General features: G+C 43.2%; 1 protein-coding gene across 2 annotated transcripts; it reads right to left on the bottom strand.

Annotated features, from left to right (window-relative positions):
• Nucleotides 1–32,189: 32,189 nt before the first annotated feature.
• Otx2 (orthodenticle homeobox 2) lies at nt 32,190–41,172 on the bottom strand. 2 transcript variants are annotated; one of them, XM_069994387.1, is made up of 5 exons: nt 41,095–41,172; nt 40,856–40,931; nt 36,128–36,348; nt 35,237–35,412; nt 32,190–33,340 (listed from the first exon to the last, which is right to left on the bottom strand). In XM_069994387.1, the coding sequence occupies exons 3-5, from the start codon at nt 36,222–36,224 to the stop codon at nt 32,720–32,722; spliced, it is 894 nt and encodes a 297-aa protein (XP_069850488.1). In that variant the 5' UTR covers nt 36,225–36,348; nt 40,856–40,931; nt 41,095–41,172; the 3' UTR covers nt 32,190–32,719. The 2 variants fall into 2 exon arrangements, with proteins under 2 accessions (XP_069850488.1, XP_069850580.1); XM_069994479.1 differs by lacking the exons at nt 40,856–40,931; nt 41,095–41,172 and having other exon boundaries at nt 35,237–35,388; nt 36,128–36,564.
• Nucleotides 41,173–71,859: the final 30,687 nt, after the last annotated feature.

The raw sequence follows: 71,859 nt of genomic DNA, 5'->3' as shown, positions 1-71,859 counted from the left end.
CACTAGTGGCTCACACCTGTAATCCTAGCCACTCAGGAGGCCGAGATCTGAGCATCAAAGGCCAGCACTGGCTGAAAGGCTGTGAGATTCTTCAATTAACTACCTAAAAACTGGAAATGGTGCTGTAGCTCAAAGTGGCAGAGTAAAATAGCTCAGGGACGGTGCTCAGGCCTTGAGTTCAGCCCCACAACCAACCAAAAAATCAATTAAAATAATTAAATAAAAAACATGAAACTCCATCTTTTTATTCACTTTGTTCCTAATGTTATTAGCATAATACTTAAAGTATCATTTGAAAAGTGCCTTTTATTTTAGTGACTTGCAGCTGGGATATAAATAGTAATGCTCTAACTTCATTTCCAATGGAATTTTGTACTATGGGCATGTGGCCCCTGTATTCAAGAAGGGACTGGAAATGTGAGTTCTGCCCTTTTAATTCTGAAGTCATTTGCATGGTGTTGGGTGGTGTGGGTCCCTGCACAGCCTGGACAGCTCCTCTCTTTCTAACCCTGCATGGACTGTCACTAGTGCATTACTAATTGAACATGATGGGCACTAGGTTGATTAAAGAGAAAATTGCATCCTACTTATCAAATGCTGATTAGCATAAGTAGCACATGTGCTTGCTTTCTCTTGCCCTATTCAATAAACATTTCATTAGAAAATGAATTGTCACTTGGGACATGGGGCTCTAACTATAAACTTCTTATTATCAATATTCGGAGGAACTAGATAGTCCAGTTTGTATGTTGCAGTATTTATTTGAAAAAGTCGCCAAGCAAATCTTATTCAACATTCCCCTTTTAAAACAGGAGAAGTTAATGGAGCTGTGGCTCATGTGCTATCATTGAGCAAAAAAGCTAAGGGACATTTCCCAGGCCGTGAGTTCAAGTCCCTATACTGGCAAAAATAAATAATACAGGAGAAGTGAAAATATGTGAGGGCGCACCCAGCCCCAGACTGTGGAGAACAGCTGAGCCAGGCCTACTGAACAAAAGACCAGAGACTTTCTAGGCAGAGACCTAGAAGCCAAGGGGAACTCTCAGAAGACTTTGGAACGGGCTGACAGTGGTGGGTGTGTCCTACAGGAACTCAGTCTCCATTGTGGCTGCTAGAGTTCCAGACGTTTCCTTTGAAGCTTCAGCTACTTTCCTAAGCAACTCTGAAAACTGCCACACTTGCTTCCCATTCCTCCCAGCACACCTGGAGGAAAGGGCAGATACCAAGCACCAGTGTGCTCAATACCCACCCTTGTGTTTGCCTAGCTTGCCATGGTACCCTCTGCTCTGAAAGCGGTTCTCCTACACAGCCTATTTCCCCCAGGATCTGCCTTCAATGGATTTTAGAGGAAGGGAGCACTTGGAGCCAGATATGGTCCCAGCGATTTGTCAGGCAGAAATAGGAGAATCAAAGTCCAAGTTCAGCTTGGGAGAAAATAAAATGTATATGTGTGTGTGTATATATATATACATATATATATATATATGTATATATATATATATGTATGTATATATATATATATATACACACACACACACATATTTATGTATGTATGTATATACGTATATCAGATCCTATCTAAAAAAAATAAAGCAAAACGTGCTGGATGGTGTGGCTCAAGTGGTAGCGCACCAGCCTAGTAAGTACTAGGCCCTGATCTCAATCCTCAATACTAAAAGGAAAAAAAAAAATTTAAGGGGGGTGGGGTGGGAAAGAGGGGTAAGGCACCATCTGACTCAAGGTGAGCCTGCTTAATTACTTCCTCAGACTTTGGAACTGTGTCATAAATTGCAAAGCCCTGAGGCTTTCTACTCCAGCTTCTCAGAGTCTTCTATATCCCTGTACCTGAGTTTGAAAGAAATCTCCTGGTCCCTGAAGTGGTCTTCCCTCGTTGGCTTAACCTAGTTTTCCATGTCACCAATGAGACTCCACTAATTAATACATTTTCCTTCCCAGAGGCTCAAAGTGACTGAAAAAGAGCCCCAGAAATCATCACTATCGTGAGAAGCCAAGGCCAAGATGGCTACCACACTTTGGAAGCTGGAAAGCAGACTGCCAGGCAGGAACCATCCCCGGAAAACAAAGTAAAACGTTAGTACTTGTAAAGGAAAAAGAGCAAACATAAAATCAGACAAAAACAGAAGCAAATGGATGTGTTCACAGAACCAAAGAAGGGGTCAGAACTGAGAGGCACTGATGTTTCTGGAAAGAATGAACCTGGGTGTGGCTTATACACGGAAGAATACAACCCTAGGGGAGAGGGGGTGGCCCTCCATGCAGGAAGGCCACTCTAAAGAAATCAACCCCCAGGGGTCTAGCCTAGGCCACTAGGCAAGGAGAAGAGCGGAGTGCATTGAAGGCCAAGGGATGACTGCTTTTTGCAGCAGGTCCACCCAGCCCCCATTTCCTACCTGTCAGAGGGATTTCACTATGTTAAATACAGCCAGTGAGAGAGGATGGGCACCAACCAACTGGAGGGACACTGGACTTAGCACTGAGGCAGGTCTTTTTACAGGCTTTAGCTTCCTTTATTCTGAGATTGTGAGAAATGGAAGTTCAGAAGGGCCGGGGTGGCTGGAGTGAGAGGTAGTTTGGGAGCTCAGAGCAGTGTTATGCCAGTAATAATGATTTCTATATTTTAACGTGCAGCCCTTCCTTGTGTGTTCCACTTGAATATCATCCCTGATCACACTCCACAGGTAGGAAATTGGGAAATTCACTAGAGAAATTGAACAGTCCCAGAATACTGAAAATGGAAGGTTCCCCAAGATAAAGACCAGGCCATACCCAACCACCCTCCAATGAAGCCCAGCAATCAGAAAACTCTCTCCAGGCACAGAGAGACTTCAGTCCATTATTTAGTACATCAAGCCAGTGATAAATAGACACACAAGGATCAGTCTGCTTTTGAAAAAGGCTTCTGCCATTAAACACGGAGACCAAAAAGAAAAGTAACAGAAGTCAGGTAAGAAACAAACATAAGGCAGATACTGAGCGGGGAGGGGAAACTCCCCTCAACACCTAATATCTTCAGAAAGCTAAGAAAAGCAACTGCAACCCCAGAACGAAGACAAGTAAAGAAAAAAACCCACTCATCCATTGTTTTCCAGTTAGCCACACATTAGGCTTAGAGCAGCCCTCGTGGCCTGTCAGCTGACCACTAATGCACCATCCTGCCCCTGGCTGTGCTGTCCTGCAAACCTCCATTTGCACTTAGGAAGGAATTCCTATTTTCTCTGTCTGGAGAAAAGAGCTCAGGAGCCTTACCTTTAAATATATGAATATATGGCTCTTAGCTCATAATGCACAGCTTTTGTGTATCTGATGAAAGAGCTCCAGCCTCAATTCTGCAAAGCCAAAGCACTCGACATTCTCTTAACTCTATGCCTTTAAGGGAATCATTCCTAACCTCATTCATTCTTCAGGAGGTGTCTTTGAGAGACACCTCCCCTCATCTTACCCCAACACTAGGTACCAGAGCCACTCCCAACATAGAGGGACCTCTCTAGCACACCATTGTACCACTGACCTTGTGCTCTTCAGTCATTTGGTACTTGTTTAGATGTCTCTGGCCCTTTCTTGTTCTTGTTCTTTACTTTCTTCTTTCTTTTTTTGTGAAACTGGGCCTTGAATTCAGGACCTCAAGCTTGTGAGGTAAGTCCTCTACCTCTTGAGCTATGTCTCTAATCCTTTACCTTTTATTTATTTATTTTTTGTTTTTGTTTTTTGTTAGTCACAGGGCTTGATCTCTGGGTCTGGGTGCTGTCTCTGAGCTTTTCAGGTCAAGCAAGTGCTCTACCACTTGAGCCACAGTACCACCTCCAGTTTTCTGGTGGTTAATTGGCGATAAGAGTCTCACAGACTTTCCTGCCTGGGCTGGCTTTGAACCATGATCCTCAGATCTCAGCCTCCTGAGTAGCTAGCATTACAGGCATGAGCCACAGGTACTAGGCTATGCTTCATTTTTTCAGGTAGAATCTCACACTGTGGCCTGGCTCTGGCCTAAAATCTCAATACTCCTACCTATGCCTCAAGAGTAGGTCAGAGCCAGGCACCAGTAGCTCACACCTATAATCCTACGTACTCAGGAGGCTGAGATCTGAGGATCACAGTTCAAAGCCAGCCAGTGCAGTAAAGTTCCTGAGACTCTTATCGCCAATAAACTACACAGAAAAAGCCAGAAGTAATACTGTGGTTCAAAGTGTTAGAGCACTAGCCTTGAGTACAGAGAGGCTCAGGGACAGTGACTAGGCCCAGGACGGGGGTGGCAGGGGTGGGGAGCCATAGTTATTAGGTTCTAACAAATAAGTTAGAATATTTATACTACAAAGTTAGTACTTGATATGTGTATATATATAATATATATATATATATATCAATACTTAACCTACATTAGATAGTGTTGTATTAAACTGACAATAGCACTTATGTAATAGTTCTAAGCAACCTTTTTTTTTTTTTTCTAAGCAACCATTTAAAATGGTTCTTTTCTGGACACCAAATTCTTTCAACACTTGTGTTAAATACAAGAATCCTATTGTAATTTAACATTTTAAGATAAGTTAGAGGCAATATACAACATGATCTTCTTTTATTTATTTATTTTATTTTATTTTTTGCCAGTCCTGGGGCTTGAACTCAGGGCCTGAGCACTGTCCCCGAGCTTCTTTTGCTCAAGGCTAGCGCTATACTACTTAAGCCACAACAGCACTTCCAGCTTTTTCTGTTTGTGTGGTACTGAGGAATCGAACCCAGAGCTTCATGTATGCTGAGCAAGCACTTTTCCACTAGGCCACCGTCAAAGATATTCCAATGATTCACTAGAAATTGGAGAGTGATGTTTCTAAGCTATCATATGAAGTAGAAAAGCACATACATTATGCCGCGCTGCTCTTGAATTTGTTACAAACCCAAAAGGTACCCCCACATGTTTTCTTGACAGCTCAGCCATTAATTTCCGCAAGACGAAGATGAATAACCATCCAGGTTAGGAGTTGGAGCTGCCTTGCAGGAATCCCTCTGCTATAATCTCATAGTTTTTTCACCTAATTAATTTCCCCTTTCCTTGTACCAGAGTTTCATGAGTGTATCTTGTTTGGAGGAGATTAAGAGTCACACGCTTCATTAGCAAGGTGTAAATTATCAGCGAGGCCTCTCCATCCACCTGCTTAATCGGGTTAATGCAGCACCTCTGCGGGCCTTCCTTGGGCTACCCTCTCCCAGCTCTCTGCAGGTTTTTACCTCCCCAGACTGCTTGAAAAAACAGGGAAGTGTTTAAAGGTGCTATTGGCCTGCTCTGTTTCCAACAAGGGAATCTTTGTCTCTCTATCTACAGTTCAGCCTAGCACTGGTCTTTTGAAAGACAAAAATGTTGCTTGGGATAAACTTACCAACAGACTTCTTTTTTTTTTTCCTTTTCTTCTCTGTCCTCTGTTCTTTTGGAGAATTTGTTACAAGTGGGGCTGGAGTTTAATTCTTGAGACCAGTGCTATGAGCTTTTAGTGTAGGCCTAACATCCTCTTGGACCTTTGCAAATCAGTACAAATGTCAGATACGTAGTTTTCATTGTTTCTCCTGGTCCCCTGGCTAGCTTTTCTTTTTCATTACTTTTAAGGTGTTTTTTTTTTTTTTTTGTCTTGTTTTATTTTGTTTTTTGTTTTTTGTTTTTTTTTGTCGTGGGGCTTGAACTCTGGGCTTGGGCACTATCCCTGAGCTCTTCAGCTCAAGGCGAGCACTCTACCACTTGAGACACAGTGCCACTTCTGATTTTCTGGTAGTTAATTGGACATAAGAGTCTCACAGACTTTTCTGCCTGAGCTAGCTTTGAACCACAATCCTCAGATTTCAGTCCTCTGAAATCCTCCTGAGTAGCTAGGATTACAGGTGTGAGACACCAGCACCCAGCTACTTTTCAGTTCTTGGAGGTTGACATCAAACCTCTCCCAGCTAGTGTTTTAGTTATCATACTTCATAGTAAACTATGATTGAACTGGTCATTTCTACAATACCCTTTCTTGTGACTTAGTCTGTTTTCTGCTACTAAACCAGAAACCTGAGTCCATAGTCTAGACTGGCCTGGAACTCACTGTGTAGTCCTGCCTTGGCATCCTGAGTGGTAGGCTTATAGGTGTATGCCACCATGCCTGGTTCACCAAGATTTTCTATTTTGTCAAATTGATGGTAGAATGCAGAAAGGAAAACAATACGATCAACATTAGCCTATTGATGAGAGTGGAGTCCTCATGACCCCAGTACTTCTCCCTAGGCCCCACCTCCCAACATGGTTGCACTAGGGATTTTCTCTCAAAGCATGCTTTTTGAGAGATACATTTATTTATTTATTTATTTATAAATTTAATTTAATTTTATTGTGAACATACTGTACAGAGGAGTTACAATTACATGGGCAGGATAATGCGTACATTTCTTACCAAGCATTGCAGCCTCCTCCTTTGTTTACCCTTCACATCCCTTCCCAGCCTCCCCCCTCCCCCCCATCCCAATCCTATTCCTCTATTCCTACCCCACCCCCCCACACCGACGTTGTAAAGCTCTTTGGACATGACAGCTTGTACTTCTCATTGTTGCAACAGGTCCACCTGTATCCTTAAACAACTGGTTTTTCCCCATCTCCTCCACAAGTTATACTGACATCAAATATAGTGAAAGCAGGGGTTATACTGTGGGGGAGGGACATACAAAGCAACAAAGAGATAATCTTATAAATGCATTAGAAACACATGCATGAAAGAAATAAACATTAAAATACACATCTAAGGGTTCATTTTCCTGACATCACATTATCTGACCTTTTCCGCTTGACTCATACATATACTAGATATTACAAATAAGGGAAACCATGGGACCTATGTTTCTTTGGGCCTGGCTTACTTCACTTAATATAATTTTTTCCAAGTTTTTCCATTTCCTAACAAATGGGGCAATGTCATTCTTTCTGATGGAGGCATAGAATTCCATTGTGTATATATACCACATTTTCTTGATCCATTCATCTACTGAGGGGCATCTGGGTTGGTTCCATATCTTAGCTATGGTAAATAATGCTGCAATAAACATAGTTGTGCTGGTAGCTTTAGTGTGGTCTTGTTTGTAAACATTTGGGTAAATGCCCAAAAGTGGGATTGCTGGGTCATAGGGGAGTTCTATGTGAAGTCTTTTGGGGAACCTCCATACTGCTTTCCAAAGTGGTTGAACAAGTTTACATTCCCACCAACAATGAAGTAAAGTTCCTTTCTGTCCACATCCCCTCCAGCATCTGTTGTTGTTAGAGTTCTTGATTTTTGCCGTTCTATCTGGAGTGAGGTGATATCTCAATGTTGTTTTGATTTGCATTTCTTTTATGGCTAGGGATGTTGAACATTTCTTCATGTGTCTATTGGCCATCCTTCTTTCTTCTTCAGAGAAGTTTCTCTTTAAGTCTTTCGCCCACTTATTTATTGGGCAGTTGTTTCTTTAAGGATTTGTTGTTGGGGGGTTTAATTTTTTGAGTTCCAAGTATATTTTAGATATGAGACCCTTGTCCGTTGTATGGCTACTAAAGATCTTCTCCCAATCCGTGGGTTTTCTATTGATCTTGCTAGCTATGTCATTTGCCCTGCAGAAGCTCTGCAACTTTATGCAATCCCATTTGTCCAACCTTTCTTTGATTTGTTGTGTTTCCGGGTCTCTATTCAGAAAATTTCGGCCTGAGCCAAGGAGACCTAGGGTTTCTCCTATTCCATCCTGTAATGTTTTCAGAGTGTCTGCTTTGAGTTCAAGGTCTTTGATCCATTTGGAGTTGATTCTGGTGCAGGGTGATATATAAGGATCTAGCTTAAGTTTTGTACATGTAGTTAACCAATTTTGCCAGCACCATTTACTGAAGAGGTTGTCTTTCTTCCATTCTATTGTTTTAGTTCCCTTATCAAAGATTAGATGGCTATAGGTCTGTAGGTTCATTTCTGGGTTTTCAATTCTATTCCATTGGTCCTGAGGTCTGTTCTTACGCCAATACCAAGCTGTTTTGATTACTATGGCTTTATAGTAGAGTTTGGAGTTTGGTATTGATATTCCTCCAGCAGTGTTCTTTCCGTTGAGGAGCGTTTTTGCTATTCGGGGTCTTTTATTTTTCCATATGAATTTTTGGATTGCGAGAGATATATTTAAACTACAGAAAGTGTATGAAAACCTGGAAGTTCTTCCAGAAACTCTTCAGACTCACTTGAGTTGGACTTGTACCAGACCTATAAAGAGAACACAAGAAAACTACACAACATACTGTAAACATTTACGAAAAAACATTTTTAAAAAAGTATTAGTAAGCCGGGCGCTGGTGGCTCACGCCTGTAATCCTAGCTACTCAGGAGGCTGAGATCTGAGGATCGCGGTTCAAAGCCAGCCCGGGCAGGAGAGACCGTGAGACTCCTATCTCCAATAAACCACCAGAAAACCGGAAGTGGCGCTGTAGCTCAAGTGGTAGAGCGCTCGCCTTGAGCTGAAGAGCTGAGGGACAGCGCTCAGGCCCAGAGTTCAAGCCCCACGACCGACAAAAAAAAAAAAAAAAAAAAAAAAAAAAAAAGTATTAGTAAATATTTGTGGCATAAGGGGATTTCATGATGACATTTCCAAACATACATAAAATATACCTTGGTCACACTCACCTCCTCTATCACTCTCCTTCATCTCCCCTCCTCTCAAAACGATTTCAACAGGTTCATCATTCTATTTTCCTACATGTATATAATGTTTTCAACCCTATTCACCCTTTTTTTTCAGCTTATTAGTCCTCCCTCTCCTGCTGGTACCTGCCCCCAACTCCAAGAGAGTCTGTTCTGCTTCCAAGACCAAAAGTTATTGAGGCTTCATCTCAACCAATAAGCCAGTAGTGATGGTATGAAACTGTGATCCAAGCTACTTGGAAGGTCATAGATAGGAGGATGGCAGTCAGAGACCAGCATCTAGGCAAAAACCTGAGACCTAACTGAAGCAAAAAGAAGAGGAAGAAGGAGGAGGAGGAAGAGGAGGAGGAGGAGGAGGAAGAGGAGGAGGAGGAAGAGGAGGAGGAGGAGGAGGAAGAGGAGGAGGAGGAGGAGGAGGAGGAGGAGGAGGAGGAGGAGGAGGAGGAGGAGGAGGAAGAAAAAGGTGCTCAAGGCTGGGTACAAGTGGTAGAACACCTACTTAATAAACTTCAGGCCTAGCCCGGCACCAGTGGTTCACGCCTGTAATCCTAGCTACTCAAGAGGCTGAGATCTGAGGATCACAGTTCAAATCTAGCCCAGGCAGAAAAGTCCATGAGACTCTTATCTCCAATTAACCACCAGACAACCAAAAGTGGCACTGTGGCTCAAGTGGTAGAACACTCACTTTGAGCTGAAGAGCTCAGAGACAGTGCCCAGGCCCAGAGTTGAAGCCCCACGACCAACAAAAATAAAATGAATAAATAAATAAACCTTAGGCCCTGAGTTCAAAACCCAATACTGCCAAAAATTATGTAGAAGTCAATTTTGGATATTAATGCCTACTTTGAGATGTTTAACAGAGCAAGAAGCTTTATATGCTTGGCCCTGGGCCTTCTGATTTAAATCTGTTCACAAAATTTACTATTACTACTTTGTTGAATTATCCATTCCTGGTGACCAATAAGAAATGTTCCCAGGACTGGGAATGTGGCTTAGTGGTAAAGCGCTTGCCTGGCATGCATGAAACACTGGGTTCGATTTCTTAGTACCATATAAACAGAAAAGGCCAGAAGTAGCACTGTGGCTTAAGTGGTAGAGTAGGCTTGAGCAAAAGAAGCTCAGAGACAATGCCCAGGCCTTCAAGACCCAGGATTGGCACACACACACACACAAAGAAAGTAATGATCCTACTTTTTAAAACTCCTTACAAGAAACCAAGTGTGCAGAAAAAAAAAAATCCTTTACTAGAGTAAGTATGCTCTTTTACTATCCGTATATATTTCTATTCAAAGTAAATCAAGCAGAGAGTGGGATATAAACAAAAAGACACCAGCAAAACAAAATCCAAAAACTACATTCACCAGGCAATGCTTGTTCTGGCTGAAACCACAAAGTATAAGTGTGCAAAGAACTTTATTTCCTGCTCTTCCATTGGTCAAACCTGAAATGTGACTTTTATAATCCTATTCCATTTGATTTCATTGGGTTTGCTGCATCCTTCAAACAAAACCTATACAGACCTACACATGCACACAAATACATATGCCTGCCAGGCACCAGTGGCTCACACCTGTAATCCTAGCTACTCAGGAAGCTGAGATCTGAGGATCACGGTTCAAAGCCAGCCCAGGCAGGAAAGCCCATGAAACTCCTCTCTTCAGTTAATCATCAGACAAGTAGAAGTGATACTGTGGCTCAAGTGGTAGAGCACTCATGTTGAACTGAAGAGCTCAGGGACAGCACCCAGGCCCTGAGTACAAGCCCCACAAAAAAAAAAAAAAAGTACAACAACAACAACAAAAAATGTACACTCACCTATACACACACACACACACACACACACACACACACACACACACACACACGTGTGTGTTCCTGTGCTTCACAAAAATTTTCCCTTCAGCCTTCTATGGTAGGACAATTTAAGGTGAATTATATGAATGAGTAGAATAGATTGATCAGTCTGTAATGTCAACAATGTCAACAATGAGGGGCTGGAAAGGTGGCTCAGTGGTAGAGCGCTTGCCTTGCATGCATGCATGAGGCTCTGGGTTCAATTCCTCAGCACCACATAAGCAAAAAGTGGCACTGTGGCTCAAGTGGTAAAGCACTAGCCTTGAGCTGAAGAGCTGAGGGACAGCGCCCAGGCCCAGAGTTCAGACCCCACGACCGGACCCCCCCCCCAAAAAAAGTCAACAATGATACTGTAAATACTGTAGAGGATTCTAGATATGTAACATCTTTTTAAAAAAAATCTTTATTGTTATTATTATGTACAGAGGGTTTGCAGTTACGTAAGTCAGGTAATGAGTACATTTCTTTTTGGATAATATCACCTTTCTCTCCTATTCTCCCAGTTTCTCCCTTCCATCCTCACCCACAAGTTGCATAGATCATTTTCAACACAGTGTCTAATGAGTACTATTGCTGCATTTTACCCTTTGTCCCCATTCCTGTGACTTCCCTTATACTCCCAAAGACAGATAAATGAGCAAACAGAACAAAAAGGAAAGAAAACAAAAACAGCAAAAAAGGTTTAAAAAAAAACCCTCTTGTTTCCATTTCCTGCAGTTCATTTCAATAAATATTATTCTATATGGTCAGAAGCACACAGGCTTTGTGTCTTTGTGTTCCTCCCCTAAGTGCATCCTTCTTTGGGCTCACTATGTGTGAATGCCCCGTGTCCTATAATGTCCCCGTGTATTTTAGCTTCCAAAATGAGAGAAAACATGCACCGTAACATCTTTCTTTTATTACTAATGGGAAGCTAGCCATGTGTCAGGTGAATCTGTCACTATTTGGTCCTGTAACACAGTGTTACTATTATTTTAATTATTATTATAATGATTTTAATTATTATTAATGCTGGGAACTGTTCATCTTCACTCTCAGTCATAGTTACAATATGTTGTTAGGATAAGAAATCACTTGCTGGGACTGGAAAGGTGGCTCAGTGGTAGAGCGCTTGCCTTGCATGCCTGAGGCCCTGGGTTCCATTCCTCAGCACCACATAAGCAAAAAGAAAAAAGCTGGAAGTGGCGCTGTGGCTCAAGTGGTAGAGCGCTAGCCTTGAGCTGAAGAGCTGAGGGACAGCGCCCAGGCCCAGAGTTCAGGCCCCATGACTGGACCCAAAAAAAAGAAAAAAGAAAAGAAATCACTTGTGCCAGGCTCCGGTGCTCATGCCTGTAATCCTAGTTACTCAGGAGGCTGAGATCTGAGGATGGAGGTTCAAAGCCAGCCTGGGCAGGAATGTCTGTGAGACTCTTATCTTCAATAAACCACTCAGAAAACCAGAAGTAGTGCTGTGGCTCAAGTGGTAGAGTGCTAGCCTTGAGCTGAAGAGCTTAGGGACAGTGCCCAGGCCCAGAGTTCAAGCCCCATGACCAACAACAACAACAAAAAAATCACTTGCCAGGAACTGATGTCTCACGCCTGTAATCCTAGCTACTCAGAAGGCTGAGATCTGAAGATGGAGGCTCAAAGTCAGTCTGGGCAGGAAAGTCTGAGAGACTCTTACCTCCAATTAACCACCAGAAAACTGGAAGTGGTGCTGTGGCTCAAAGTGGTAGAACACTGGCCTTAAAGAAACAAGCTAAACAAAAAAGCTCAGGGACAGCACCCAGGACCTAAGTTAACACCCTACAACTGACCATCTTCCCCCAACCCCCCACCCCACCTCAGAAAGAAAAAAAGACAGAAAGAAAGAAAGAAAGACAGAAAGAAAGAAAGAAAGAAAGAAAGAAAGAAAGAAAGAAAGAAAGAAAGAAAGAAAGAAAGAAAGAAAGAAAGAAAGAAAGAAAGAAAAAGAAAGAAAGAAAGAAAGAAATCTCTGCCTTTGCAGTACATATCTCATTCATCCTCGGTGGTCCTTTCTACTACAGTCATGACTATCCACTTCTGATGTGGTCATTCTGTTCTTAGAGGTGTGATCTCGAGCACAAGATCCATTAATATACATTCCACTGACCTGAGTGTGTAAGAGGTGGCAAGGAATTTAGGACTGCTCAGAGGTTGGTACAGCAGATAGCTCTGCCATCCAGAATGGAAGCAGTGCATCATTGCTCTTTCCGTAAAGACTTAGGCCTTTCCAATGTGAACAAATGCAATTTCCTATAGGCTATGGCATAAATCTCAGGAAAGAATGTAGTCCTCAATCCTACACGTCGACAATTGTCACGTATTAGGTACATTCTCATGATTTGCAGCTGTTTTCAACAGGTGTGTATGTGTGTGCACGCGCATGCACGTGGGTGCTGGTCCTGGGGCTTGAACTCAGAGCCTATACACTGTCTGTGAGCTATTTTACTCAAGGCTAGTGCTCTACCATTCTACTTCCAGGTTTATTTTGTTTTGTTAGTGGCTAATTGGTGATTAGAGTCTCACAGACTTTCCTGCCTGGGCTGACTTCGAATCAGGGATCCTCAGATCTCAGCATCCTGAGTAGCTAGGATTACACACATAAGCCCCTTGCCCAGCTTTCATACTTGAAAGCCAACTAGCACCTTAATTCAAGCTAAGTGTCCTGAACCTAGAAACATTCGACATATACAAACCATTCCTCTCCCAGGGAACCATACATATCACAACCTTGGCAACTTCAGCATGTCTCTGTTAACGTAGACTGACACCTACGGACATTAGAATCAGTGTGCAAATAGTATCAAAGAATAGGTGAGAAACCAGATCTTTTGGGAGAACCACCTGCAATGTTAGATGATTCCCAAGAATGCAGTGTGATCACATGATTTTCAACCTGCTCAGAAGCTATGTAAGGTGATTCCATACTATTCTTTTCCATATATACTTTTTATGTTTCTAGATATTGAAATTCTAACAGTCCCTGGTATTTTGATACACTTAAATTTTCACTAATAAAAGAAAAAGCAAGTAAGACTTTTAAGTGTCTTGATTATCTGCTACTCTGAAAGCACTTTCTGACTTTTGAGCTAATATGATTTCATTCAATCATGATGAAACACCCTCATATTGTTGATAAGGGCATCTACACTAGAGAAGAAGAGGTGAAGTAGCATGATTCATAAGACTGAGATGTTCCCACTGTGGACAAATTTTGCAGAATGAACTTTCCCAATTTACCTTGCTTAACAAATCTTTGTAATAATTGAGGCCAAATTGTCTCCATTCATTGCACTGATTCAACATTCAAAAACACATACTGAATGCTAATATTCCGTACTGGACATACTACATCAGATAACAAATCTACATAGATAAAAGGCAGCTCCTACCCTCCAAGAGAGGCAGTCTAATAATATTTTTTTTAATAATAGAGAATTTTTTTACTACTACGTGTGGTACCAGTAAAGCAAGGGCCGCTGTGGATATGCATGAGACAGAGAAGGACTCCCTCCAACCAAGGAAGGAAGTTGAAAGAAAGGTCTCCCTGAAGAACAGAAGGTAAGGATTTTAGAGTAAGAAGATACGTTGTTGTTTTTGTGTGAGCTTGAACTCATGGCCTGGACACTGTCCCTGAGCTTTATTGCTCAAGGTCAGTACTCTATCACTTTCAGCCACAGCTCTATTTCTGGCTTTTTATGGTTAAATGGAGCTAAATATCTCATGGCCTTTCCGGCCCAGGCTGGCTTTGAACCATGATCCTCAGATGTCAGCCTTCTGAGTAGCTAAGATGATACGTGAGCCACCAGTGCTTGGCTATTTTTATTATTTTGACAATACATTTCAAAACAATTGGTTGGGGCTGGGAAGGTGGGTCAGTGGTAGTGTGCTTGCCTTGCACGCATGAGGCCCTGGGTTCGATCCCTCAGTACCATATAATTAGAAAACCCCAGAAGTGGTGCTGTGGCTCAAGTGGTAGAGTGCTAGCCTTGAGCTGAAGAGCTGAGGGACAGCGCCCAGGCCCAGAGTTCAGGCCCCACAACTGACCATAAAAAACAAACAAACAAACAAACAAAAAACAATTGGTTATCTGACAATACATTTCAAAACAGTTTATTTTTATTTTTATTTTCTAATTGTTATTATAAAGGTGATATATAGTTATAGTTACATAACTCAGGTAATGAGTACATTTCTTTTTGAACAATATCTCCATTTCTCTCACACTCTTCCAGTTTTCCCTCCTGTCCTCACCTAGAAGTTGTATTCATTTTCAACATAGTATATAGTGTATACTACTGCTGCATTTGTTCACCTTCCACCCCTCCATTTCAGTGTCCCTCCTTACCCTCCCAAAGACAAATGAACAAACAAGACAAGACAAAAACAATAACAAAGAAACAAAAACCACTTTTTTCCATTTCCTGGTGTTCATTTCAAGAAATATTATTTTATATGATCAGAAGCACATAAGCACTATGCCTTTATGTTTACAATTTTACTAATTGGACAGAATAATGAGTCACTATCTTCTGCAAGAACTGAGTGTAGCTCAGTGACAGAGCACTTGCTGAACATGGATGAGGTCCTGGGTTGCATCCTAACACACCACACATACACACACACACACATCTTATGCAAAAAAAAAAAAAAAAAGTGATGCTGAGAAATTCAGTTCAATTTGATTCAGGACCAATTGTGTGCTGGGTGCTCAAATTATATGATGGATGAGGCCTGGCCCCCTGCCCTGTGGGGCTCATGGTCTAGCTGGAAAGACAATCATGTAAACAAACAATTATGATAGCATGTAATAAGTGCTAAGCATCAGCATTTGCAAAGTGCTGAGAGGACTTGGTAGACAGAAGGATTAGTTGACCAAGGAGGGAAGTAGGCTGGGCTGGAAAGTCTCCCATGGATGGTGACATCGGAGATGTCTGGCTAGGTGAGTATAACATGAATCAACGCACACAGCAGACAGCTGCCAGAGAATGCCAAGAACAACAGTTTTGCGAGGCTAGGGTACAGGGTGTGGGAGTAAATAGAGATGAAGCTAAAAGTGCATTTAATGTCTAGGCCACGCCAAGAGTGGAAGAAAAGTGCTAACTCCAAGTGTGGTCCAGGAGCAAGAGCATATACATCACCTGGATAGTGGTAAAACTGCAAAATCTTGGCTCTATCCCCAAACCTACCAGTTCTGAATCTGTATTTCTGAAGTTCCCAGACAATTTGTATATACACTGAAGTTTGAAAAACATTGCTATAAATCCTTAAATGCTACACTATAATGTTGAGGCTTTATTTTGTGGCCCTTCCATATTTTGGAGAGTACAAAACTGGAAGTCTACATAAGAGACTACTTTCTCCTACATAAGATCTGTGTGTGTGTGTGTGTGTGTGTGTGTGTGTGTGTGTGTGTGTGTGTGTGTGTGTGTGTGTGTGTGTGTGTGTGTGTGTGATTGGACTGGGGCTCAAATTCAGGACCTCATGCTCTAGCTTGACTCCTCTCAAGACTGATACTCAACCATTTGAGCCATACCTCCACTTGTGGCATTTTTGCTGGTTAATTGGAGATAAGAGTCTCACAGACATTTTGTTTTTCTTTTTCTTGGTTGTGGGGTTTAACTTGGGGCCTGGGCACTCTCCCTGAGCTCTTGTGCTCAAGGCTAGTGCTCTACCACTTTGAGCTACAGCTCTACTTCTGATTTTCTAGTGGTAATTGGAGCTAAGAGTCTCACAGGCTTTCCTGACTGGGCTGGCTTTGAACCATGACGTTCAGATCTCAGCCTCCTAAGTAACTAGGATCACAGGTGTGAGCCACCAGTGCCCAGATATCAATTCGTTTTCAAGTGTAACTATTAAGCCAATAAGAACTTTGCCATCTAGATATCTGGCCTAAAACCCACTATTTATACCCCAATGTTTTCTTTTTTTCTGTCTCTCTCACACACCCACACCAACACCCACATTACCCCCCCCACACACACACACCACCACCACCACTACCACCACACATTAAACATTTTTAAGCAGTTCACTTCCAATAAATCAGTCTCCTCACAATGACAACTGAAGTTTAAATTCAGATCTCACAACAGTACTTTTGTTCCCCAGTTAGCTTCTCCTTTTTCAGTCATGAAGCTTGAACTCAGGGTTTGGGCACTGTCACTGAGCTCTTTTGCTCAAGGCTAGCACTCTACCACTTTGAGCCACTGTTCCACTTCTGGTTTTCTGGTGGTTAGTTGGGGCAGGGGAGGAGGGTATGAGTCTCAGCCTTTCCTGCCTGGGTTGGCTTTGAACAGCAATCTTCAGACCTCAGCCTCCTGAATAGGTAGGAGTATAGGTGTGAGCCACCAGCACCCAGCTCCAGTTAACTTTTTCTACATAGAATAAAGCTGTTCACTTTGTTCCTGCCACTGTAATATCGTCTTCCTTGGTGGTAAGGGAGGGAAATGCTGGCCATCTTCTGGTCCTAACAAAGAAAGGTGGTAAGGTGGTAAGCTCTGGATGGACTGCCAAGTTCATGCCAGCTGTAAAAAAGGGAAATATTAAAGCCACAACAGCCTTTTTGAGAACCCATTGATGCCAGGCGCCACAAGAAGGAAATCTGCATTGGCAGGTTTTGTTATTTTTTTAACTTGACCCTGACAATACCTGCTGGGCTACCTGTGCTTTCTGCCAAAGAAGTGTCAGGTGGGGGAGGAAGTTTGCACACCTGGTGAATTCAACCTCACAATACCATTTGGAGGCAGGAGAGAGAGAAAGAGAGAGAAAGGCAACCAGAGAAAAGAACAGAGCCAAGAAATTGAAACTAGGAGGAGGGGAGAGAGTAAAGAAACAAACACTTTGGAGGAATTCTTTCATGACATTTTTCAGGATCACATTACACCACAGGGACAGTAATAATTAAGTATTATAGTAGCTTAGGAGTGTGAGAATACCTCAATCTGGGGTTGAGCTTTTGTACCTGGAGCTCAAAAGGAAAGTACATCAGCCACTGTGCCTGTCTTAGGGTTGTTTTTGGTTTTGTGCTAAAATAAGGACTTGAACTTAAAGGCTTCACAGTCTTGCTTGGCTTTTTCACTCAGTGCTGGCCCTCTACAATCTCTGATATTTTACTGGTTGATTGGAAATAAGATTTGTTTCCTACTCTGGCTGGCTTTTAACTGCAGTCCTCGGATCTCAGCCTCATGAGTGGGTGGAATTACAGGTGTGCGCCCCAGCACTCAGGCATATTAGGGTTTTTTTGTTTTCTTTTGTTGTGCAGATCTTAGGACTTGAACTCCAGACCTGGCACTGTCTCTGAGCTTTATAGCTCAAGGCTAGTGTTCTACCACTTGAGCCAAAGCTCCACTTCTGGCTTTCTGGTGATTATTTGGAGATAAGACTCTCATGGACTTTCCTGCCCAGGCTAGCTTGGAACTGTCATCTCAGCTTCTTAAGTAGCTAAGATTACATGTGTGAGCCATGGGTGCCCAGCCACACTAGGTTTTGATGGCTTATTTGGCTGAGCTTGCTCTTCTCCAGTTTCTGAACTATCTTTCCCAAAAAGGCTCTCTCTTAGATTTGCAATCTGTGTGTGTGTGTGTGTGTGTTCATATGTGTTTATGTGTGTGAAACCTCTAAGTAATTGCTTTTGCCCATTCCAGTGACACTTTATCCATTTCTGTAACAGTCTTGGTTTGTGTTATTATTTATTTATTTTCTAGAGATATTTGATTGAGGCCATTAGATAAAGGACAGGGAACTTTCAATGACATTGAAGCCAAAGCCAAGCTTGTCACACAACAGAGCTATGACACTGCAGCAGCCACTGCCCCCAGGATCCATGTATGTTCCCAGCACTGTACACTGAGAACCAGTGTTCCCACTTCCTCCACACTCAGGTAGGAACTGGAGCCTTGGGTAAAGAATATCCTAAAATGTGCTTCTAGCCTTCAGCATACCAAGTTCTGTCCACGTGTATCTTGGGGCTGGAGGAAGAGGGCTTTCCTTTATTAGAGGACTGACCTTCAACCTCTGAAGTCATCCCCATTTCTATACCTCCTTTGGACTCTCCTGTAATCACCATTTATCATCAACATGCTCCTTGAAACAGCAAATGTGAGCAACATGGAAGCTGAAATCTGTGTCTCACATCCAAAATGATACCTAGTACAGAAAAGCCTATCCAACGTTTGCTGAATAAACAGAGCATTATGATTACCCTGTCGCTATAGTAAATCCAAAAGAAAGTATAAGGGAAACTTGGTTTTTAGTAATTCTGAACCTTGAGAATCCTTTTCTGTAACTGTTTCCAGCATACATGTTGATATCCTGAGAGCCAGGGAAACATTGTGATTGTATTATGCACTGACTGTCCGCAATGCATTAGTGTCCGCTGTTTAGAGAAATATCTAGTAGATGTAGAGAGCTGGGAATGTGCCTAGCTGTGTTTTCAATCTCCTGAGGAGGTCAAAGCCAAAGTATCTTCAAGACAAATGCTGACTCTTATTAAGTAGCTACATTTCCTTGTAAATCTATAGAAATCCCTGGGGCAACACCATTAGTGACATAAATGTCCAGAAAACTGAAAAAAAAAATATCTGGCTCAAGTGGTAGAGCACTGGCCTAGCATGAGGAAGCCTTTAGTTCAAACTCCAGCAATAAAGAGAAAGAGAGACAGAGACAGAGACAGAGAGATAGAGACAGAGGCAGAGGCAGAGACAGAAACACAGAGAAAAAGGCAGAATAGGAGCGGAGTTTAGTAAGTACCCAGATAAACCATAGAAACTCACACCAAACAAGCCATTAAATAGCAAATTCCTCCTCTCCTCCCCTCTCCTGCTAAAGATAGGCATTCTCCCCAGGGAGTCATTGAGTGTTGTACCTTTCTGCCTTCACATGTCCTCATATAAAGTTACTTCCATTTCACTATAGCTTGTGATCAGCTATCACTGAGAGATTTCTCACTTTCATGTCTTTACTATAAATTATTCCCTTGGACAATCTGACTGATGACAATTCGGTCTGCCCAGTGGTTGGTGTCCATTCTGACACTTCCAGGCTGTCAGGTCCTTGCTCCATGGCAAACCCCACAGAGGATAACTTGCATCCCTGCCTGTGTCCCCAGACATGTTTTGATTTTGCAACCCAATAAATTCTTCCTGTGCACTGACCTGCCAAAGCTGATGAGAGGAAGTTTTGCTCCTTCCGTCCATTTTGCCTATTCAGGCTTTCTTAGAACAAGCCCTTCTAGCCACTTACTCATTTTTCCCCCTTGAAATTCCTTAGAGAGCTGAATTGCCATCTTTAGTAGATGCATTTACACAAATTCATTACTTTGTTCTTTCTTCTCAAATCATCATCCTTATCCATTGATTTGCATAAGGTCTGTGTTATTCCCAATTATTTTCTCACTTCTTTACAACCAAGAGCCCAATTTACAAGGTCTTCATTACTTTATTACTACACTGCTTTGACTCATTTTTCTTATTAAATGCCAGTGTTTATGGGGAGTGAAGGAGTGAAATGTGTTGGCAACTCTGTTGGTGCCAGTTACCAGGAAATTAAGACCATGTTTTTAGAGATAAATTAACCTACATTATATGGCAAGGACCACATAATATCATTTTCAATGACACAGAAGGCAGGTTGGCATTCAAAATTCTTGGCACTGGAGAACTACTTATCATGATGGAGAAATATTTAAATAGAGAGAACGAAAAATATAATTTAGAGGCAGTTGGGGGGGCTGGGTGTGGTAACTCTACCTGCAATCTCAGCCATTTGGGAGGTAGAGCATAGGAGGATCAAAGTTGGAGGACAGCCTGGACAATTGTTAGGAACATCCTATCATAATCATTAAGATGTATATAGTGGTGTGTACCTGTCATCTTAGAATGCTGACCATAGGAAGATCACAGTCCTAGGCTGGTCTCAACTGAGACCTTCTGAAAATTAACTTAAGAGCAAGCAGGGTTAAAATGTGGCTCAAGTGGTACAACACCTGCCTCGCAAGCTGTCTGCCTTGGCTCTTACTTGCTTCTTTATGAACAGATTTGTAAAACAAGGGTGTGATTTCTTAAATAAGGAAAATATATATTGATTTATATTTTCTAACATACAAAAAAGCTATATCTCCTAATGAGAGCTTCTGCAATGTTGGGAGCACTAGAGACATAGGCAAAAAATTAAAAAATCCAATTTGTATATAAGGTTGGATAAAATTAACCAAAGATCAGGAGAAAACAGAATCTTCAGTAAGGATAAGCAAGATGAGCATAGATTACATTTCTACAAAAGTAAGTATAGAATTCTCTTGGCATCAAACTTATTCAAATTACCAATGAAACACACAAATATAAAAGAAATCTGAGGAAGTGATGCTGTAGCTCAAGCAGTAGAGCGCTAGCCTTGAGCTGAAGAGCACAGGGACAGCGCCCAGGCCCAGAGTTCAAGCCCCACGACTGACCACAAAAAACAAGAAAGAAAGAAAGAAAGAAAGAAAGAAAGAAAGAAAGAAAGAAAGAAAGAAAGAAAGAAAGAAAGAAAGAAAGAAAGAAAGAAAGAAAGAAAGAAAGAAAGAGAAAGAAAGAAAGAAAGAAAGAGAGAGAGAAAGAAAGAAAGAGAAAGAAAGAAAGAAAGAAAGAAAGAAAGAAAGAAAGAAAGAAAGAAACAGAGAAAGAAAAGAAAGAAAGAAAGAAAGAAAGAAAGAAACAGAGAAAGAAAGAAAGAAAGAAAAAAATCTGAAATGAAAACTAATCTCTGAAAGTGGTAAATTTGCCAGTTTGGATAAGATTCTTGAAAGATTGAGTAATTACCTAGTCTAATACTCCTCCTCTCATTAGTTTAAGATATATGCAAATAAATCAAGTGCTGGTGGCTCATGCCTGTAATCCTAACTACTCAGGAGTCTGAGAATTGAGGATCATGGTTCAAAGCCAGCCTGGGCAGGAAGACTGAGAGTCTTATCTCCAATTAGCCACATCCCCCCAAAAAAATAGAAAGAAAGAAAAAAAAACAAAGAAAGAAAGGAAAGAAAGGAAAGAAAGGAAAGGAGAGCAGAGGAGAGGAGAGGAGAGGACAGGACAGGGAAGGGAAGGGAAGGGAAGGGAAGGGAAGGGAAGGGAAGGGAAGGGAAGGGAAGGGAAGGGAAGGGAAAGGAAAGGAAAGGAAAGGAAAGGAAAGGAAAGGAAAGGAAAGGAAAGGAAAGGAAAGGAAAACTTCAAAAGTGGAGCTATGGTTCAAGTGATAGTTAGCCTTGAGCAAAACCTCAGGGACAGTGCCCAGGTCCTGACTTCAAGCCCCATGACAGGCACACACACACACACACACACACACACACACACACACAAGATACATGGGAATCATTTCAATATGTCTTTCAATGCTATTATTTCATCACCATTATAATCACCAATATTATGAAGGTGATTATAATGTTAACTGGGCCAGGAGAACAGAAGCTTGGTCTCCTCTTCTAGGCTTTGGGCTCTTTTCAGAACCCCTTCTCATGAAGCCAACAATTATAGGAGAGATAGTCATGGAATCCTAATCCCTTCCAAATACTGTATGATAATGTTACCTCTTATCTGTCCAGACAAATGAGGTAACTCCCTTTATACTGTCTGAAATTTTTATTAGGAATACATGGGATCCAAGGCCAACCTTTACAATGACAACACTTCAGTGTTTCAAGACCCATATGCCAACAATACTATCACACAATGTTACAAAGTGTACCATTTTATCAATAAGTGACTTTTTATTGTAAGATGTCCACCTGCCAATTTTATACCATGTGCCCATCCTGTGCTTACTCCTTCTCCATTGGTAATTATAGCTTGTATTTAATTAGTGTATCAATTTGGGAGAAGATACCAAACAAAAGATGAGGGCTTACAAATACCAGTTAATTTTAAAAAGTAGAGCAGAAGTCAGGTACCAGTGGCTTACCCCTGTAATCCTATCTACTCAGGAAGCTGAGATTTGAGGATCAAAGTTCAAAGCCAGCCAGGGCAGGAAAGTCCATGAGATTCTTATCTCCAATTAGCCAGCAAAAAACCAGGAGTGGAACTGTAGCTCAAGTGCCGTGAGAGAAAAAGCTAAGGACAGGCCTGAGTTTAAGCCCCAGTACCAACACACACACACACACACACACACACACACAAAGTAGGGATGCCAAATGCAGGATTATGGAACAAAGTTATGGAACAACTTAGTGGGTTGTCTCAGACATTGTTTGCTGAGGACTGAAATTCTTATGCCATGTTGATTTCTGGTCCTGTCAAAAGAGCTTATTACAAAATAGAAAATAATTCGGTTTTACATTTACTACTTGGATCACATGAATGTTAAAAAAAACAAAACAAAACATGTTACTAAAATATCTATGATATTCTGAAACCTCCCCAATTATTTTGTTTGTCAATCCACTCTACAGCAATCTAGCAAACTCAAACAGAACCATTTAACTAGGATTTTGAAGAGCAGAGGCAGAATCATTTCACCAAACAGTAAAAGCTATTTCTAGGGCTTCAGGCTATAGATGAACACCCTGGGAGATGAGGCAAAACTGTCCTTTACACATATGAAAAGTACAAATCATATGGGTTCTCCTAGAGGCCACTGAGACTAGTTTCCCTCGGGGTACCAAGACACAAAAGCTTCTGTTTACAAGGACACACCTTTTTTATCCTTTAATGTTTCCCCCCCTCTTTCCCCTGTCCTTTTGGCCCCAAATCATGCCAAATTAGGATCTGGTAATCCATACTAACAGACTGCAAATATAAGACATTTTCAAAATAGTAAAAAAGCAAACAAACAATTTTAAGACTTCACTGTTTATTTTTTAAGGTGTATTTTCCCCATACTGTTTGGTCACACACACACACACACACACACACACACACACACACACACACACACACACACACACACACAAAACATCTATTTCCAGAGGCATTTTCTAGTCAGCCACAGTGATGTTGTTCAAAGTTTATTGGGCAGGGAACAGAGTTACCTTCCCAACCTTTCTAATTTGTATTGGATTCTAAGCTCCCACATCTTAGTCCTCAGGCATCTCCCTTGATAAAGCCCTCCTACCTTACAGTCCAACAAAGTCCAAAGACTTTGGATATGAAATTTTTAAAGTAACCACTAGAAAAGAGGCTTCAATAGTACTGGCCCAACTGGCAAAGCTGTAGAAGGCCACGTGAATTGCTCAGAGATAACACCCTTGTGTCTTTCACCTTGGGGTCACCAGTCTGAATCAAACAGAGATTAACAGTGTCCAGGGTTGTTATCGTCTGGTGATGGCTTGGGAGCTGATATGAAATAAATTGCTAGTATCTTGTGGCTCCTTGCCTGAGGTCTCCTGGTTTAGACTATTTTAGGACCAGATCCAAATCTTGACAGCAATGGTTCCTCTAAATGGAAGCCTCTGCCCAAGGATCAAATGCTAAATAAGCCCAGAGATTATACTTCCTCTAGCGCTAATGGAAGATATCCCCTCAGACAAGACTGAAAATAAGCCAGGGAATTGTGGGTAAGGGAAATAGAAAAGTTCTGTATATATGAACAAGAAGCTGTGAGTATCTAATTCTAAGCTGGGTTCCTTACAGTGGATTATACCATGTGATCTTGAGTCCCTCACTGGTATGGCACAGCCCTGCCCTCCTTCTGACTTAGTCAGATCTCACCCTCTTTAACTATGGCGTCATCCATCTTCTACAGTCATCAAGCTTCAAGGGAAATAAACTTTACAACAGGAAAGTAAAGGGGGGGGGGGATTGAGGTATGGCTGATCATTTAAAGGGTGAAAGGAGAGAGTCAGAGAGGGAAGGAGAGAACAAGGGAGGAGACAGAGGTTAGGGAAAAGGGAAAGGAGGAGAAAAAGAAGGAGTGGGGGAGGAGAGAGAAGCTTTTGAATTTTAATGAGCCAACTAATCACTTTGTGTTGTTACCATTTTATTTAAAGAGGCTTTTGGTCTGACTCTTAAACTATTTGTGGAAATTCTTTTTTTGTCAGTTGTGGGGTTTGAACTCAGGGCCTAGGTGCTTTCTCTAAGCTCTTTCACTTAAGGCTAGCACTCTACCACTTTTGAGCCACAGCTCCACTTCCAGTGCCATCTCATCTAGTCGTTACTGGGAACAACAAAAGTCTATCTCCAAGTTCATCCTTAGCCAGTAACATACATACAAGATTCTATGTGGCTACAGACCCTTGGAAATTTCATGAACACAGTGGATCGTATGTCCAGGAAAGCTACAACTGCATTCACAAAAACAAATTTACCTTAGGGTATAGTAGCTCAAGCCTGTAATCCTAGCTACTCCATAGGCCAAGATCTGTGAAACCCAGTTTAAGTCCAGTTTAGGCATAACATTTCAAGAGACTCCATCTCAACCACTGGCCGACACAGTGGGGTAGACCTGTTACCTCAGTTATGGGGAAAATATAATGGCTGGGCCAGGTGGCAAGGCCTATCTTCTCCAGCAAAACCAGAGAGCACATGCAGGAGGATTTTAGCCCAGGCTGGAGGGCATATAGCAAGATCCTACCTGGAACCAACCCAGTCAGGCACTCCTGGTTGAGGCCTGCAATCCTTACTACTCAAGAGGCTGCAATCTGAAAATCATGGCTCAAAGCCAGCCAGGGCAAGAATGTCCTTGAGACTCTTACCTCAATGAACTAATACAGCTGGATGTGAAGCTGTGGTTCAAGTGGTAGAACACTAGTCTTGAGCATAACAACTCAGGGACAGTATCCAGGCCTTGAGTTTGAGCCCAGCATACACACACACACACACACACACACACACACACACACACACATACACACACAGATTCCTCTTTTGAAAATTACCTAATTTCATTTCTCTCTCTCTCTCTCTCTCTCTCTCTCTCTCTCTCTCTCTCTCTCTCTCTCTCTCACACACACACACACACACACACACACACACACACATACACATATCACATCACATTTCTGACCCAACATCTGCCCCCCATATAAACCTCGCACTACACCATGAACTCTGGTTGAAAACCTCAAAGCACACATAGCTCAATTGTCCTTGGATTGGTAGCCAAAAAGGACTGGGTAGGCCAAGCCCATGGGTGCACTCGCTGGTGTTGAAAAGCTCTGACTCTAAATTCGTTTTAGGCTAAGTCGTTAAACCAGCCGTCTAAATGGGCCTGGCACAAGGTCCCAGCCAGCCCTGCACCAGCTGGTGAGGCCTTGAGTTGGAACCGGAAGCAGGGGACAGCTGCCTCCAGGCTCTGTGTCTCCGGGTGGGCACACTTCCGCTTGCCATAGGGAAAGCGCTGTCCACACCTCCCCAACCCTGACACCTTCAGTTCCGGGGTGCAGGCCCAGAGCCGGCTTTTAGGAGAAATGGGTCTTTGCCCTGCATCCTTTCACACTGGAGGGAAGAAGCTGGCTCGGCTGGGGGCGGAGGGGTGTGGAGCCCCAGCCCCGGGGTGTGGTTACCTCCCCTAACCACGTGGTTACCCAGTAGGCCGCCGCCCAAGGGCGCAGAAGTTCAGGCCTGTGCTCGGCCAGGGACCTGAAGACTCGGCCAAGTGCGGCCGCCCGCGGGGCCGGGGGCCGCGCAGTAGCGTCGGTGCGAGTCCGAGGCGCTGGGATGGGTCGTGATCTCGGATGTCCCTTGCAGCCAGCTCGTTTCCCCTCTGCCAGCCACTGTGGGTCACTCCTTGGCTCCCCGAGCGCTGTCCGGAGCGGTGGCCCCCTGCTCAGGGCGCGATGCCCAGGACACTTTGTTGGCAGAGAAGACCCGGCTGTCTGGAAGTTAAGGCTTCACTAGTTTGCTGCGTGAAAAGTACGAGTGGAGAATGGGAGCCCGCCTTTGCTATGCATGCCAGGGAGCGCCCCCAAACTCATGCTCTCCCCGGAGCTGGAGCGCAAAGCAGCCCAAGGCGTCCCCGCCTGTGACTATTCCCAGGCGTGGTGGTCCCTGAAGGGGTGAGCAGCTCCGTCACGACCCGAGTCTGACAGGTGCAGAAGTCCAGCGGGAGCATTGCCCTAGAGGGCCTGGATCTGCCCGAGTGACATCTCGGAAAAGGCCTAGGAAAGGAAAGACAGTGGCTGGCACCCTGCCCCACCCCCCATATCTGAAGGTGACCTTTATGCCTACAGGCAGGTTTTCCACTCCCCTTTCCAGAATACTGTGTGGTAACGTCAGTTAAAAGAATACAGACGATTCAGGCTTTGCTGGGCAGAACGCCTCCTCTTAAAGAGTATTGAAGCTAAAACATGGCTTGGCTGCAAAGGTGATAATCTGTTAGCTGTGGTCATTCCAGATCCTTGCTCCTCAAGAGACCATGTTATCACATAACGTCCATTAGGCCCCAGTAATCCGCTGTCAACGTATTTTAGAGCCATTTGAATGTTAAGGAGATTTTTATTAATGGCCCATGATCCTAAAATGTGACTATTGGTTCTACCGGCAGGTTTTTAACAACTCAAGGCTGCGCGAGTGGTTTTCTGGTTTAAACATAGCCTAAGGCCTCTTGGAGATTCAGGTTGGAAGATTGGGGACAGGGGCTAAGGGAGAAAATTCCCCCCACCCTCCACCCCTCTCCCGGTGAGGCTTTCCAGTCTGTACCTAAGGCTGTGGAAAGTAAGGAAGGGCTGGCCTGTTAGGGCACAGTAGCTCCTGCTCTAGTAGCTAGTTCCTTCATGAGCATTTCAAGGAGAACAAAAAAGCAATCTGTAAGGTCCTTACACAATCAGTAATGCTTTGGCTGCTAGAAACTGTCATCTTATTTTTAAAGAAGGCCTGAACTAGAAATGCTCCTTAGTGATGTCAAGTAGACCAAGAAATCTTTAATAGAAAGGCACCTTTCCCCACCCTGCAGTAGGCAAATTAGGGCTGGAGCAGAGAATTCCATCTTATTCATAAACACCCTTTTTTTTGCCTTGTGGTGCTGAAACACCAATTTACCATTATAGTTGCTGCAGGATTCTTTCTTATTTTTCTTGTTTGTCCTTTTTCTGCAAAATACCATCTTTCTACTAAGAATTGATGGTAAAGGGAGATGGTGGAGTAAAAGTGAGTCATAGTCAGCTGGTTGACTTTCCCTCTAGGAGGAAAATAAAATTTGACACCACCTTCATCTGGTGATTATGCTACCAGCCCTGGCTGCAAACCTACTGTTAGTTACCTTTGACCAAATAGGCTGGACTTGGAAATTTACTTATTGTTTGTTTACAGTCAATAGCAGGGTAGTTTTTAAATAAAAAACACACTGCTTGCAGGAGAGGAGAGCTGCCTGATTGTCTTTAGTGTTGGTGGCCTCCTTGGGTTGTAAGGACTGTGGCACCGTGGAGAGCCTTTCTTTCAAATGCATACCTGTTTCCTCCTCCTTTCAGTCATTTTTGCATGCAGGAGCTTCCGCGGGTTCCTTCCTGACAGTTCTATTTCCTTCAAACTGCTCCTGTTGGGGGTAGGGGGTGGGGAAAACACTACCTTTTCCAAATAGCACCTAGATTTCCTTTCATTCAAGTGAAAAATAATAATTTTAAAGAATATTAGTCCGAGTAGCATGTTATTAACAGGCAGTTTGTAAGAGATGCTCCAAGCGATCCCAAACAATGTGTCTTAGTACACTAGTACACTACAGTTTCACGTGTAATGTTAATTCTGTCCGCGACAAATCCTATAATCTGTGCAGTTGCAAAGCTGAACACAGAAAAACATCGGGATGGGTTTGTGGGGGGTTTTGTCCTCCCCAGTCCAGAAGTCCCAGAGGCTTAGATCTTTTGTATCCCACTAACCTAAGGGCAGGAATGGGGCATCTGGGAGAATCAGGCTTTCCAGAGCAACCTGAGCTTCAACCTACGCTGAGAAGGATCAGGAGAGAAAAACAAGAGGTGCTTAGACCACCAGTAGCCCAACAGAACATACAGATGCATGATGGGAACTTGAGCCCTTTAATGACCCCAGAGGGTCAGAGAGATAGCTGTCCTTGCTAAAGGTTTCCAAGGCCGACAAAAATCTAGGTGGAGGTTCTGGCTGAATCCAACACTACAAATCTTCCCATTCTGATTGTTTTCTACGACGACACGGGCTTCGCGGCTCTCCTGCTCGACTTCTTTGCATTTCTCTTTTGCGTGCTTTAAAGCGCCTCGTCGTAGGCAATCAACCATCACTGAACGCTGGTTCGCCAGGTTCTGGGTACAGCTTTGTCGGGGTCCCCAGCAGCGAGGTCCTCACGGGGCGTGAGGCGCAGGCTGGAACACGTGGAGTGCGCGCGCGCGCCCGGGCTGGCGGCTGCGCCCGGGCTGGCGGCTGCTGGTTCAGTGGAGGCAGACACTTGCACCCAGCCTCTCACTGCAGGTAGCTGGAATGGACTACCTAGAAACTCGATGCTGCCCGGGACAAGGGGATCATTTCTCTCTTCCAGAATCTTCTGTGGGTCATGGTCAATCAAAGAAAACCAGAGACCCCTCCCTCCCCGCCCCCCCGCCCCAGGAGTGAGACCAACAAGGAGAAGGGTAACCATTTCCCAAGGTTTCCAGCTCGGTAGCTCCCAGCACAGGTCCAACCCTCCCCTCTACCCCCTCCCCCGCCCCCATTCTCTAGCCTGAGCACCTGGCTTTCCTGCGAGGGTCCCCGGGGACAGGCCCAAGTGGGCCTCAGCTGCGCTGGACGCGGGAGGCCGGGAGGCCCCGCAGTGGGGGTGGCCCGGAAAGCTCTGGACCGCGGGCCCTGACAGGCTCGCGGAGGCCGCCCTGGCCGGGTGGTCTCAACGTGCCAACCTGTCCTTGGGTGATCCCCCACCCCCACCCCCGCCTGGACCCCGCCACAGGGCGCTGCCCGGAGGCTCGACCCCCTGATCCGCGCCAGATCGAGGGGCTACCTACGGTGGGTGGCCTGAGCCCCGCCCCCCCACGCCCCAGCCAGCGCGGCCTCGGGCCTTCAGCGCCCAGGGCGTCTGTGTTGGTGGCTGCAGGTTCGTCTCCAAGACCTGGAGGTCAGAGCCGAAGGGGCGGGCGAGGATCTAGGGGCCAGATCCGAAAGAAAGAGGGCAAGCAGGCAAGGCAAGGCCGGCCCGTGGCCCTGCCAGGCCCCCGTGGGGACTGAGAGAGGAACCCAGATTGCAGCCTCCACCCCCCCCCTTCCCGGCCCGGCCCGCAGAGGAGACTGGAGCCCCGGGACCCCCGCGGCAGAGGCAGCCCCGGCTCTGCCCAGGGAGCTCCAGGTGACCATCTAAGGTTCGGAGGGAACCCCGTGGGCCGGGCCGCCCTCCGTGGGGCCGCTCCCACCCATCGCGCGCCCCGGGCTGGCTCCAAGCCCCGCCCCGACCCCCTGGGGCCTGGCGAGGGGGTGCGGGGCTGGGGTGGGGACACCCACAGCCAAGGTGGGGCGGTGAGGAAACTGACCATTATCTAAAACCCGGAGGTTTCCGCAGCTGAAAGCCGGAATGTAATGGCTTGATTGAATTTCGCCTTATCTAGGAGAGGAAGAAAACACTCCCAAGGTGCAATCCGGAGGGCCTGGAATCTCGGTGGGAAAAGCAAAGATTCGGGGCCACAGATCTCTCTTTAAAGCCCACGGCCCCCACCCTCTCGGCCCGACCCTCCCGACCCCTTTAAAGGACGGCGCGGTTTGGGGACCACGCAGCTCCGGGGCTGGCCTTATTAACTTCATAAAATCCGGTCTTGGTTTGCAGCGATCCCAACTCTGGTCTGTAAGCCGGGGATGGCTCCCCGCCTCCTTCCCCTCCCTCCGAGGCCTTTGGTTAGGGGGAAATTCGCGACTACTTTCGCAGTCCCTTCAAAGGGATTTCACCTCGCGGTCTCAGTGGAGCGAAGTTGGGTATAGCAGTGATGGAGAAAAGGAAGCTCTAGGGCCTCCTCTGCTTGAAGTTTCAGGAGAAAACGCACTGCATGGCGTTATTTGCCTGGTAGTCCCATGTGGATCAATTTTTTTTTTTAATGGGTTCTCTTTCCCCCACCCTTTGTAAAAACTGAAAGCCCGGGAGAAATTGGTTATTTTAGACCAGCTTTTCTACTATAAGAAAGAAAGAAAGAAAAAAAAAAAAACTCGGAGATTAAGATTAAATCTGGGGAAACCTAGACTTTCCAGCACCAATCTCACTCCAGTTAAATTACAACGGGATGAATATTACCAGGGGGTTGGAAAATCTTGCCAGCATTTTTTTTTAAAATCTTGGTTGTAAGCTTTGGCATTTCCTTTAGCAATAAGAGTTCACTTATGAGGCAAGATTAGTTGGAGTTTGAGAAGAGTATACACAGTCAGGGATGGAAAATAAAATAGCCAGAAAACAAAATCGTTGCAACTGCTAACCTTCATTTAAAAAGTTACAATCAAGAGTCACTTAATTTTGGTCAAATTTAAGAACACAACAAGTTTAAAATGAAATTAAATACTGCTTTTACCTGAGGAGCACTGATCATCTGCCCATTTATCTTTCAGGTGACTAGTTCAGAAAATGCAAGGAAAAGTGAAAAGGGTCATGTCACCTCCCCCCTCCTGTTTTCTCCCCTCAGCACTTTCAAAAACAACCAAAAAAAAAAAAAAAAAAAACCTGACCAGGTTGCCTTATGTTCAACTACTAAAATGATAGGTTTTAAAAGTTTTCTGAAACTCTTTTGTTCAGAAATCATTTCTGCCTGAATTGCTTTCTGATTCTGATTACAACCCCCACTCTACATTTATCTCCGATGTTTTTGGAAGTTAAAAATCTTAGTCAAATTAGAACCCAAACCAAAATTTTATGCCATTCTGAAAGATGCACCAGTTCTTTTCTTCCCTCTTAAAAAGAGTGAATCTATTTAAAAGCCTACTAATAAAGTGCCTAAGAAATAATTCAGGTTTGCAGCAGGAAAGGAAAAGCCAAGGAGAGTTAAGACTCTTAATGATTGAAGGTTGGCATGCTAAATTCAGTTTCAGACCTGTCCTGATAGAACTTATAAAAAGTTTACAAACCACTGTCACTCATTCCAGGCTATCCATAGATTAGCCAAAAAAAGAAAAAAATAGAAAAGAAAAAGAAAACTGAAAAAAAACTGCTCTATAAACATTTTGTGGATGTAAGGCTGAAGAGGCTTTTCATTCATAAATTATGGTGTAAAATTAAACTAGACCCAATCTTGTGCTAGAACCATTTTAATATAATTATACATATCTGCCAAATCCAAGGAAAAAAAAGGTTTATGCATATATCTTTTCCAGTTAACATCTGCAAACATAAACGACAATGATCTCAGTTTAAAAATTCATCAGGGTCAGAGCAATTGACCAATGTCTCTTTACTGCTAGGCTTACCAACAGTAAATTACAGATGAATTAGTGTCCTTCTGTTGCTCTTCTCTCTCTTTCTCTCTCTCTGTCTCTCTCTCTCTCTCCTTGTCCAGAGACATTTTGTCGTAAAGTTTCAGTGTAGCTCACCTCCAGCCAAAGGTAATCTTTTTAAATCGGTATTCAGTTGCTCTGAATTTTGCTTATAATTATAACCTATTTAATCACAGAAGAACTCCTGCAGAGGTGGAGTTCAAGGTTGCATACAATAACAGGAGATCACAGTTTTGAAGTCTAGCACAGATTAAAAACCACAGATGTACCATTTATATAAGACACACACTGATTGTCTCTTAAACTACATATTGACTCCTTATGAACATTATTTTTTTTAAATAAAGTAGTGCATCTAGGACAATCAGTCGCACAATTCACACAGCCCTGAAAAGTTTTTCAGTGCCAACTACCAGTTGGTCATGAAACGTGAATGAGCTTGAGACGCTGTTCATTCCTAAGAATCAACCAAGGATTGGCTAAAACATTAGATCACCTCTGCTTCTGAAGGCTCTGGCCTTCCCGCCCTTCCCTCACAACTTAGTTTTGTTTGATTTTTTTTTTTTTAATGTAGTGTTGGGTTGCACATGGCTAGAATGTTTGATTGATCACTTTGGAAATCAGGAAAACCAATGATCTAAAACTATGACAGGATCTTAAGTAGATTGGTTTGTCCATTTCAGTTGCTGGTTGGTAAGCCCCTCTAAGGCCCTTCAATTTTCCTTCTATGCCTCTTGGAACTTTGATCAGGATTCTGAGCATCATCCCATCTAATTCTTTTAACCAATGCCTGGCTAAAACTGGAAATGTCCAGCCCAGCATATTTAAAAATCACCCACAAAAAAGAGGTTCTACAGGTCTTCACAAAACCTGGAATTTCCACGAGGATGTCTGATCTTTATAATCCAAGCAGTCAGCATTGAAGTTAAGCTTCCAGGAGGCAGTTTGGTCTTTATAATCCAAGCAATCAGTGGTGGAGTTAAAACCCAAGCTTGAAGCTCCATATCCCTGGGTGGGAAGAGAAGCTGGGGACTGATTGAGATGGCTGGTAACTGCATTGGTACCCATAGGACTGAGTGTGGCCCCTGGTCCAGGAAGCTGGTGATGCATAGGGGTCAAATAAGATCCACAGTCCATGCCCCCAAAGTAGGAAGTTGAGCCAGCATATCCTTGACTATAACCTGAAGCCTGAGTATAGGTCATGGGATAGGACCTCTGCATGCAGGAAGAGGAGGTGGATAAGGGGTCTGACAGTGGGGAGATGGAAGCTGGGCTCCAGATAGACACAGGAGCACTGCTGCTGGCAATGGTGGGGACTGAGGTGCTAGAGGGGGGAGTGAACTGGCCACTTGTTCCACTCTCTGAACTCACTTCCCGAGCTGGAGATGTCTTCTTTTTGGCAGGCCTCACTTTATTTTGACCTCCATTCTGTTGTTGCTGCTGTTGTTGACGACACTTAGCTCTTCGATTCTTAAACCATACCTTGAAAGGGAAAAGTATTTATTTTTTAACATGGACAGATGAGCTAAACAACCTCTCCTCCTCCTGGAGATCTGCTTTGAGACACCCTCACATATACTTCTGGAGTTGTGAAAATTGGGAGGTTCTGTCTATAAGCCTTTCATCATACCTTTCATCTAGCCCAGAACAGTAACATTTAAGATAATCCCTCAAATCATATGGATAAAAATTCATTTCACTGTCCTGTCTTGGTCTATTACACACAGGTACGTAGAGAGGGCTGTATTTTGGGATGCTCTCAGATTGAAACAGAACATAGATTTTTTTTTTTTTGAGAAGGAAACACAAGAGAAGAAAGGAAAACGATTCTGTTCTTGTGTTCTTGCAAGTCAACAAGACAACCTAAAATCCAACAGTTCTTATCCATCTTCCAAGGAATAACTAACTGCTAATATGGAGATTGGCTCCATCACCTTACATTTTGTCTCACATACAAAGACTCACAAGAGAGCCCTAAGGGGAAGACATGACATCTCAAAGCTACTGTTGATGGAAAGCTTCTTCCTGTAGAATGGATTGACTTCTGTGGTCTGTTTTAAGGCCAAGACAGACCTCTCTATCAGTCTTCAATAGCTTCCGTCTGTATCTGAAGAGTGGTGCAACTCAGCCCACAGATCCTGTCTCCTGCATCATGCTCACTGATTTGTCCATTTCAACCTCTGCTACAACTTGGAAATTTCTTTCCACTAGCCCTTTTCATGTTCTGCCATGAAGAAGCTGTGTTTGCCATATTCTGGGGATTATCAGAGAAACTTACTAGTACTTTTCTGGGCTTCAAGTCCTTAATTGTGCTCTTGAATGAGCTCTCCATATGGTTGTGGAAACTGGCAAAAGTCGTGTCCCCCAGGCCAACAAACTCAATGCTACCAATCATTCAGTCACTTGATGTCTTCCAATGAAGACTTTGATTCAAGCCTCAGAAAATGCTAGAACTTCTCCCAAATCCACTTCAACCAACAAACTTGTTCTCTGCTTTGCAGTTCACACTGTTTCAAAACATGTCCTACCTAAAGGATAGTTTAGATGCTAAACATTTTTTCCAGAACTCTCTCCCTCTCTGTCCACACACACACACACACACACACACACACACACACACCATGCATGCACAGATGCACATGTATCCATACATACACACACACACACACACGTCTTGCCCTCTAGGATCACTGACTTACTGTGCTTTAGGGTCAAGTTTAGGATTTAACTAAAGTAAGGGAAGATATTTAATCTATCAAATAAATAGTGCTGAGCTAGAAATTTCTACCCAATCCATAAGACGTCTAAGAAACACATTCTCATTACGTTTTACTCACTTGGGAACAGCACCAGTTGTTTCTACAGCTTGGTTCTGCCACCCCATCAGGCATGACCTTCAGCAAGCATTTGTTCTATTTATTTATCTTATATTAAAAACAAAAACAAAAAACAAAAAGAAAACCTTTGGGCTGTCCAGAAAGCTAAGCTTATTTCACCTCTGAAAGTCCAGGAGAAAAGAGGGGAATCTCCACATAGAAGGGAGGAGTTAAACTACCCTGTTGTTACTCGGGGAATCTGCCCAGGGCAGTGTCTCTGCACGCCATTGACCCAAGAGTTCAGGCGCTCTAACACTGCAGCTACATTGCCACTCTCCCTTACCTGGCAGCCTGGGCGGGAAGAACCACTTGCCCTAAGAGGATAAGGTGGCAAAGGAGAATCGCTACTGGTACTGGTACTGCTACTGCTCCCCGGGATGTTTATAGAGTTTCGAGCTGGGGGGGAGGGAGGGGGTGCAGAGGGGGAAGGATGTTCCTCCAGAGTTCTAGTTAGCATCCTGGTTGAGGGGAAGAGTCAAGGAGGGCTGTAAGTCTGTCCTACCTGCACTCTGGATTCGGGCAAGTTGATTTTCAGAGCCACTTCCTCCCGCATGAAGATGTCTGGGTACCGGGTCTTGGCAAACAGCGCTTCCAGCACATCGAGCTGTGCGCGGGTGAACGTGGTCCTCTCCCGCCGCTGTTTCCGGGGTGTGGCTGCGGGACAAGAAGCCCAGGGCCCTTTAAGGTGGGGGAGCAGTTTCTCAGTCACAGGGCTTTCCGTGTGGGGTCCTCGACTTCCCGCCTTCCAACCCACCCCAACACTTAACAGGGTGACAACTCCCTCCCAGTCTTCGCAAAACCATCCCCAACCTACAACCCAAACAAAAAAAGCCCCAGGACGGCCTCCTGGGAAGGGCAGCTCAGTTGGACCCAGGAGGGCAAGGGGACCCTGATGTCACACTGTGTGCCACTCCAAGGGCCTTTGTCCCTTCATCTTTAAAACGGGGGGGGGGGACGATAGTTGGTACTTGGAGGAGGGGTAAAATGCGCAAAGATACGACCCGATCGAAAAGAAAAAGGGCCTGAGGGTTCAGGGAAGCCCGGGGCGAGGCGTGAAGAGCTGCAGAGAACTTGTGAGAGAACCGTGGCTTCCCTAAAAACTTTGGATAAGCCGGGCGTGGAGGCACGAGCCAGGGTCCCCCCACACCCGAGCGACAAGGACAATGACCCTCCTTACGACCCCCGTGCGCGCGCGCCCCTCTCCACCCCGGACACTAAGGAAGAGACCGAGCGATGTGATTTTCTACCAGAGTTGCAGACCGGATCGATTCACATCCCGGCAGCCCCTGGTCCTCCCCGACCGGTGAAAGCCGACGGTGGGGACCTCCTTTGGAGCTGGGGTGAGGAACGGCGCGGGAAAGGGCCTGGTAAGAGTGCCGCAGGACTCACTTACCGGGGTACCCCACGGAGGGGTGCAGCAAGTCCATACCCGAAGTGGTCAGACTCAGCCCATTGACTGCGTAAGGCGGTTGCTTAAGATAAGACATCATGCTAAGGTTGTTTGGAGGCGCAAAGTCGGCCCAAATGGGGGGAACCCAGCCGGAAGGTCTCGATTCGCCTGTGATGGACAGGTTCAGGGTTCCTTGGTGGGTGGGTGGGTTTGGCGTGGAGGAACTAAAAGCAAAGCAAGCAAACAAACAAGAGGTGCTAGTTCACTGTGTCGGAGGTCGCAGCTTCTCCTACGTTCCACCACTAACTGCAAAGAGCTGAGGCCGGGCGAGGCACACAGGCTTTTAAAGGACTTGCAGATTCCCTCTCCCCCCCCCCACCTCCCACCCCCCCCAGCTGCTCTGGAACTAGAGGAGGACGGAGTGAGACCTGATAAACCTGTCTTTCCCCACCCCCACCCTAAACTTAAAAAAAAAAATAGAGGACCCGAAGAAAGCAATTACAATCTGCCTTCCCCCAAGAACAAAACCCCACGCCTTCAAACGCACACAGCGCATTCCTATCCCAACATTTGCATAGGACTCGTTGGCTGGCACTAGCTAATTGTCTCAAACAAAACTTGATTGGGGCCATTTGCAGAGACAAAGAACTCTTTTGGCTAAATAAATAATGCTGATAACAAAGCCCCTCGGTGAGAAACAAAGAAACAATTCAAGAAATCTACCTCAGCCCAGACTGTTGCCTTTCCCTGGTAGAGATTTTAATTATCTTAGCTTTTTAATCACTTTCAACTACCGAGTCTAAAATGTCAGTGCATTTAGCATTTAAAATATCAACTTGCCAAACAACAAACTTGTGAAAAACTACCCCAACCACTATTATGCCACATTTGAAGTCATTTCCAGTAATCATTTTCACCTAATTAGTAACCTGGATAATTAGATTTCGAGGTAAGCAACAGATTTATTAGTTTTGCAGAACCTGCATTATATGTCTCTAAATAAGTTGAGCTAAACAGACAAATATTTAACTTTTTAAAGAAACACCTAGCAAGTACTTAAATATACAGTTAAAAAAAAAGTTGCCATGGTTGGTACTGGGCATGCCAGAAATTTTGAAGTAAAGTTAGACTCCCACCAGATGGATAATGACAGGCTCCCACATTTGCAAGTAGAAAGGGTGCTCATTTGTAGTGTGAGTTGCTTCCATGTTGATTGTGATGTGGGGGGGGGGGGGGGCAGTAGGTCCTGCAGGAGGCAAACTTTTCGGACATTTGTGTCTCTGCAGCTGCAATTTCCTGTTAACTGCAACTGCCTTACTGAAGAAAGTAGATAAACACCCAAAGTTGTGAAACTAATAGAATCTCTCCCCACCTTTAGCGTTCCTACAGTTGTCTAAGGAAAAGCTCTTAGGAGTGGAAAAAGAAAAAGAAACTTATTTACTTTCTTTTGTAGAGTCCTCCCTCCTCCCCGAGGACAGGGACTCAAAAGTAGATGTTAATATAGGCTGGCAGTTTCCAAATCTGCCTTTTATTAAAAAAAAAAAAAAAAAGTGGTAGGTACCTTGCAAAGCTCTCTACTTTGAAACTTTCACACCATGGAAGATTGCCTCAAAATGGCGGATTCCATATTGGGGGATCCCTGTTACTTTTTACAGGGTCTTCATGAGTTTTAAGAGCTCTGTGCTCATGTTTACATTGTGTAAGATATCAAGGCACCACACCATGAAAGTTGGTAGCTGCGACTTCCTGATTTAAATTCAGACAACAGTCCTACTCCCCCCACCCCCAAATATACATATATATGCATATGTATTTTTTAAAGAAATCTTCTTCTGGGAGGAGTTTGTCTTCTTCACCAGTAAAACAAATTTAGCCAGTCCTACAACAAAGACTTCACATTTTGTAATCTCTTTTCTTCTCAACCTGCAGTGACTTGGAGGCTGTGAAAATCATAATTACTTTAAAATAGTCATTGGTTTGTTAAAATAGCCTCTAAACAGAAAAGTTCTGTTCAACACAAGTCTTACTACCTTGTAAAGTTCTAAGCTCCTTAGAGAGGAACCTAAAATGGTATCATCAGATGTTGAGAAAAATGGAAATGGTCTTCCATGCCCCAATTAGAAAAGCCTGACATCACACAATAAAGTAACACATTCCAACTAAAAAGCAGTGACAAAAAGCACCGGTCCCGATACCCTCTTTGGGGGTAAAATGGCCTTTTCCTCCGGCATACATCTTTAAAAGAAATAAAAGAATAAGGGGGAGGGGGAGCTAGGGAATACTTTGAACAGCTAGCCTAGGTATATGCACTACCCAAAGAAGAGGCCTTGGGCCCTGCCGTCTAACTTTCAAAGCCCTGGAAGTCCACTTCTCTTCCTTCCACTCCAAGCACAGTCCAGAGGTTGGGGAGGGGGGAAAAAGAAATCATCTTTTTAATACATAAGGCTCAACCTGACCTCTCACGAGGCAAAGAGGACAATCCATACCTAGAGGCAAACGGTGCTGGCCCGGCGAGTCCCCGCAGCCAGTTGCGGGTGCAAGTGGCTCTTTCTTGTGTCCCGGCCCCGCAGTCCGGGTGGTCAGGTCCCTCTCCAGTGCCCGCGTCGGCCTGCGCAGCCTTATATCTAACGGTCTATTCGTGCAATCTGTCGCTTCCCCCTCTCCCCCTCCCCCCGTTTTTTTTTCTTCCAAGAAGCCCATCTACCAGTTGCTGTGTCCTCGCTCAATCATAATTACCTCGTCCGAGAATTAATTATAATAAATGTTTTCTTGATAAACTAACGAGATAATCCGAGGGGCACACGTCCCTTAATTACAGGCCGCCGCGCTCTGCTCTGCTTCTCGTCCTAGCTGATTAATTTTCTGCATGATGGAAAGGAAACAAAACTACACGGACTGGCGATTGGCCTGCGGCTGAGAAGATGACGAAGAGGAGGACGAAGGGGGGGGGGGGAAGAGGAGAGAGAGAGAGAGAGAGAGAGAGACAGAGACAGAGACAGAGAGACAGAAAGAGAAAGAAAGATCTGTGGGCATCGTGGAAAACAGCCGGCGCCGGCCTGGCCCCGGCGAACTCGAGTGAAAGTTTCTGGCCTCAGGGAATCGACAACTCTGCCACCCGCGAGGGAGGGAGGCAGGAAGAAACGTGCCAAAAGGGTTGGCCTTGGCTATTAATTACCGCCAGAGAAAGCCGGGTGGGTGCTACTAGCTCTGGAAGGAGAGGCCTCGGGTACAACCTTACTTGGGGGAGGGGAGTTTCCACTAGTGCTTATAACTTTCTTTGATCAGAAAAAGTCCATAGATAAGCGAGGGAAATCCGGAACTCCCTAAAAGCTCTACGATGGGGGGGAGGGAGGGGACGGAATTTCCAGGAGAGCCTCCTCTCCGGTCCCCTGCCTAAATTCATCCGCAAAGCGCGCACACAGCACCTCTGGGCCTCTTCCCTCCCGATCAAGGAAGGATTTTTGAGAAGGACTTGGATTTCAAAAGAAAAAAATAATAAAATCTGTCCTGAAGTCGGACGCATCGACACGAAGACTTCTTCAGAGTTGGCAACACGACCCTTCGCTCAGGGCCGGGGCTGGCGGGAGATCTTCGGATGGTTCTCACTGGGCAGTGGGAGAGCAAAATCTACGTCCCTGCGAGCCCCTCGATCCCAGCAGGATCCTGACCCGGGACACCTCCCGGTCCCCGAGCCTGGGAAGGGAAGGCCGGAGAGAGCGCGGCAGGCTCCCAGCTGCTCAAGTCCCCAGCGCAGGGAATTCGGTCCCCAGCCTCGCCTGGCTTCCAGCTGGGCGCGGGGCGACTCGCGGCCACCTTGGAGCGCCCCAGGTGCGCGCACGGAGCGCTTGGCGGGGCGCGTCCCGCGCCATCCCTGCAAAGTCAGGCTGCAAAAAAACAATACCCATCCTCGTTCCCTTTGCCCGGGCCTGGCGACCTGGGGCTCCAATCACCACAGCCTTAAGTGGGTGGAGGGGAGGGAGTTGCACCCTCAGGGATGGGAGGATATTGTAATGCATTCGATCTGAGATCTGAGCTGCTCTTCACTGGGCGACGCGGGACGGCCTGGGGCGAGCGCCGAGCGCGGGGGTGGACCGTCTCCTCGGTTATCCGCCCAGGGTTCGGCTCATGTTCCTTTAGGGGGACTCAAGCGGCGGCGGGCGGCCGCCGCCGCCCAGCAAACTAACCAGGCTTCCAGCGCAGCGGCCCCAAGAAGCTCCTACCTTGTTATTCTCTCCCCCCTCCTTCCCCATGCATCATCCATCCATCCATCTAGCTACATTGGCACCTCTAGATCTCAAACTCTAAATACCTCCTTGGGAGCAATCCAAAGGACCCTACCCAAACCTGGGGGCCCAAATGAAAACATCCAAGAGACAAGCCCCGAATGGCCTGGACATTAAAAACAAAAGCACAAACAAACCCCCCTCCTCAACACCCCAGATGAGACTGGCGACGGCGATTTGCGGTGGCGGCGACCGACCCCCTTGGAGCACGCGCCCTCCCTTCCTCCCGCTCCCGCCCTCTTCCCATCGCCAATTCCACCCCACAATGGTCGTTATTACAAGTCAAAATTTGAAAGAGAGAGGAAAAACCATCAACCTTTGGAAGAATTTCACGTTTGCAGAAGTGCATGGATAGATCTATTGGAAGTGCTGGGGGTGGAGGTAATGATGGACAGAAGGACACACAGCTATAACTATAGACAACCAAGACAGACGGACTCTTTCTTACCTTATGGCCGCATTGGAGGTTAGAAGAGGCGGGGAAACCCAAATTATCCTTCAAAATTCCAAATAGCCAGCTTATCCTAAAAGAAACCAAGAGCATTGAGTTAGAAACCTTGAAGTCTTCACCCTTCGGGGAAAAAAAAGTAAAACACAACCCGAATTGTTGTTGTTGTTGTTTTTAAGGCAACAGAAAATGAAGTGGGCTGAGTTGGAAAGCCGCGTGTGCTCTTCTAGGATACATACAAAGTAGACGTGGAGAGTGAGGGCTGCGCTAGCGATTTTTATTTTTCGTAACAGTGGAAGGCTGAGTTGGAGCTGAGGTCGCTTCCGCTCTCGGGGAGATTTGCTGAGAAAGCGCCTCTCTGGCAACTTTTTGACGCAAACTCTCCAACCAATGGCAGGGAGAGAATGATTGACACATCTAAGCCAGAGGGAAAATAATAAAAACACACAACAGGGGGAGGAAAACAGGCCTCTGCTGCACGGGGGGACGAGCAGGCAACAAATCCAGGCCTCCGACATTACCAGAATGTTCTTGAAAAACACTGGGCTCCCTCCGCTTAAAATATACATTCTGGGCCAGAGCATGTGAACTAATTGTATAATTAAAATGATGGACAGGGAGGCCTCCCCTTACCTTCTTTGCCTTTTCTTCCTTTCCAGTACCCCTTTCCTTTATTTTGTTTTGTTTTTATTTTTGTGGAAGGAAGGGAGTGAGAGGACACCCCCGAACCATGTAAAATGGGCAAATAAAAATATTGAAGTCAAAGCTAGGGAAGGGTGGAGGTGGGGATAAAGGGCTTCTCCAATCCAAGGCCAGCAGTCTGTGTGGATCCCAGGCAGAAAACCAGCTGGGTGAAACTTAAAAAACAAACCGGGGCAGACAGCACCCAGGCCCCAAAAGAGTGAAGGAAAGAGGTTTGGGGCTGAGGTTGTGGGCCTGGAAGAGAAGGGAGAGACAAAATACACACAACCCAAGAACAAACCACGGTTAAAAATACAGCGACCCCCTACACACATCCCCAGGTCCCAGAGCCAGAGACCCGGGCTCTGGCCCACTAGGCTGGCTAGATGAAGTCGAGAAGCCTAGGGCAGGCTGCAAACAACACAAAATCCCCAAATCGACCCCTAGAGCTGGTTGGGGGCGCTGGGGGAAGGGCGGGTAGGGGTGAGAAGCAGGAGGGCTCAGGTCAGGCCTCGCTCGTGTAAAGTGGGCAACAGCCTAAATTGGAGACCGTTTCCACGTGAGAACCAACCCTTCCAACTCCCTCCCGGGCAGGGCCGGAGAGCTAACCCGGAGGGAGGCGCCTGTGCTTGGGGCCGAGAGCCTGGAGGCTGGGAGGTACCCGGACCTCGGCAGCTAAACTCCGGAGAGCGAACTTCAGACAACTTTTCCGTTCGGCCCAGAGACTGGGGAGCCGACTGCTTTCAAATGGATCCGAGTTCCCTAAAGGAAAAAAAAAAAAAAAAGGCAGAAACAGATTGGGCGGAGTATTGGGCGAAGGGGGGGGGGGACGAAGGGACTCCTGTAACTGCTGATTTTGAATGGGGGGGGGCGGAGTTGGGGTGGCGCGAGCAGAAGACCCATCTTTCCCAAGTCCCAGTACAGAAAAAGAAAAATAAAATCTCTTTCTAAACACCGTTTCCCCCCCTCACTCTCCTCCTCCTCCCCCCCCCAGACACCACCAACACGGCAAAGTGGGCCCCAAGAAACGGCTCGCTGCCTTTAATTTGGGGACCTATGTTAATGAAGTTGGTAATTAATTCGCCGCTTTGTTGTCGGTTCTTATACTGTATGTGTAATCAAATGTGGCTGTCCTTGGGATTTACAGCAATTAACGAATTACGGGAGTGCACACGAGGCAAGCCAGCTCTCAGCAGCCGGGCTGGGCTCCGGCTCCGACAGGGCCCGGGGCTGGGCGCACGACCGCGCGCCGCACCCCGAGGCGCAGGTGTCTCTAGAGCTTTGGGCCCCGGGTGGCCCCGCGAACCCCCCGAGCGGTCTCGGGCCCGCCCATCTCCTCGCGGGGCCTCCGCAGCAGCTCCAGTCCGAAGAAACCCGCTGGCTGTCTGGTTCCCAGGAGTCACGACTTTCTGGGGGCCTGGGCGGTGGGGGGGGAGGGTGAGTATGGATTTTTTTTTAATCACCCCGCCCTCACGGTGCTGAAACACCTGGCCACTGCCCCCAAGGCCTTTAATTTGGGAAATGGGAGGAGGAGGGTGCCAATGCCCCAGGCGGTCAGTCCAGCGTGGAGCTGGCTTGTTGAAGCGCTGGTCTGGGGCGCTGGATCACGCACCACGCTGGTCATGCGGGAAGGACAAACACACTCGGATCACCTTTGAAGCACCGTCTTCTTTCTATCCTAGATGTGATCATTACGATGTAGAGAAGCATCAAAAGGCGGGGGGAATATTGTGGATCTGGAGACTTGAGACCCTAGGGGCAGTAGGGGTGGGGTGAAGAGCTCTGTGTAGTGAGTGTGTTGGGGGGGGGTGTGGAAATTGGGTTGGAAGATTCATCTGTAACAGGGTTCAGAGTCGTGGGTGGGGTAACCCTCAAGTCCGAAATGTGAGCTGTCCTCTCAGATGACCCGGGGCAGCCAAACCTCGCCGGAAAAAAAAAAATCCCCGTGTGTTCTTGGACAGGGGCGTATTTTTGCGCGATGGGGCGTGGGGGGTCTGTCTGCTCCCCTCGCCGGGGCCGGCAGCTCACAACCCTCGCTTCTCCTTTGCCCTCTAGTCTAATAACTTCGCAGAAATACGGGACCAATAAACCACGAGCTGGAAACGGACAGTGTTAAATAAACAAGGGTCTCTTTAAAATTCTCATCCACTTCAGATGTCTAAAGTAAGATTGTGATGATTTTGTCACGGTTTGGTAAATTTACCCCTTTAAGAGGCTTTCATAAATCCCAGAACACACCTTCAGCCAGATTTGAATATAGATTTAGGTTTTAAAACCCAGAAGCTGGAAACACCGCTTTATCAAAGAGAATTTCCCTTTAGCTTAGCAATGTGCTGCAGCTCTTAAAAGATTGGATCTGAAAGAGAGAGAGAGAGACTGAGAAAGAGAACTAGAGACAGACAGAGAGATGCAGTCAGGGGAGGGAGAGGAGGAAAAAAAACCCAACACTTTCTTTTTCTTTCTAGAGGAATTCTGACCAGACTCTGCAGCAGTTTGGTGGCAGGCAAGCTTTCTCCTGGGTGCCGCCTGGAAAAGTTGCAAAATTGCTCTTCACCTGTAAGAACATGCTCTTTTATCTTCCAGTCTCTTCTTGTCAATTTGGAAATTGCAGACAGCCGGGCTCAGGTACAGTTTCCACAAACCCTACCCTAGGTCAGGACAAAAGCCACTGGCTGGGGGGGGGGGGGGGGGGGGGCAGGGCTGCTTTACTGAGATTTGTAAGGCTTGATGGGAGAAAAAAATTCCTCGATGAAAACTTCTAACTCTCGATTTTTCAGTAAGTTTTTGAACTTCTAATATAGTTACTATCTATTGATTGTATTTCCTTTATCTGTGTTTAACATCCCCCCCCTCCCCGTGTCTTTCATCTTTTTTTCCCTTATGTATTCAATTTTATGGTAGCATGTTTTGTGTTTTTAAATACTTCTCATTAGTAAGGGGATGGGTTTTAATTGTCATGTGTACAATTACCTTGCTATGCATATGAGATGTAAGTATCCAGGAGCTAAATTAAGAAACAATACAGAGAAAAATCTTTATTTATTTTTGTCAACGCTTGAATGTAGTTTCCATAATATGGCTGGTATTCGTATTTTGGAATCTAGATTTGTGTTTAAAGCTAACTGGACTTACTTTCTCCATCCCACATGCCAGGCCAGTTTAAAATATTCCAAACTTTCCTTCAAGTTTATTAACTGGGGGGGGGGGAGGGAGGGAGTAAAGTGGGAAGGGAGAGGGAAGTGAGCTTGAGATTCATCTAGGCTAATTAAAAAAGAAGAACAAAACCCATATTCCATGAGAACACAGCCTCTCAGGGGAAAGGGGCCAGTTAGATTCTCCGAACACTCACTTTGGAAATATGAAGATTAATTTCTAGTCTTTTCAGCAATTCAGTGGACAGCAGGGGATCACACTTTGCCTTAGAACCACCATGATATTTTAAAAGAAGTCATTCTTCATTAGGGTTATGGGTATGACTTTATTAAAAAAAAAAACTTTGTCAAGATTTTTTTATTAATTTTAACCGGATTTAGGATTAGCAATACAGGCAGAATTTGGGAGTAAAATATAAGGCAACAAACAGATCACTTAAGAATTAAGCTTTGCTCGCTCATTCCCTGCTTTGTGGTTGCCTTAGAAAAGAGGGTAAAGGAGAAAGAAACAACTTCAAAGATAGGATTGTGCAGTCTTGATAAAAGAGTAGGAGGCAAACTCTAACTGGAAAAAAAAAAAAAGAGAAAAAGAGGAGCATGTTGTTCCGGAATGAAACGGATTAAGATTGTGTGACAAGTGCGAGATGTGGGTTGTGAGACATTTATGAGCTGAGTGTGAGCTTGGAGCTATGCATTTGTCCCTGAGAGTTGGGGGCCAAGGGTGTGTGTTGAGCAGGGTCAGAGTGGATGTTAGAAGAAGTTGGTGTAAGTGTGAGATCCAGAGGTGTGTGTGTGTGTGTGTGTGTGTGTGTGTGTGTGTGTGTGAGAGAGAGAGAGAGAGAGAGAGAGAGAGAGAGAGAGAGAGAGAGAGAGAGAGAGAGAGAGAGAGAGAGAGAGACACTCTGTGAGTGTGTGTGTGTGTGTGTGTGTGTGCTCTTGTGTATTGATAGGGTATGGATGGGAATATGGATGGATTGATGAAGGGTGGTAGCTGTCAGTTTATATAATTTTCATCTTCTGGTCCTGAAGTTTCCTTGAAATCAATTCTACTGCAGGCAGCAGTCTTGAGCTTACAGAGCTGATATAAAACAACCATTACAGTCCAATATCTTGCCTGTTTGCAAACTTCATTTAGAACTGGAAGAAAAAGGACCCAGGAATGGTTTTGTAAGACAGGAAAAAAAAGAAGAAGAAGAAAAGAAAACCACAGTAAAGCTTTAAACTAGTTTGGAGAAATCTCTAATCTTTTATTTGTAACCTTTTACAAGCTTTATTTCCCATATATGAAAAGCTTCTTTTATATGGGCATGACAGAGTTTTTTCTTTGGATTTTTAATTAGAGCCCATCAATTGTAGCCATATTTAAGAATCAATATAAAGTAATCCTTCGAGACGGGATAAGGTTTTAATCGAAAATCTAATTTCCCACTCTTTGCAGATCATTTTAAAGGGCTGGTTGACTTTAAAAAAAAAAAAAGAGTTCAATATTTAAAAGACATAACACCTAAAGCCTGGAAAAGATCACGTCTGTAAGAACTAACTGGTGCTGCCTTACAAAGAAAAAGTCTGGCTGTTGTTGGGGACTTCTTTCTTTTACTTAGAAGAATTTGACATTATCCCTCCCCCCAACACTGTTCTTTAATGCGATTCCTATCAGACTATTCACACTGAATGAAGAGAGAAAAGGAAATTGAAACTATTTCATATGCGAAATATAGTTAACTAATTTTTTTAAACAACAAAGAAAATGTGGATCTTGACAGATCCATTTCCTACATGCTTCCCAATTCCTAAGACTGGAGAATAAATAGCACACACTTTTCATTTTTTTCTTCAGAGGAATCCAAACTTGCATATCCAAGTATGTCTATTTCTGGTTCATTTAAAAGCTTAAATTTTAGGATTTTGCATTAAACATTTTCTACAACAATGAAATCATTGTATGAAGTCTACGAAGACATAGACTTTTAAACAGTTCTACCAGAGTTACTAGCTTTCAAACTTGTCTTAAAAGAGAAAAAGGGAAAAGAAAAAGACAAAAAATGAAAACAAGAAGACACCAAAAAACTAATTGTAGGTGCACAATCTGGCTACTTTTTTCCTCCTGAACAATGAAGTCAAGGTTTTGTTGAGAGGCTGCACATTATCTGAATGTGCCTAGTACATTTTCAACATTCACCACTTTCTAGTTTGAGACCTACAATTCATCTGTAGATTAGAAAGGGAACCTATACCCTTAAAAAAAGAGAGAGAGAGAGACAAAGTTTTTGGAAGTACGGTCAGTCACTGTACTTGTTTTAATTGCTGTGTGTGTTAAGTGTGTTTGAAGAAATGAACTCATCACATTTGCTTTTCAAAACCCATACGTAGTGAGTTTGAACATGTTTGCTAGCTGTGATTTTTCTTTTATCTGCGGAAATTTCAATTTATTTAAAAGCCTGACGTTTGATGCACTACATGAGCGCATGAATTTTAGAGAAAGCCTCTTGTATTTCTCCGTAATCGCGTCTAATGAAAACCTGAGGTTTTCCTCTTTTTTTTTTTTTTAAGTGAAAATAGAATGCATCTTCATTAGGAAAAATTGACTGGTGTGTTCACGACAGTTCGTAATTGAAAAGGCAACCTATTTTAATGGTGTGGTTGAGAAGAAGATTACATACTTTATCCAAACACAAAGACAATTAATAATGAGAAGAGGGCTGCTGCCACGAACTCTCTCTAGTGCAGTAGCCCCAAAGTCAGGCACAACGTGTTCATACCTGAGATACACCATGCAAACTCACCGGCTCCCTCCTTTCCCAAGTCACCCTGGCCTGATTCAGGGTATCTTAAGGTGTTAGGCGCCGGGATCGAGGGCGATCCAACGGGCTATTTTCGGACAACATTGCGGTGTGGAGCCCGACACTCCAGCCGACACTCGGGGTCACTGAGTCTGGAGACGCCCAGGTTGCCCGGCTTTGGCGCAGACCGTGCGCCCTCGGGGGTGGGTGTGGGGGAGTGGCGCGCGCCAAGCCTGGCGTGGATGGGCGCTCGCAGCCCCTGCGCGCTGGTGGATTTGGAGGTTCAGAGGCCCCTAATAGGAGAAATAGAGCGAACTGGACTGGGCTGCCCGGGAGACCGGGTTCTGTTCTGATTGATGTCAATGTTGGCAGGGGAGGGGAGGGGGGATCTTGTAAAGTTGGGAGTGTGCTTGGCATGGACTGTCATGGGGGGTGGGAGAATCAACCAAGGTCCCCCCCATCTGCAACTCTTGGAGGGGGCTAGGGGAGCCAAGTGTGTGTGTGTGTGTGTGTGTGTGTGTGTGTGTGTGTGTGTGTGTGTGTGTGTGTGTGTGTGTGTGTGTGTGTGTGTAGGATGGGCAGGGTCATTTTGATCTTTTGGAGACCTTTGCACTTCCAGGCTCCCGGGTGGGAGAAGGACTGAGATGGTCTCTAGTGTTTGCCCTGCAGGTGAGGCGGCAGCTGAGAACTCTGAGAACTGAGAACCCGCAGTCCGGAGGCCCTCAGGGCCAAGGCAGGTTGAGTGTGGGCCACACTTCCATGCTTTTGAATAGCGAAGTGCTTCGGGCTCAGCCCTCCACCCCCTTGGAACCTGCTCTGTCTCTGCCCCTTCCCCAACACAATCTCCCCGCCAGGGCTTTGGCAGCTGAAAAAGGAGGCCCCAGTACCCATGCACCTCCCCACTCCGCGCACTCCCTCTGCTCCAGTGTGGATGAGTACCACCCAACCACCATTCCTCAAAGGCTACTGCGGAGAGTTCTGGAGGCTTCTGGCTTTGACTAGCCGCACACGACTCCAGGGAAAGGTGAATTGCAGGGGTCCGAGTCCATGGTGTCTAGGAGAGATGGAGAGGGATGGCTAGTCAGACTTTCAGGCTGCCCTGTGACACGTGTGAGTACATCCGGCCTTATGGAGTAGGAAGAAACAAGGACCCATTCTCCAAGCCCCCCTGACCATATGGAAGCTTCTTCCCCCAAATGCATGCTCTCTACATCCCTCAGCATCCTTCAATGAACAATCCCCTTCCCACGTGCTTCTGTCTATTCATCTACAGACTTGCTGTAGACCTGATGCCTGCATGGTTAGGAAACTTCTCTCTCTGACACTCAAAAGGCCTGAAGTTTTCTCTGAGGGCCCCATGCTCTTCTCCCTCCTTTACGGTAGGTAGGTGGGTTCCTAGTGCATTGCTAGCTGAAGAGCCAGCTATCAGCTACTTGGTGTGTACCTTCTTCACCTTGGTCTGCGACCAGCCTTTTGGCAGAATGAATCTAGAGTTTTTCTTGACCCTTCCAAATGAGTTTTTCAGATGGCAAAAGCTGACATACTCCAATTACAGTTTGTCAATCAAGCCCTGGTGTCTCTGCTCTTTTGGTTTTTGGTGAGGCCATGTGTGTCATCTAGATATATTAAGGAAGAGGAGTGGAGCTATGTCTTCTAGACTAGTGAGAAGTGGCTCTCTCTCTCTCTCTCTCTCTCTCTCTCTCTCTCTCTCTCTCTCTCTCTCTCTCTCTCTGTGTCTTACAATAGCTTAAGTCCCACATATTACTTGCACAATAACAGAAGAGCAATAACAGACTTCCTTGTATTTGATCTGTTTCTTGGCATTTAACCTATGGATGCTTGGAGGCATTTTTATTAGCATGTGTCTGACTTCTGATAGCCACTCAATAATGACATTCCTAATCATTAATTGAATACCATTTAAGCTAGTTCAGCAGCAGACAGTAGCTCTTAGCTTAAATGGCAGTTTCCTAGAAGGTTATTCACTTAATGAACAAGCAAAAAGTGAAAGATAAAATGACATCAATTCTTAGCTCCTGAATATGATGATTATTTAAGAAACATGTATCATACAATAGATGCTATATTGGGGGTTACTTTCCTTTCCTTTTGGTTGTACTTGGTGCATAAATGTACTTGGTGTATAAATCATGTCAGAGAAACAGAAGAAATAGGCCTGGTCTACAGATAGTGAATATCAACAGAATCATGGGCTTGAGTTGATCCTGATCTTTTCTTGTTTCAACAACAAAACAGAAGTGACCAGGGCCTGAGTAAAGAATTTTTCTAATAAAGACAACCTGTAAGACTAGATGTTTACCACGTAATATAGGTCACTTCAAGTAAGTTTTATTTTTTTAATGATAAACCAAACAATCCTGCTATCTTTAAGAAATATTTTTTAAAGTCTTGGAGCCAGGTGCCAGTGGCTCATGCCTGTAATCCTAGCTATTCAGGAGGCTGAGACTGGAAGATTGCAGTTCAAAGCCAGCCTGGCAGAAAAGTCCCAATGAGACTTTTATCTCCTATTAACCACTCAAAAACTGAAAGTGTTGCTGTGGCTCAAAGTGGTGAAGTGCTAACCTTGAGCAAAAGAGCTCAGGGACAGTGCCCAGGCCTTGAGTTCAAGCCCTACAACCAGGGGAAAAAAAAGTCTTGGTAGTTGGCACTGTGTAGATAGAAGCTATGGAAACCTGGTGAAGCAAAATGCATTTCACATGGACCATAATGTTTTCTTTTCTTTTTAGTATAGCAAGACAAAGTCTTGCCATTTTGCCCAGGCTAGTCTGGAACTCACTGTGTAGCTCAGTCAGGCTGGCCTGGAATTCACAATCCTCCTGCTTCAGCCTCCCAAGTGTTAGGATTACAGCATTCACTACCACACCTGGCTCAGACCATACAGTCTTAATTCTGAATATTTGGATCAACCTGGTCTAGCAACCAAATTGTTTCACCATGGAACAATGGGTACTTTTGTTTTTCATTCACAATACCATCAAGGTCTCTGATTTAACTTGAAGATGGGTGATTGTCAATCTAAGATGGTTCCCAGAACACTTTTTTTTTTTTCACTCAATAAGCATATTTGGGAAGCTTCTAATGTAGGTAATTGTCAAGAATGGACTGTCTTAATACATGTGCAAGTCCAGGAACTAAGTTATCCCCTCCCCCAAAGAACAACATAGTTATAATAAACATTTGATCTAAAATTTTACACCATCCACTTTCAAACTACACTTAAGCCCACAGAGATCTGTGGGTTACTCAAGGTTGTAAGTACTTGTGCTGATCATCCGAATCAGCATTCCTGGGGAAAACTGTAGGAGTTGTTTGCATGAACTGACTAAAGTACCTGACTCTTAATGTTCAAATTGGATTTGTTTCTGAAAAATAAAATTAGACATGATAAGTGAGTATGTGAGTTATCAAGTGTTTAGACAGATTATGTGCTCCCTAGTGGAAGATAATTTATTTGATGTACATTTAAACAAACTTTAGGTTTATATTCTTTTAAGCATTGTCTGTAAGACAGAATGCCTGCATATCTGTTGGTGATGATTGTATTCCTATTTCTAAGTGAATGCAAAAACATTCAAATAATTATAAATAGGATTTACTTTAAAAAGTCTTTCTGAACTAGAAGTTGTTATTTCATATTTATTGCTTTTTTTGCTTTTTTTGACATTTTACTTTGAATTGCTTGCCAGTTTTGGAAACGGATAGGTTTTTATCTCTATTTAAATTTAGAATTTCCTATAGAGCAACTTACATTCCAACCAAGGGTTTGTTGTTGTTGTTGTTAAAATTCCCCTTGATATTTTATTTGCTTTTTGTCTATTAAACAAATATTATGATGAATCTTTCCATAAGTCATTGATAGAGTTACTGAATGTAAGGATTCAGTGACAGATTAGAACTGAGTCTCCTTAAAAGCAGCCAGGATATAAACTCTTCTACTTATGAACTCTGCCAACAGGAATTAAATGCTACCTCTTTACAAAGCGATCTCATTGATCTATGTCTCTAGCTATACTAGAGTCCTTAAGCAATATCCTTACCCATAGCTATTTTGTGTTTTAAAGGCTATGATATGTGGATCATGATACCTCTGCATAGTGTGCCGTCTGTAGAGAAGTCATATTGCCTAATGCTCTTCACACAAATTATTAAGAAGGTTGGACTTTTTTTTTTTCTTTTTCCTAAAACATCCCAAAGCAACTCATTCTTTACTTTCCAAATTTGGCCTTAAATTGCCTTCACAGCTAAGAGGATATGAGAGCCCCTTTGTTCTAGAGCTGCTTATTCTGGTGTTCAAGGTGTGCATTTGTTCCAAAGATTGCACTTAGGATTTATAAGTGCCATAAATTCTTCAAACTAAGCTCCTATAGTCCTTATACCACCTTACCAACTTATATTGGGCAATCTGAAGAATGAAAAACAAAAACTTTCCATGGGATTAGGTAGCTATTCTGATTACAAAAATGAATTTATTAAATCTAACTGGCAAGGAGATCTACTGGGAATAAAGAAGGCAAAAATATGGGCTTAAATTAATATTCAGGCCTGAGAATAGAACATTTAATTTCTGATTCTCTCTGCAGGTGGGGTATGAAATAGAATGCTAGTGTTACTGATGCCAGAATGCTTGCCTATTTTTATACTTCCGTAAGGGGCATGGGCAATGGAACAGGAGACTTACTGAAGTACAACAGAGTTTATATAAAGATCCATCAGGCTTAAGGAGGGCAGTATTTGCCTTATGGAAACAGTAAAGCTCTTGATGCCCAAAAGGTATATGAGAAAGATGGTATAAGAGATGAGCATCCAGACACTCTATCCGCAGCCTTACTCTGCGACAGACCCAGAGGCAACTCCAAAGCCACCAGGGCAACTGCCTGTTCAGTTTGCCAAAGAGCCAGATGCTGTTGCTTGGAAGAATCTCTTCCACAGCTTGATGTCTGGGCCCTGTGATTGCCATCCAAAGAACAGTGGTGGGGCATGCTGGGATGAATGCAATCCCGGCATCCCTCTATAGTATTTTCCTTTCTTTCTTTTCCTTTTCTTTTCTTTTGTTTTTAAAGAGTCATTTTAAATTAAAGAAGTTTGAAAACTCATAATATATTTTAGAAAAATGTTGAAAGCAAAAACGAAAGGTAACTGTACACATCAAGGCTAATCATTTGGAAAAATAAATCCTCTTAAAACTTAATTTTGTTTATGGGTCCTATTTAATTATCCCATAAGGATTGGGGGGCATTTAGAAGAGACAAAAGACACCCCACCATCCACAATGATGAAATAAAAAGTCACTGCAATCTAGAAGAAGAGTGAGGCAGCATATCTTCATCATTTTGTATATTTGCTTTGACCCCAGGGAATGTGTATTTGCCTGAGATTTAAAAAAAGATGTAGAAGTGTTAGTTTTACAATAGAGTTTTGATTGTGGGTACCACTGAGCATGTGTTTTAAATTTTTGAAAAAAAGTGACAAGAAAAATGATTAGTGACACCTGAGAGCAAACATGGCTGCCTGAGAGCCTGATGGGTCACTAGCATCTCTTTTTACACATCACATGTGAAAATTCACAGGAAGCAACATTCCTTCCTTTCAAAACATGTGTTAGCATTTGCTGTGTTGTAGCTGGGTGCATAATAACTGCTGTCTTGGAGTCATTCAGGCCACTTCAACAAATGAATGTAATTTGATCCCAGCGTACAACCAAAAATCTATATTCTTTCCATGTAATCTTTTATTTTTTGTAATTATAGGAATTTTTCCCTTCATATTCCCAGACTTTGCCTAATAGTCTGATAGCAAGAGCCTTAGAGTGCCAGAGAAATCGGTAATTTCTTTAATCATTGTGATCAATGTGAATCATGCCATGATGAATGCAGCCAGGGTAGTAGGTAATGGTTACAAAGATAATCAAAATATTTGGATAGCAATAACTTACTATAGGGCGGCATTCTCAAGCTGGGGTGATTTTGCTTCCCAGGGGACATTTGGCAATGTCTGGAGACATTTTCTGTTGCCACAACTATCATCCACTGCGTAAAGACCAGGAATGCTGCTAAACGTCTCACAGTAGAGAAATAGCCCTCCACAACCAGGAATTTTTTGGGTTAATAATGTCAAAGTTGATTAGTCTTGGTGCTGAGAAATGGATATATAACAATATTGATATTTTAGAAAGTTTGTAGACTATCAAAATGTAAATAGTATCATGAATCCAAATGAAAATAGAAGGAAAAAAAACCCTCACTCAAATATGTTTAATTATTTTCATGTGTGGGGTCACATAAGACACAATATTATTATTGCTTCCTGTAAAATGTGTTTCTTATCTTTAATTATTATTTAAAAAATTTTATGAGCACAAATTAATTACCCAAAGAGGTCTTATTGTGATGTTTGTATACATGTATATAATGTATTTTAATCAAATTAACCCAATTTATTTGTTTTTTAAGCACACAGCTACATTTTGATCAAATTAGAGTTAACATTGAATTATTAAGTTCTCATTTCATGAGTATTTATAAATAGAATATGAATTCAGAAAGCCAATTATAATTTTCAGTTTTTAAATTATTTTTTCTAACAATTCTTTCCAAACAATTTGGGAAAATAACTTATAAAAAGAAAAGAAAAGAAAAGGATTCTTTAATCCTACCATCTTAACATGTTGACCTCTTTTTCTTTAAATTCAAATTTGAACATTAAGGTATTGGCTTTTAAATATAGAAACAAATACTGTTCAATAAAATATTTTATTATGGTAAAGTTCTTATTGTAGAACTCTTCTCTTTAGTGAATTTCTAGTGAAAATTTTATTTGTTTTCCTAGTTTTTCTAACAATAGCCTTTCCCCTTCCTTGTGTTACTGTAAATTTGTTGAAATGTTTCTTTTTTTCATTTTTCTTCCTCTGTCTCTGTCTCTTTCTCTCTCTCTCAGTGTACTGCATTCAATTATATTCAGATGATGCCAACTCCCTTTACAGATACTTGCTTACATTGTACCATCATCCTGCCTAGTAAGTTTATCTTGCAATACCAGTTTTCTTCAACATTTTGTATGCCATGTCTCCCTAATAATTTTTTTCTCAACCTGGATATCCATACTACAGAGCTAAATTGTTGAACAGGTAATACTTTTGCCTCAATGAAATCTATAAGTGAAGACCTGCCACTGGAATGAAAAGCAAACTTTAAAAAATTGTGCAACGATTAGTTTGTATTAATATCTGGGCAATGCTAATAGCCCTAATGCTTGTGTCCTCATAGATACATATATGCATATATAGACGTAGATACATGTATATATATATGTATATATATTGAAGTCATAACCTCCAGAAGATGGTATTAGGAAGAGGGCTTGGGAAGATGATTAGAGGAGATGCCTGAGGGAACTTGTTTGTCCTTCAGACTTCTGAGGATACAGCTAGAAGTAGCTGTCTATAAGGCAGAAAATGGGTCATCATTAGGCACTTAATCTGCTCTGGTGTTAAACTTTCCAGTCTTTGGAATGGTAAAAATATGAACTTTTGTTGTTTTTAAGCTACTCAAATAATGGTATTTTGTTATAGCAGCTCCAACGAATTAAGACAGGAAATTGGCTTGTCCTATAACAAATACATTCAGTATGGATGTGGCTTTGTAATTGGATAACGGGGGAAACTGCAAGGGTTTTGAAGTGCATGCCAGGGAAAGCCTACATTGTTAAGAACTGGTTATAAAAGGAAACTCTGGTGAGGGTTCAGAAGACCAAGAGCGCTACAGAGAAAGCCTCAGTCCCCTTGGAGGATACCTAAGTGGTTGAGAACAGAATGTTAGTAGAACTATGGATCATCAACTTCATTCTGATGAGGTTTCAGATGGAAGTGAGGAACATCCCACTGGAAATGAGAAAAAAGGGAATCTTGGTTGTGCAGTAACAAAGACCTTCGCTCTGTTGTGCTCATGTGCTGGTGTTCTGCAGAAATAGAACCCGTGACTGCAGAAATTGGATATTGAGGATATGTCTAAGCAAATTGTTGAAAGCACATACTGGTTCTTTTTTTGCCTGCTTAGAATAAAATCTGGGGAAAAGGGAATGATGTAAGGATAGAATTATTAATAAAAAGAGAAGTAGAATCCCCGTATTTGGAAAATCCAAACCACGTGTTGTAGCTTACTCTTGTCATTCCAGCACCAGTGAGGTTGAAGCAGGAGGACCAAGAGTTCAAAGCCAGCCTAGGCTACATAGCAAGACTCTATCTAAGAAGCAGAGAGAGAGAGAGAGAAAGAGAGAGAGACAGAAACAGAGACAGAGACAGAGACAGAGAGACAGACAAAGACAGAGAAAGAGGAAGGAAAGGAAAGATGGAAGGAAGGAAAGAAAGAAGGAAGGGAGGGAGTGAGGAGGGAATGAAGGAAGCAAGGAAGGATAATTAGAAAATTTTTACCCTATTTATAATGAACAAAAAAGAAAGAACACGTGTATGTTTAGACAACTATTAGAAAAGGAATTTAGGCCATGTGCCATTCTAGCTATTCAAGAGGCTGAGATCTAAGGATCTTGGTTCAAAGTCAGCCCAGGTAGGAAAGTCTGTGAGATTCTTATCTCCAATTAGCCACCAAAAAGCCAGAAATGGAGTTGTGAATCAAGTCGTAGAATAATAGTATTGTATACAAAAGCCCAGGGACAGTGCCCAGGTCCAGAGTTAAAGCCCCTGGACTCCCCCCCCCCCAATAAAAGGAATATAGTATAGACTCACCTTAAGCGAAGCCAGGTCTGTTTGTTAAGACAGTGCAGATATTAGCTGTCTAAAGAGAAGCTTAAATGCTTATGCTTCCTGATACATTCACTAATTTTTAAAATTATATATATATATTTTGGGGGGGGGGGGGTCGGGTCATGGGGCCTGAACTCTGGGCTTGGGCGCTGTCCCTCAGCTCTTCAGCTCGAGGCTAGGGCTCTACCACTTGAGCCATAGCGCCACTTCCGGCTTTTTTCTTTTTACTTATGTGGTGCTGAGGAATCGAACCCAGGGCCTCGAGCATGCAAGGCAAGCGCTCTACCACCGAGCCACCTTCCCAGCCCTAAAATTATATATTTTTTATCTTTCATTGGTTGTACGGAGTTACCATTCACCGAATCAGTTTATAATTACTATGTATCTTGATCATGTCACTTCTTTCATCATTCTCCCCCATCCCTCCCCTCAATTTGCTTAATTTTGTTGACATTTTTTTTGTGTGTGTGTTAGTCGTGGGGCCTGAACTCTGGGCCTGGACACTGTCTCTGAGCTCTTCAGCTCAAAGCTAACACTTTACCACTTGAGCCACAGTGCCACTTCTGGCTTTTTCTGATTATGTGGTTCTTTTTTTTTTTTTTTGGTCGGTTGTGGGGCTTGAACTCTGGGCCTGGGCACTTGAGCTACAGCGCCACTTCCGGTTTTCTAGTGGTTTATTGGAGATAGGAGTCTCACAGTCTTTCCTGCCCAGGCTGGCTTTGAACCATGATCCTCAGATCTCAGCCTCCTGAGTAGCTAGGATTACAGGTGTGAACCACCAGCGCCCGGCTTGCTTACTTATGTGGTTCTGAAGAATCAAACCCAGGGCCTCATGCATGCAAGGCAAGCACTCTACCACTGAGCTACCTTCCTTTCTTTTTTTTCTTTAAAGACAGAGTCTTATGGGCTTTGAATTGGCAATCATTTTGACTCAGTCTCTAAATGTTAAGATTGTAAGTAGACACCACTAAACCCAGATAAAATTCACATATTAAAATCCTGATTCTAGCCTGGCACTGGTAGCTCATGCCTGTAATCCTAGCTACTCAGGAGGCTGAGACCTGAGGATCGTGCCAGGCTGGAAAGTCTGTGGGACTCTTAATCTCCAATTAACCACCAGAAAACCAGGAGTAGAGCTGTGGTTCAAAGTGGTAGAGCACTAGCCTTAAGCAAAAGATCTCAGGAACAGTGCCCAGACCCTAAGTTCAAACCCAACAAATGACAAGGAAAAAAAGAAAAGAAAAGAAAGGAAGAAAGGAAGGGAGAGAGGGAGGGAGGGAGGAAGGAAGGAAAGAAAGAAACAAACAAGAAAGGAAGGAAGGAAAGAAAGAAAGAAAGAAAGAAAGAAAGAAAGAAAGAAAGAAAGAAAGAGAAAGAAAAAGAAAGAAAGAAAGAAAGAAAGAAAGAAAGAAAGAAAGAAAGAAAGAAAGAAAGAAAGAAAGACAGGATTAGCATTTCTTTCTAATCCAAAGAGTATAGTAGAAGTTGAGGCCTTTAGGGAGGTATTAGGTCATGAAGATACAGTTTCCACAAATGAAATTAGTGACCTTATAGAAGACACCCCAAAGGGGCTACCACCGTTCTTGTTTTGTTGTGATGACACAGCTATCTTTAAACCAGAAAACAGGTCATCGCCAGACACAGAATTTGCCTTGGTCTTACATTCCTTCACAATTGGTGAAAAATTAAGTTTGTTGTTTTTAAGCCAACAAATTGGTAATATTTTGTTATAGCAGCCTGAATGGACCAGCGGGCAGTTAGCTAAGGCTTTTGTTCAATTTAAGTTTTTCATCTTTGGTTTCATCTTCCAGGGAGGTAGAGGAAAGAACAAAAGTGGCCAATCATCTTCAAGAGTTTATCTTTCTCAGTGTTTTCTCAAGCACTAACTCTATAAGTTGTTTTACACTGAATAGTGGCAGTTTTGCAGGACCCCTTCAGTGGGAAGCTAATGTCTGATTGGGTCTCTTTAGTTCCAATAGTAGATCTCATTTTCAGGCAAATGGTAGATGGCAGTCAGACATCACCAGGCTTGCCTGGAGATGCGGCCTATTTTTGCCATTGACTGAGCAAGAGGACATAGATAAAGCCCACTCTCTTCTCTCCAAGACCAGGTGTGTGAAAGGAAACATAAAATAGGCCTTCGTAGAGGCTACAAAAGGGTAAGCCGAGGAGAAAGGAAACATACTAAGAAGGGAATAAGAGTAGGAAAAAACAATACAATACAGAAGAGCCCAAGGGTCCCAGGAGAAGCATTATGGTATATATGTCTTAAGAGCATTTCTAGGAGCATAGTCGAGTAGGGCAGGTTTGTTAAAGAATGGCTAACATGCTGGGCATTGGTGGTTCACACCTAGCTACTCAGAAGGCTGAGAACTGAGGAGGATCATGGTTCTAAGCCAGCTCCAGCAAGCAAGGCTGTGAGACTCCTATCTCCAATTAACCAGCAAAAAGCCAATGGAGCTGTGGATCAAGTGATAGAGTGCCAGGCTTGAGTGAAAAAGCTAAGGGAGAGTACCTAGGTCCTGAGTTCAAGCCCCAGGACTAGTACATGTGTGCACACATGCACACACACACACACACACAGAATGGACCACATGATAAGCCAAGTAATGTCTTCATAAGCATAGATGTTTCATAGAAGATGAGTAGCTCTTTGTGCCTTGAGAGATGAGAGATGATGAACTTTACACAGGAGCTATATAAGCCCCCGCACCCCGATGCCCATCCTCAGACTGACAGTCCCAGTGGCAAAAACAAAATAAAACAAAACACCCAGGAATATGTGGATTGGCCACCAATATGGAATCTCTGTTTAGAAATCTTTAAGAAGAAAATTGTGTTAAACAGCATTGTTTATTTATACTTGCTTGAAGGTAAGCAAATGAGGAAGTGGACCTTTGGCTCTTTGGTAGAGTGCTAGCCTTGAGCAAAAATGTTTTGAGATAAGTGTTTCAAGTGGTAGCACACTAGCCTGAACATAAAAGCTCAGGGACAATACCAGGCCTGAGTTCAAGCCCCAGGACCACCACAAAACAAGCAACAACAACAGTAGAATGCTTACCTAGGGAGTTCAAAGCCTTGGGTTCAAACTCAGTTAAAAGAAAAAATAGAGATTGAATTTGTAAGGTCTGCACAGGGACACCTCCCTACCTCTTGGCTAAGTTTCTGCCCAGTATCTGTTACCTAGGTAACTGGCAGACTTGGAAGCAGTCACTTTCCCCTCCTGCTATATCATATCCTGGGCCACCTCTGGTCACACACCTCCCATCTAACCTTAGGAGGGTCCCAGACCCTGATATCACATCCAGATCCAGTGTGGCCACACCTTTCCCCCACTTGGCCACACCTCTTCCTGTCCCTGGCCCAGATAAGTCCTGGCCCAGGGGTGGGTGGCCCCCTGCCATTTAGCCATTCCTCTCCATCTTGCTTGACTGGGGCAGCAGTTCAGTAAATAAGCTTCTTTTCCTGCCTGAATAGCACATGGTGTTCTCTGCATTGGCTACCTAATGAAACCTACCTATTTGATATACCTTACAGAATTGTTCTATGCCAATTGAAAGTGGCTCATGCCTGTAATCCTAGCTACTCAGGAGTCTGAGATCTGTGGATCATGATTCAAAGCCAGCCCTGCCAGGAAAGCCCATGAGACTCTTATCTCCAATAAATCATCAAAAAGTCAGAAGTGAAGTTTGAATTTTTGCCTTGAGCAAAAATTCTCAAGGACTGAGATCCTAGGCCCTGAGTTCAAACTACAGCACACAGAAAAGAAAAAGAAAAAGAAAAAAAATTACCAAGTGATTCTTATTCTATGATACAAACACAATTTGGAAATCAATTTTTATTAATAGCTTAGGGAACTCGTTCTTCCTAACTAGTAAATCTCATGTTTTGAGGCTGGAAGTTTGTTAGGAAGATGTATTAGCTTTGAAATTCCCCCTTGACAAAGTTCAGACTCCCAAAATTCATACCTTTGATATTTCAGGCTATGTATTTGAAAACATTTTTCCTCATTCTTTATAGTCTTAACATTATTATGCTGTTATTATGTGCCGTAGGTTATATTTTATCTTTTGGAAGCCAGCATAAACGTTCAAAATATGAAACTATCTGTTACTTGTAAACTTTATTTATTTATTTATAATTTTGAATGCTAGGAATATAGCTTATTGTGGAGTATCTGCCTAACCGGCATGAGGTTCTACATTCAACCTCCAGCATTGCAAAAATGCAGAAATAACTTTGCTTGAATTGTCATAGAATCATATGATATATAGTTCTGTGAACTTTTAAAAATCACATCCATTCATGTAACCACTATTACCACAGGGGTACACTGAACTTTTTGTTAGTTTATTTTAATTATGCTCAATACTGGGGCTTTGACTCAGGGCCTCTTGCTCTTGCTATGTATTTTTACTCAAGGGTGGCACTTTACCATTTGATCCATGCCTCCACTTCTGGCTTTTTGCTAGTTATTTGGAGAAGAATCTCACAGATTCATCTTCTTAGTCTGGCTTCAGTTCACAATCTTCAGCTTTTACCCTTCTGAATAGGTAGAATTATAGGCATGAACCACTGGCACCTACCTTTGAAACTTCTATATTTAAGACTTTTTTTTTTTTTTGCCAGTTGTGGGGCTTGAACTCTGGGCCTAGGAGCTACACCTGAGCTCTTCAGCTCAAGGCCAGCACTCTGCCACTTGAACCACAGTGCCACTTCCAGTTTTCTGGTGGTTAATTGGAGTTAAGAGTCTCATGGACTTTCCTTGCACAGGCTGGCTTTGAACCTCTATACTCAGATCTGAACCTCCTGAGTAGCTAGGATTACAGGTGTGAGCCACCAGCACCCAGCTAAGACATTTTTTGGGGGGGGGAGTTCTGGTCGTGGGGCCTGAACTCTGGGCCTGGGTGCTGTCCCTCAGCTCAAGGCTAGCACTCTACCACTTGAGCCACAGCACCACTTCCGGCTTTTTTCGTTTTGCTTATGTGGTGCTGAGGAATTGAACCCAGGGCTTCATGCATGCAAGGCAAGCATTCTACCACTGAGCCACCTTCCCAGTCCCCTAAAACATTCTTTATCTTTTATATTTGGCCACTGAAATCTATTCTCTAATGTAATTGTTCAATGAGATTGTATCTGGCAAAACCAATCCTGGAATATATTCATTAAAAAAACATAAAGTATTGGGGGGGGGGGAGGAGGGAGGCTGGGAAGGGAGGTGAAGGGTAAACAAAGGAGGAGGCTGCAATGCTTGGTAAGAAATGTATGCATTATCCTGCCCATGTAATTGTAACCCCTCTGTACAGTATGTTCTCAAATAAAATAAAATAAAATATATATTAAAAAAAAAAGTAAAGTAAGTGTTTTTGCAAAAAATAGGAGTGGTGCTGTAGCTCAAGTGATAGAGCACTAGCCTTGAGCTGAAGAGCTGAGGGACAGCATTCAGGCCCAGAGTTCAAGCCCCAAACAAAAACAAAAAATAGGGTTTTTAAATTTATTCTTAAAAGATTCAATTGCAAAATCAGAAATACTGTGTTTTTAGTAAATTTTATATAATTTATTATCAAAATACTGCCATGATTAATAAACAATAACACATATTATACATCAAATGTAAATTGTGGTGGGGATTTATAATCAATTTAGAGTATATTTGCTCATTTACTTGACAATGAAGCTACCCTGTTCATGGTTAAATTTATTTATTTTTTTAAAGTTGCTTAGGAAACATTGCAGAAAATAGGACTTTCTACTTTAAGTTAGAAAACAAAACAAAATGAAATGAGGTCTTTACCTATCATATTTACAAATCCAAAAAGTACTACATTTAATATTATTTATTTATTTATTTTATATTGATACGGAAGCTTGAGCTCAGGGGCTCACATTATTTCTGGACTTTCTTGCCCAGGCCTGATACTCTAACATTTGAACCACACTTCTATTCATACACTCAAGGTAAAAAAGTAGGAGTCAGGAAGTTCCACCCATATTTTAATGGTTGTTTTGGATTCAGGCTCACATAAGAGATTGCTTTACTTTCTAGGACAAGGCCCTGAGTTCATATTACAGAATAATAACAATAATAACCATCATAACAGTAGAGGGTTCAAACCAAATAATAATAATATTAATAATGATAATAATAATGATAATAATAATAATAATAATGGGATAGACCATGACTCAAGTGGTATAGCAATTGTCCAGCATGCATCAGACCCTAGGTTCAATTTTCATTACTAAAAAAAAAAAGTTTTTTTCAATTATTCTGACTTGTGTAAACTCCAGCCAGGAATTATTATTGTATGCCAAGTCTTTTTAATAGGCCATGATGAGTCTGATTTATTAACAATGTCAAATTTGCTCAATTGTTTGTACATCTATGACATGTACAATAATTTACCATGTATAATAATTTGCCATGCACAATAATTTTCCATAAGACACATTTGTGTGAAGATAGAATAATTATATATGTAAGATCATATTGATTTCTGATTATGTTTTCTTTATAGATAGATGAAAATATGTCTGTGTAATTTTAAGATAGCTAAGGTGTTAAAGTCAAGCCTTTGTTCCCCCATAATCACCATCAACACATCGAACTGTATTCTATTACACATTTTTCTTTTTTTTAACCATCTCTTTTTCAGAAACAGAGCTTATCATAGGAGAGTAAACATAATAGGGTTAAAAGCACCTGGAAATTTAGAATAAGGTGTCAGAGAAAACCCCATAATAGTCCAATGTAATGAGTTTGGATTGTGTGTATTCCTCCAATTTGAATCCTTTGCTTTAAAGCTATTATTCCACTTTACTGATAACCACTCTTCAGTTAAAAAAAAAAATTACCATTAACATTCACTCAGGTTTTTTTTCATAGGTTTTGAACAATATTTTTAATCCAACAAGCTATTTCACCTTACACAATAGATGTGGTCTTAGCCAATAATGTTCATTGTTAACCACATCCAATGGCTTAAAAAAAAAACAATTATATGGCATCCATTGTGTTCCATTTTCTTTCTTAGACAGTAATGCGCTCTAAAGCACTCCAACTAGTAAGGTACACAAGGTATCACTTTCACAAAGCCATGCTAGCTGTCTCTAATTCAATTATTCAACTCAAAGACTTCCTTCAATGCAGCAAAATTGTCCTGGTACTTCCCCATTTCTGATGTTAACTTGAGCTGTTTGTGGTTGCTCAGATTGTAAAATGTTTCTTTATCTATTTTGCTTGTCCTTTAGAACCATTTTACCTGTCATGAAGAAATGGTTTCAGATTGTTTTTAATCCTTAACAATCACTACAGAAGTTATAGGGAGTTGTCATCTGTATAATCGTAAAGAAAAGCATCTTGGGATAAAAAAAAATGTCAACCTCCTTTTCAGCTTCTGAAGAAAGCTATGGAGTTCCAAATACGCTTCCAGGCTGCTGCTTCTTTGCTTCCCACCCCCCATCTCCTGGTTTCTAGGACAAAATCTTATTTGGGTCATTTGATTATTTATTTCTTATCCCCAGAGGGTGGGTAAGCTGGTTAAGATCTGAATTCCAAATACAATCAAAATACAATAAAGGTCAAAACCTGCAGAGAATTAAATACTTCTACATTTTGTAGTGGTTGTTCTATTTGCCTTTGGAAGACCCACCTGGCTTTATCCTGCAATTTCATGGGGGTTGGGGAGGGCAGGAACAATGTTGGATACTTCATCAGGTGAAAGCCAGTATCAGTATTAGCTTTTACCTTCTAATGACAAGTCATTTCTTCATTTCTAAAATAAAAAGCGGGAGCTAGTTATAGTTGTTGTTTTCCTTTTTTTTTTTTTTTTTTTAACCTTATCTCAGAATTTTTAGGTAAAGAAAATATGGAGGCTGGGAAGGTGGCTCAGTGGTAGAGCGCTTGCCTTGCATGCATGAGGCCCTGGGTTCGATTCCTCAGCACCACATAAGGAAGGTGGCTCAGTAGTAGAGCACTTGCCTTGCATGCATGAGGCCCTGGGTTCGATTCCTCAGCACCACATAAGCAGGGGGAAAAAAAGCTGGAAGTGGTGCTGTGGTTCAAGTGGTAGAGAGCTAGCCTTGAGCTGAAGAGCTGAGGGCCAGCGCCCAGGCCCAGAGTTCAGATCCATGACCAGACCCCCCCCCCAAAAAAAAAAATATATGGATGCCCAAATCTCTCTGATAGATTTAGTTCTCCAGTGATTGAAATGGTGGCTCAACGGGCTGAAGTAATTTTGCCCTTTTTTCAGTTCAAGATGGATGAATGTAACTCAATCTGATCACCATTTACCATCATTAAGGTTTTGGATGGTAGGATCTGGCATTCCCACCATGAGTAACCTGCTGTTCTCCTTCAGCTAGCAAGCTATCAGACTGCAAGCATCTGAGATGCCAGGCTTCGTCCTTTGAAAGGTTAGGGACCCATTTAACCTGTTTTCAGGTTTTCTGTGTACAACTATCTTTTGTCTCCACTTCCCAGAGTTAATCCATTTCCTTTCTTGCCCCATGTTGCAGGCATATATTAGAGGGTACCTTGGACATTCAGTACAGCAGAGGTAAATAAGTGGGTGAGAAAGCTGAGACTTTGGGAAGAGATTGACAGCCTGTCTACTCATCTTATTTTTAAGTTTTATCAATCAGACTGAGGTATGCAGTCAGACTGAGCCAGGTGGCAGAGGCTCATGCGTGGAATCTTAGCTACTGAAGAGGCTGAGATCTGAAGATTGTGGTTAGAAGCCAGCCTGGTTAAGAAAGTCTGTGGACTCTTATCTCCAGTTAACCACTAAAAAGTCAGAAGTGGAACTGTGGCTCAAGTGGTAGAATGCTAGCCTTGACTGAGAAAGCTAAGGGACAGTGTACAGACCCTGAGTTCAAGCTGCAATACCAGAAAAAAAAAAAAAAAAATCATGTCCAGAAAAGTAATTTGCAGTTGGAAGGGGCACATTCTGTTATTTATGACTGGGTCATCAATGAAGATCTCACCCTAACCTGCCCCCCCTCAAAAAAAAGAAAAGAAAAGAGAAAAAGAAGAATGGGCATTTTTTTTTTTTTTTTTGGTCCAGTCGTGGGGCCTGAACTCTGGGCCTGGGCACTGTCCCTCAGCTCTTCAGCTCAAGGCTAGTGCTCTACCACTTGAGCCACAACGCCACTTCTGGCTTTTTTCTTTTCTTTTTTTTTTTTTTGTCGGTCGTGGGGCTTGAACTCTGGGCCTGGGTGCTGTCCCTCAGCTCTTCAGCTCAAGGCGAGCGCTCTACCACTTGAGCTACAGTGCCACTTCCGATTTTCTGGTGGTTATTGGAGATAGGAGTCTCACAGTCTTTCCTGCCCGGGCTGGCTTTGAACTGTGATCCTCAGATCTCAGCCTCCTGAGTAGCTAGGATTACAGGCGTGAGCCACCAGCGCCCGGCTGGCTTTTTTCTTTTTGCTTATGTGGTGCTGAGGAATCGAACCCAGGGCCTCAGGCATGCAAGGCAAGCGCTCTACCACTGAGCCACCTTCCCAGCCCAAGAATGGGCATTTCAATTCAGCAAAACCTATTTCTCTGATCCTATTTTCTTTTCCTTCCTTCCTTCCTTCCTTCCTTCCTTCCTTCCTTCCTTCCTTCCTTCCTTCCTTCCTTCATTTCTTTCTTTCTTTCCTTCTTTCTTTCTTCTTGCCATTTTTCCTTTTCTTTCTTTCTTTCTTTCTTTCTTTCTTTCTTTCTTTCTTTCTTTCTTTCTTTCTTTCTTTCTTTCTTTCTTTCTTTCTTTCTTTCTTTCTTTCTTTTTTTCTTGCTGATCCTGGGGCTTGAACTCTGACCTTCGGCACTGTCCCTTGAGCTCCTTTTTCGTTCAAAGCTAGTACTCTTATCACTCAAGGCTTGTCCCTGCTATGGGCTTTTTCTGGGATTAATTGGAGATAAGAGTCTCACTTGCTTTCCCTGCTTGGGCTGACTTCAAACCGTGATCCTCAGATCTCAGGCTCTTGAGTAGCTAGGTTAACAGGCTTGAGCCACCGGCTCCAGGCTCTAGCTACATTTTCGCATAACGATTCAGTTTAAATTTAAAAAAATTTTTAATACATATTTAGATATTATAGGTGAGACTATGAGAATGAATATAATGGAGACCACTAAACTTCGTTATATGTAACTATTAGAATACACATACAAATAAAATACATTAAGTAGTGCCTTTAGACTTTTAATGAATACTTGGTGCTGCTTAACTTTTCTCTGCTTGAATTTTCCTCATAAGACCCCCCATATGTGCGATTGTTTAAATACCTTTACCGTAGAGTGAGCAGAAGAAAATCATGCTATGCATACATCACCTTTGGAAGGCAGCCCTCAAGAGCAGCCCAATGCGCATGCGGGCTCTGCCCCCTCCCTGCACGCACCTAAGCCCTGCAGTGTCCGCAGCTCCTGGGTGCCTCCTGCCTTTGTTCCTTTCTTTGAACATTTGACCTTCTTTTCCCACCGCCATTAAAATCATATTAAGTCATTCTAAAGTGCTTCCCGTAAACACCAAATGAGAAGTACCACCGCGAGAACAATTATCTACCTGGGTGGAATAGGTTATTATTTTAATTTGTAATCGGAGTGATATTCTTTTGAAAGAAGAGAGTATTTGGGGTGTACACCCTCCCACATGCCCCACTTACTCAACAAGGACTGTGGCACTTACCCCCCCCAATAATAGGTAGTTTTAACCCCATTGCCTTGTTAATTACAATACCCAAGGACAAATTCCTGTTTATTGGCTCTTATTTTTATTTGTATGTTTCAGTGCTGAGGACAGAACCCAGTGCCTCATCCACGCTAAGCAAGGCCTCTGCCACTGAGTTCTATCTCTAGCCCTCATATATCATTGTGGTTCTTTTTATTTGCCACTGGACACAAATAGAAATCCAAGTTCAAACTCATTTTATGCTTCACAGAGGACACTATCCCAAGAGATCTTACTTTATTCCATAAAGAAAAATGCTTTGTTGTGTATGATGGCTGAGAGTCAACAAATTGTCAAATGATTATGGATATGTAATCAATCATCTTCACTTAAAATTTTTTGTGTATGTGTGCTGGTACTGGGGCTTGAACTCAAGTCCTGGGCACTGTCCCTTCGGGTTTTTGGTAAAAGCTAGATAGAGTTCTACCTCTGGAGCCACAGCTCTACTTCTAGCTTTTTGGTGGTTAACAGGAGATCAGAGTGTCATGGACTGTTCTGCTGGGCTGGTTCTGATCTTCAGATCTCAGCTTCCTGAGTAGCTAGGATTTTAAGCACAGCACCAGGCCATTTTGACTTTAAAGTGAGAAGGGCTGTCTATACACTGAGGTACCTTTCTTTACAAGCATATTTCTCCTCTAGTTGCTAGTTGGCTTTGAGTTGAACAATTCCCCTCCATGAGGAGATCCAAGGCTTTCAGGTGTCTGGAAGATCTGGGAATACCCACTACAGTCAGGTGCCAGTCAGGCACACTGGGCAGGCTATCTTTGTGTTTCTATTTGGAAACAAATAGGAAATGATTGTAGTGCTGGTAGCTCCCTGTGTGCTCCTGAGGAGCAGATGTGCAATAAGGATGTTACAGAATCTTGTGCCTGAGATAGATGAATTCTTTTCACTTGAACAAAAGGTAGTTTTTGATGAAAACCTTAACCCATGCACTTTAAGAGAGACAAAAGTGTAAAATAGGCAAGAGAAGTCTGAAACACATGGATGAAAAAATGTTTTAAACATGTGTGCTAGGAACCATATTATGCATCTGCTGTTTTCAGTTCTGAGTATTTGCTCCAATTTGAGGGAATCTTTTCTTGTTTTAAAGATGTCCCATTTGCTAAATACACGTCAATATCAATATGCAGATGTCTCTGCTGCCATTCAGGTTATGTCTATGCAATGTTTAAAGCAAGATTTACTATAGGTTATTCAATGAAATTGACACATTTCATGCTTTTTATTCCTCACCACAATTATTCTGGTGGCTATATGAAAATAAAAGGAGAGGTTTTAAACATAGTTACACATTGTACCATTCCAATTTTGGAGAAAAGCCCTTTCTTTTTCATTGTGAAAATACCATACAGAGGGGTTACAATTACATGGGCAAGATAATGAGTACATTTCTTATCAAGCATTGTTGCCTCCTCCTTTGTTTCCCCTTCCCATCCCTTCCCAACTCCCACCCATCACCCCCCCCACCCCCCACCTCCTCCCCTAGCCAAAAGAAAAGCTCTTTTTTCAAAGTTTGAAGACAAATAAAAATTGTTTTTGGCTGAAATATGAAACATAGAATCTTAATTGAGAAATCTAACTTGGAAATATTTAAACATTTTAAGAATATCTTCTAGCCAGTTATGGTGGCACCTGCCTGTAATACCACTACTTGGGAAGCTGAAGCAGGAGGACTGCAAATTGGAGGGCAGCTCGGGCTATTAGCAAGATTCTATCTCAAAGAAAAAAAAATCTAAGGGCTGGGAATGTGGCTGAGTGGTATAGTGTTTTAGCTAGCACATATGAAGTCTTGGGTTCGATTCTCCAGTACCACATAAACAGAAAAAGCTGAAAGTGGCACTGTGGCTCAAGTGATAGCCTTGAGCAAAAGAAGTTCAGGGATTTTGTCCAGGCCTTGAGTTCAAGCCTCAGGACTGGCAAAACAAAACACAAATCTGAATTTCAAGAAATTACAAACTTTTTTTTGGGGGGGGGGTCCGGTCATGGGGCCTGAACTCTGGGTTTGGGCGCTGTCCCTCAGCTCTTCAGCTCAAGGCTAGCGCTCTACCACTTGAGCCACAGCACGACTTCCGTCTTTTTCCTTTTTGCTTACGTGGTGCTGAGGAATCGAACCCAGGGCGTCAGGCATGCAAGGCAAGCGCTCTACCACTGAGCCACCTTCCCAGCCCAAGAAATTACAAACTTTTAAACAACAAAATAAACTAGATTTTTATTGTTACTTCCTATCATTCCTGTTTATATGCAAGAAATAGAGGTGGTCTACTTTTCTATTGAAATTTGGCAAGTTGTAAGTATGCTAAAAAATAAGCAAAAAGCAGAAGGGGATTGTCTTAGGCTTTTAAACCTTTTAATTTTTATTTTCTTTTTGTGGTTCTAGAGTTTGATCCTAGAGTCTTTAGCATTCTAGGCATGGGTTTTGAAATTTAATTGATAGGGCTAGGTGTATAGTCAGCCGTACAAGCACTTTTCTAGTATACATGAGGTCTTGGGTTCAATTCCCAGCATAAAACCCCAAATACAAAAAAAAAAAAAAAAAGATAATTTTTTAAAAAGCTCATTGAGCACCCATGGCTCACACCTGTAATCCTAGCTATTCAGGAGGCTGAAATCTGAGGATCGCAGTTCCAAGTTGCCTGGGCAGAAAAGTCTGTGAAACTATTATCTCTAGTTAACCACCAGAGAACTGGAAGTGGCACTGTGCTCAGATGGTAGGGCGCTAGCATCGACCTAAAGAGCTAGGGGACAGTGCCCAGGCCCAGAGTTCAAACCCCACGACTAACAGAAAAAGAAAAGAATCTCATTAAAAAAACAAACAAACAAAAAATCTCTTAATTATTTCAAAACTTCGGGGTAAACTGCAGGGTACTTCAGGGAAGTCCACAGTCATAAATTTTCCCAGACTAGTAATAGTTCAATGAGGAAGTTAGTTTCTTACTCATATTGATCAATAGCTTCCCTATGTCATTGGTTCAGACAGCCAGTCTGCCCCAGGCTCTGCCATCTTCAAGTAATCACTGAGTTTTCTCCATCACAGCCAGCTGGGAGGGAAAAAGAGTATGGAGTGAGAAGGATTCTGGGCCAGGCCTGGCAATGACACATAGGACTTTCTGTTCCATTTCCACTGGCCTAGACATAATCATATAACCACCTACCTGCAAATGTAGTCTTTTCCTAATGAAAAGAGGCTGTCCCAGGGGCACAGCAGATAGGAGAGAGACTTGACAAATGGGATTACACCAAGAATAAAGTTTCTGCACCGCAAAAGGCATAGTTACTAAACTAGAACGACAGTCATCAGACTGGGAGATCTTTACCAGCAATACATCCAACAAAGGCTTCATATCCAAAATATACAAGGAGCTAAAAGATTTAGCCCTTCTTCCCAAGCCAATCAACAAATGGGCAAAGGAGAAAGAAGTACAAATGTCAAATAAATGCATGAGGAAATGTTCAACATCCCTAGCCATAAAAGAATTGCAAATCAAAACAACTTTGAGATTCCATATCACCCCAGTCAGATTGGCCAACATCAACAACTAAAATAACAACAAATGCTGGCAAAGATGTGGGGAAAAGGAACCTTAATACATTGTTGGTGGGAATGTAAACTAGTATAACTACCCTGGATAGTGATTCCTCAAAAAACTAACCATGGAATTCCTCTATGACCCAGCCATACCACTCTTGAACATCTATCCAGAACATTATAAGAGAGGATACAGTAGCCACTTGTACATCCATGTTCCCTTGCTGTACTATTCACAATACCCAACTTATAGAAACAGCCCAGATGTCCTAAAAAGTGAATTTCAAAAAATGTGAAGCTGGTGGCTCAAGCCTGTAATCCTAACGACTCAGGAGGCTGAGATCTGAGGATCTGGGTTCAAAGCAAGACACAGCAGGAAAGTCCATGAGATTCTTATTGCCAATTAACCACCAGAAAACTGGAAGTAAAACTATGGCTCCAAGTGGTAGAGTGTTAGCCTTGAGTGGAAAAGGTCAGGGACAGTGCACAGGCTCTGAGATCAAGCCCCAGGACTGACAAAAATAAAATAAAATAAATAAATCTAGAACTTATACATAAAGGAGTTTCACTCCTCCATCAAAAAGAATAAGATTATGTTGTTTGCAGGGAAATGGATGGACCAAGAACAAATTATGTTAGGTAACGTAAGCCAAGCTCAGAGACAAAAGGCACATGTTTTCTCTCATATGTGGAAGCTATATCTAAAATACAATAGGACATGATAAATTCTACAGGACTCAGGCATTTACACACAGTCACTCAGACCAAAGAAGGAAACTCTTAGGTGAAACTCTGCTGAACACTTAACCGATTATCTATTGAAATGAATTCCAGGAATTGGAAAGATGTTGTTGTTGTTGTTGCTTCTTGTTTTTGTTTTTGTTTTTGCTTGTCCTGGAGCTTGAAGTGGGGGCCTAGGTGCTGTCCCTGAGCCTCCTTGTGCTCAAGGCTACTACTGCTCTATCACTTGAGCCACCGTGCCACTTCTGTTTTTTTCTGATTGGTTGATTGGAGGTAAGAGTCTCAAGGACTTTCCTGCCCAGGCTGCATTCGAATCCAGATCCTCAGATCTCAACTCCCTAAATAGTTAAGTTTATAGGCATAAGCCACCAACGCCTGTCTGCTTCAATGTTTTTGAGGGGAGCCCAAACAGGAGACCCGGAAATGGCAAGAGGAAGGGTGAACAAGTTCCATCATAATACCTAATAGATACTATGTAGAAAATAAACTATACAACTTGTGGGCAAGGATGGAAGGGAGAAATTGGAGGAAAGCAAAGGAAGGAGTAGCATTGTCTCCCCCCCACCAAAAAATTTTACTCATTACATGGCTTATGACGTGATAACCTCTCTGGACAACAATTTAATAATAACAATA

The sequence above is a fragment of the Dipodomys merriami genome, unplaced genomic scaffold (genome assembly GCF_024711535.1).
Source record: "Dipodomys merriami isolate MVZ:Mamm:240054 unplaced genomic scaffold, mDipMer1.0.p SCAF_1, whole genome shotgun sequence".
NCBI classification, from domain to species: Eukaryota; Metazoa; Chordata; class Mammalia; order Rodentia; family Heteromyidae; genus Dipodomys; species Dipodomys merriami.
The sequence above is the reverse complement of the archived record's forward strand: the minus strand, read 5'-3'. Positions and strand labels throughout refer to the sequence as shown.

Bases quoted from the DNA above. Each gene is read 5' to 3' on its own strand.
- Otx2 (XM_069994387.1), bottom strand. From the start codon at position 36,224: ATGATGTCTTATCTTAAGCAACCGCCTTACGCAGTCAATGGGCTGAGT. The intron at 35,413-36,127 runs GTAAGTGAGTCC...CCCACCTTAAAG, and splicing joins CCCCTCCGTGGGGTACCCCG to GGCCCTGGGCTTCTTGTCCC. The intron at 33,341-35,236 runs GTAGGACAGACT...TTCCCTTTCAAG, and splicing joins TGCCCGAATCCAGAGTGCAG to GTATGGTTTAAGAATCGAAG.